Consider the following 72,089-nt stretch of genomic DNA (forward strand, 5'->3'; position numbering starts at 1 on the left):
CTCTTGGGGTAACTGGAGCCAAAGAAGTAGTCTAGCAGGACCCTCCCAGAGGTATATGACGGATGAAGATGACAGATTAAGTGAGGTGGAATAGGATGAAGGGGTGTCGCATAGCCTAAGTTTTCTATCATGGAATATAAATGGTCTTGGAGATGTAATAAAACAAGAGTGTATAAATAACCTAGTAAATAATGTGGAAATTGCTCGTTTGCAAGAAACCAGGCTATGCGATGAAATCCCAATTTTCGAAGGTTACCTCCAATTAAATCAACCGGCCAAGAAAAAAAGGGTTGGACGCCCGGCAGGGGGCATCATGATGCTTCTGTCTACAAAAGTAACAAGAAATGTGATTTTGTTAAAAGTAAAATGCAAATGGCTATTGGCCTGTAGACTTTCTCTGCTGATCACAGACAAAAAATATGAAAATGTAATAGTTATAAATTTGTATATGCTATGAGAGAATGGTACAGAGTACGGAATTGAGCTGGGGAATTTTAAGGATGGTATAGACTCTTTATGTGAAAAGTATGGTTCAGATGTATTGCTTATCATGGGGGATTTTAACCACAAGTTGCTCCCAAAGAAGGTTGACCTCTGGTATAGGGAAATACTGGACGCATACTAAATAAATCAAGCAAGTTTCCCAGTCTGCGAAACTTCAAGACAGGATATAGAATTGGCAAACTATCTAGGGGCGAAGGGTCTCTTCTGCCTGAACGGCAGACTTAAAGCAAGGAAAACATTTAAAACAGACACACAAAATTGCCCAATAAATTATGTCTTCATGTTTGCTTGGAACTTTCCTCATATAAGGGAATTTAAGATACTGCATAATGAAGGCAGTGATCATAATCCATGCAGTTGAAGACACAAAGGGGAATCAGGAAACACAGAGACAAAGTAATCCCACAACAAGTTGAGTACCCCAAGAGAGAGTCAACTAGGTTGACGGAAGAATACCTGGAAAAAATTAAGGAATTTTCCGCATAAGGTAGAATTGGAGGATATATGGAGTAAAAACGTGGAATGGTATGAGGGAAAAATAGACCAAGTGGTACAATGCCTCCAAATTGAACTAAAAAAAGATAAAATAAAACAAGAAATAAACTCGGTTAGGCATCCTAAATGGTTATCTACTAACTACTGAAACAAAAAAAGAGAGATAAGGATAGTAACAAGAAGTATTAGGAAAAAGTATAACTTGGAGAGACAAAGATACCTTGATAAATTGAAAAGAGAGTATATGAAAGATGATCATAGTTGCAAAAAGGCCGTATAAAGACAAATGCTGGGAAACCCTGCTAGTATCGATTGAATCAAAAAATATAAGACAGTTCTGGAAGCTGATAAAAGCAGCAGCCAATAAGCCCGTTGGGGCAATGAACTGTGTCGTTGACGAGGCAGCTTGGGAGAAGATCCTGAAGGCGCTGTATGGCCCCTGAAGGGAAGTAGTAGTCGCTGAGCCCCAGCCGTGGCAAGATCTAATGAAAGAACTAAAATCAAACTTCACAGAACAGAATGTAGAAAATGCAATAATGAAATTGAAATTAACACGAGCAGCAGGACCAGATAATCTCCCAGCAATAATACTAAAGACATAGATAAAGTGGTGGGCGAGATTCTTTTCTCAATTGTTCCAGGTAATATTAGCTGCAAGGAAAAACCCAAAGAATTGGAAGGGGCAGTAATAAGGCCAATCCACAAAAAAGGCAGTATGAATGCACCACAAAATGACAGGCTGATTAATCTGTTAGACATAGGAGAAAAAGTCTTCTAAAAAATAATTTTGAATAGACTAAAAGATTGGGTGGAGGAGTTCTCAATTGTGCCCGCTGAACAGGGGGGCTTCAAAGAAGGGCACTCCACGGTCTATCACTATTTTGCTTTGTGGGCAATAGCATCCAAGTCAACAGAACAAAACGGTAAGTTGTGTTGCTGTTTTGTAGATTTTTGAGCAGTGTTCGATTCAGTAGACCAGAACTGCCTTTGGGAAACTCTTGCAAATAAAAATATTCCAGCATCCCTAGAGGTTGAAAGGAGTACAAGCCCTAGAATGGATGGTAATAATGTGTCCTGCCTACTGTACGCAGATGATTTGGTAATCTTAGACCAGACTAAATCGGGCCTCCAAAGAAAGCCAACTTCTTTTAGACAATATTGTGAAAGGAAATGCTTAATTGTAAATCTGGAAAAGACAAAAACTGTATGTTTTGGAAAAAAAGATATTAAGTTTAATTGTTTTTTAGGAGATTTGAAATTGGAAATAGTGAATGAATATCGCTACCTTGGGATGTGGTTCGATAGGTCTCTAAAGTGGCACGCGCATCTAGAGACTCAGAAAGCGAAAACCTTTACATCGATCTGTGGACTGAAATTATTTAACCGTGATTACGGAGATATGTCTCACAGACCGCTGTTAAAGGCGTTCAGTGCAATGATACCCTCACAAGTACTATGTGGAGCAGAAGTCCTTTATTTGAGCGGTAAAAGTGACTGGGACTTGGAGGAAGGGAAAAACCTGAAAACTCTGCTGACTCTGCCACGTTCATCGATGATCCAAGCAATAAGAACCAAGTTAGGAACAACAACTTGGGGGGTTCAGTCACAAATAGATTTAATCAGATTTTGGAAAAGCTTGGACATAGAGAAAAGTCAGAAGGTATCCCAATGGTGCAGAAAAGAGATCCAATCTAGCAACCTAAAATGAGCAAAAGTGAATAGGAAGAACTTCTCATTGGCACGTGAGAAGGTAAAGGTTGAAATTTGCCATGAATCCTTGCATGTAGAATGCTCCAAAAGGGACCTGAAGAATCATGGACAAGAAGTCTCTAGAAGTACAGACATGGAATATCTGGCTAAGAAAAAATCTGTACAGTTTATGAGGGAGTCGTGGTCAAATGAAAATTGGTTCCTCTATCTGGATTTTTTACCTAACCACTGGTATAGATAGGAGATCCTAAGATTGCAAATTGGTATAAGTCCTAAGCTGGTAAATGAAGAACTAAAAACAAAAATGTTGGATCACAAAGGTTATTGTAAATGCACATTGGGAACAAAAGGTGATATATTGCACACCTTGTTAGACTGTGCAACAATATTATAGCAACGTAAATTATACCCCGACCAATCCTTTTAAAATACGATATAAGGCTACGGGCACAGGCGGTAAACTTATTCACAGAAATTGGTTAAATCGGTGGGTAGGTTTTTGGAGTATTCAGAAATTTGGGCGCTCAACTATTCACGGTATTGTTTTGACTTATTCGTGGTACCGAGGTAGGTGCTTCTTGGTCAGAGGAAAACCTTAACCTCTGTAGAAAGAAGTGGACAAACCACCCCCTTCTTGTGTTAATTTGGCAAAGAAACCAGAGCACACTATGTATTATTTTCTTTTTTGTTGTTCTTTTTGTCAAAGTATCATCTTCATCAAGTTTCCATTCATTCAGGATAGATCACATCGATGAGTTTTTTAAAAGGATTTTATTTGTGAACAGTGTCTACTTCTCAGAAATCACTGTATCAATCACTTATGCCTACACGTGTTTCATCACAGCATGTGGCTGTGACTCATCAGGGCTGATCAAATGATCAAAACGCGTGGTCGGGGAGCCGGTGATAATTCCAACCCGGTCCTTGTCGGGTAATTAGTATGGTCGATTCAGTTTATCGTAAGGAAACTGTTCGTTGGTTCGCAAAAATTCTTAAGTAATCTCAGGCCGTATGCAGCCACGGTCCAGCTTGTAAGGCTTCTGTCTCCGAGTGCGGGAACCTGTACAGTTTATGAGGGAGTCGTGGTCAAATGAAAATTGGTTCCTCTATCTGGATTTTTTACCTAACCACTGGTATAGATAGGAGATCCTAAGATTGCAAATTGGTATAAGTCCTAAGCTGGTAAATGAAGAACTAAAAACAAAAATGTTGGATCACAAAGGTTATTGTAAATGCACATTGGGAACAAAAGGTGATATATTGCACACCTTGTTAGACGGTGCAACAATATTATAGCAACGTAAATTATACCCCGACCAATCCTTTTAAAATACGATATAAGGCTACGGGCACAGGCGGTAAACTTATTCACAGAAATACCTACTATCGAGATTGCGATTGCATTAGGGATCTATATGAAGGTAATCCAAAGTTTCTTTAGAGCATATGAGCCGTAATTTTTAGAGTCTTTATAATGTTGTACTTTTAAAAGAAAAAGGAAAGTTCATATAAAAATTCCTCCTAAAATAGATGAATTGTATAGCTTTTTAAAGTTGGCTTTAAATTACATATAACTTTTATAAAGAGCAGTGTCGCCCAATGAAGTTTTGTTGCTATTGTCACTCCATTTTTAACTTTTTTTTCAAAAGTTAAGATTGTATAAATTGTGCTGTGGAATGTTTTAATTGCAATTGGTTTTACTATTGTTTAAAGACCAAGGTCTAAATAAACATTGCTTTGACTGACTGACTAGTAAACAGCAGTGCCCAAAAGTGAAAAGCGCCAAACTCAGACATTTAGTCACATGAGACTGGGTCAAAGTCACAAAATATGTCCGACAGCGATAGTCCATGGTTCAGATACGAGAAGAGGATTGGTCCCGGTTAGCGCTTGCTTCTGGATTTAGAAGAAATTTGGAGAGAAAGTGCCTGAGAAGGTAATCTTCAGTGGGTCAAGGCTGCAGAAGGTTTCCGAGGAGGGAGCGTCATCTTTGGATGGCCTAGGTCAAAGCCGCAGTTAAGATTTCTACGCTCGGATGTAGTAGCCAAAATGGAATTTGAACATTGCCAGAGGAATGAGGCAGGGGACTGTAGCCCAAGAAGGTTCCATGGGGCAGAAAACCCCAGCTGAAAAGGATGTGCTAATGGGGAGAAAGGTGTAACGGGCGAAGCGGCAAAGCCAATCCGACTGGCGATGCACCTTCGGGGACAGGCAAGCAGGATTGTCCATGTCTTCTCCAGTCTCTGAGCAAATTTTGTCAAACATTTTTCTAATTCCTCAGTTTCCTATGTTGCCATCTGGGCACCACAACCAAGGGTCCAGGACTGGAGGAACACCACATGGGGGTCAAGACCTCTCTAAGACTGGGTCCAGATTTGGGTTCAAGATGGTGGGAGCTGTTGATGTCTTTGTAGTTCTGAATAGGAGGCCAGCAAGCTAACCCTTAAAGTTACTCTGGTAGTCTTGGGTGCAGGTGAAGATGAAGGGCTCAACAGCAGAGCTGTCCTCTGAGGGCAGGCTCCATGCAGCAAAGCAGTCCTTCCAGGTACAGCAACAGTCTGGAAGAGTGAACAGCAGGTCACCACAGCAGGCAATCCTTTGAGAGTCCTCCCACAGGTCCAGTAGGGAACTGAAGAGTGGGTCTTTAGGTACTATTTTTATACCTTGGTACCCTTCTTCTAGAAGGGGGGAGAAGCTTGTGGAAAGGTTCATTGAAGTGTGTCGGATTTCCTGACTCCCCTTCTCTGCGTCCAAACAGGCTACAGTGATAATGCAAGGTCATTAGGCCTTTTGTGTGAAAGCAGAGCACATGCTATTCAGTTGCAAGTGGGGCTGTGCTCAGCCCTGCCCCCCAAGCATGCCAGCAGATGGCCCATTGAGTCACAGCTAATTCCTCTATTGTGAGACTGTCTGGTATGAATTCACAAAGTCTGTCAGCTTCACCCATTCATGTGACCTAAGACAGGCTTCAGGCAAAAATGGGCTAAGGACAGAAAATGTTTCTAAGTGTATTTAATACAAATGGGCAACCCAATATTCCCATTTGGGCTTCAGTAACATGTGGGTTCAGATGAAGCTCGGGAATGGCACCCATCTCTCGAGGCGTATACTAACTACAAAAGGCCTCAAGCAGGGGTGCGTTTTAGCGCCCACCGTTTTTAACTTATTTACAGCCGATCTGACACCTGCTCTAGAAGCCTGCAATGCACATGCCCCCGACTAGAGGGCCAAGCCCTACCTAGCATATCCTATGCAGATGATGTGGTCCTGCTTAGTCACACCAAAGTAGTACTACAGCATCTCATCAACACACTGCATAGATACGCTGAAGAGAAGCTACTCGAAGTAAATCTTGACAAAACTAAAGTACTGTCAATAACTGGGAATAAAAAGTCCCACTCCTTGCTCCTTGGAACAAAGGCCTTGCGAATTGCTTTGAATAAAAATATCTTGGCATTATAGTTGACGAAGGAGGTCACTTCTCAAACCACCTTGAGGCCACAAAGAGAAAAGGCATGTTGATTGCGACAACACTTAGACAACTTAAAACCAAGCTGATCGGTCCCACTTTCCTACCATTGCTTCGTGTTGCCCAAGTTAAAATATGGTCTTCCATTACCTATGGCAGAGAAGCATTAAGAGGCACAGATGCGATACTGCTGGACACAATCATTTCAAAAGCGTATAGACTCCTCTTAAATCTGCCACCTTATACCTCACAAGCACAGATCCAGTTAGAATTTGGACTAACGAAACAACTGTTAGCAATCAGAGGATCATACATTAAGTGTTGGTACAAAATAAAGAATTCACCTGAGAACACACCGAACCACCAGCTCTGGCAAGACGTGTGCAGCAGCTCCAAAATGCTGGGAAAAAGGTACTTAGAGGAGTCACTGGCCATTACAGGACTAAAAGAACTATGGGAAACCCTACTACCGCACGCACAATTTAAGCACATAGTAAATAAGAGCATAAAGAGACTCTCTTTTATAGAGGACAAAGCCACCTTTGCTCATAGGCGCACGCCTGGATGATTCTGTGCACATATAAATCACCCGGGTTACAGGCTTACTTTGGACTGGGGTATTGAAGGAAATCAAAAGAAGCCTTCTTAAAACACAGGCTTGGAATCTTACCAGACATACCCCATTTACAACCATGGCTGAGAAGGAACTGTGGGACATTATGCAGGTTATGCGGTGCAGAGAAAGAAGATATCGAACATTTGCTATGCTCCTGCTCGAAGTTAAAAGAGGAAAGAGTAGCTCTCCTAAAAACAACTTTTAACGAATACAGAATACGCACACGAAGACAAGCAGTCCTCGAATGCTTTGAATCAAGACTTCCGCTACTAAATGGGATGTTGGTAAAAATGTTTAAATTAGTGGTGCTCAAACTAACAAACCAAGATGTCGGTGGCTTAGGCAAAAAACAATGAATTATGGACACTCCTCAAACCCTCATTTTATAACTACTGTACTTTCTTTTTTAAGATTTTACTGATGAAACGCGCATTCATATGTATTTTTGTAATGGTTTTAATTAATCAGAAGCAATAAAAAAATGTACGTACTTACTTACCATTTGGGCTTGGGTACCTGTAGTCAGGTAGGTAAGGATGTCAACAAGGAATTTGTTCAAAAGCAATGTTACAAATAAACGTATTAGTCATTCAAGATGTCTAAGCATGACATCACAACTTAATTGAAGGTTATTTAATGTTAAAGAATACTTTAGAGTAAGGAAGTATGTCTCAAATGCAGGTATATATTATCAAATTTGCATTGAAGAAAACAGTATAAGATTACAGGGGTTCAGAACATAAATCTCATAATACATTGACAGTGACTATTGCAATACATTTCAGAATTTGTGTGCCAACTGTCAATGTTTAAGAGAAATACTAGGCTCTGAGCAGGTGTTTAACAATTTGTAGAAGAAAGTTGGGTTTTGCGTTGTCAGTTCTACTTTAGTGGTCTAACATCGTGTGCCACAGCTTTGTGTTTGCTTTTGTAATGCAGTCTAATCAAATACAGTCCATATGCAAGTAATGTGCTACCCAGGAATTTTCTGACTCCCCTGCCCTGGTTTGAAGCTGGCTGCAGTGACAGTGCAGGGTCGTTGGGGGATTTTATCTTATATTAGTCATGCCCCATATGTTGACAGCAAGTTCTGAAATATTAGATTGCTTTCCAATGTCCATTTTCAACTATTTTCCTAAAACAGAAGCACCTTTTGAGTCCACACATCTCAGACCCTAAGACCATACCTTTGGAGAGCAGCAGACACTACAGGCACTGTCCACACCCAGACCACTTGTGGTACAGGCCGTTAAGACATGTTAGGACCCAAGATCATTGTGCACAGTTCAAGCACCATTAAGCAGATTACTTGAGTCATGGTGTGAATTTATTTGCATCATATATTATGTCCATTGTCCCATGAGGACTAACCTGACCTCATAATACCATCTAAGTCTGAATCAATGGGTTGGCAACCTGATCCTACCACATGTATATTGACCAATAAGTGCATCATTGTCATTCATTGTATCTTGGAAGAAAATATTGATGACAAAGATCTGCCAAGAAGTAGGGGTAGGTGTGCAATTCTAAGGAAGAGCCTTCTTGCTTCTTCAGGCTGCCAATTTAGCAGCAAATACTAGGAATGTGAAGGAGGGGATGGTTTTCCCATTGCCATATGCCCCAACTGCTTCCATGTATGCAGCAATCAGAAAAACATGCAGGCCGCACTGCCAGCCACCAGTCTACATAACATTTCATCCTTTAAGTTCCCAGTAGCATGGACTAAGGTCTTACAACCAGCTTGAACCTAACCCAAATCAATTTCCACCAAGGTGCAACTCTAGTATTCAGCCTGCATCACAGAGACAGGGCTCCTAGATGTGAGATCGGGCAGACCCATCCTCCATTCACCACATTGCATCCCTTCTAAGTTCCTCCCACTACCTCCCATCTGACAAACAGACATTTGGGAGATGATCTGCTTGTGGTAGGGGTAGGCTCGGGCAAGTGCATCACTCTGGAAGGAAGCCTTCTTTGCCCCAAAAAAATACTATGTGATACAGTATCTCCAACTTGGAAAATTCTGTCCACTTCATTAACATCCATCTGAGGATCCCGAAAAACCCACAGTGCTAAACTGTCTTATGGAGAATCGGAACTAGCACCTGTATGGCACACAGCAATTTCAAAGCAAACAGCTACTATAGTAAAGGAAGGATAATACCAGGTTGCACATTGATGTCCTGCATTTAATCACTGGTGCTCTGCCTGAATGGCCATATGTCTGACCTGCATGACCAAGTCACACTACTGGTACATCTGGTCAACAACAGAAGCCAGCAGGGTGTCCCACTCTAACCAATCCCTAAACCCAGTAAAGAACAGGATCAGAGACCCCACCCATGAACATTGTTGATCACAATCCCAACCCTGGGACTGCGTTGAATAGCCAGTGACAAAAATTAGCCCTATGTCCCCAGTGGACATGAAAATTGCCCCTACCATCTTGAACATGTTACTGGTCATTTGTACCCACTACCCCTTTAAACATATGCCTCACACCCTTCTCATATGTACAATGGTGAAAAAGATCTAGAATTGTAAACTAGCAGTCGCCCACAGTATACCACCATTAGCTTTCCCTCATGAGTTTGATGTAATGTAAACTTGGGAAGTGTTTGTTGTGAATTATGCTAAATGTACTGATATACCCTCCAAAATTGCAGCAAATCATTTGACATCAACATCAAAAATACTGCATGACTCCAGGAAGCAATACTGAGTACGGATGTAGAAGGTGAAAAACAACTAGTCAAATTAAAAGAACGCCCCAGAACAAATGTATAACAAAAAAGTCGAGAATTGAACTACACGAGTTCAATAATCTAATCCCAGAGTTAAAAAGATATTTTTTGAAAAATGGGAGTTATATTTAGGCATAGTAACTCCCTCAATAAAGAGACAATGCTGTCTTAGCTATTTTGACTTGGGGCAGTAAACTCCTAGGAACCTTTTTTCACATCAAATGCTACAGTGAAAAAATACTATGTTCTCCTACACAAATATGTGGATGGTGGGCAGTGCCCAACATCTCAGGGAATAGATGAGACACAGGAACACGACCAAGGAAGGTGGAATCGGTTGGGATAACAAATGGGTGTGGTTTAGGACATGGAGGCAGTCTGGAAGAGAGAATGCAGGTCAGCTACAGTCCTGGGAAGCCTGTGCATCATGTACAGCAGCAAACCATTACTCAGTTGCCGAAAGGAGTGGTTGCTGTCCAGCCATCACCTTCATCAACAATTCCTCAACTCAAACTAATGAGGCAATTGCTGGACTGGGATGAGTGAAATAAGAGAGCTTAAGGGTGTTAGGAGCAAAAAGTATCCTGGATCATGTAGTGATGTCCAGTTTCACCACAACTCCCTGGGTACACATATCTAAGAGACTCATTTCAGTTTATATTATGCTTCAACAAAGAGGTACCTTGTCTGAGGCAGAGGAGGACTCCTTCTCTTCCCCTTCCATTGTTGAAGTAGTGGTGAGTGGCTACTTTGCGTCTGATATCCTTTAAGGATGCCTTGATTTTGATTTTCCTTACTTTAAGCTTCCAGCTTTAGAAAATGTATTTTTGTAAGTATGTGGGTATTTGTTTAACCAACCCACCAGACACCTACGTTCTGTCTCACTCTCACTCACACACACTCCCCGCATCCGCATAAGCAAAACAGGAGATTTCTCATTCACCTACAATGCGCCCAAGACTTGAAACAACCTCCCTCAACAAATCAGAGCCTCCTCTTCTCTTGACTGGAGAGCCAAGAACACAAACAAAGAGACGAGCCCAATCAGAGGCTTCTTCTCATCAGCGTGGAGGAAATCGAAGATCATTGTTGCGTCTTGTGTGCAACCTTTACAGACTGCACAATCCTGGAATCTTGAAGTAGATCCTCAAATCTCAGGACGCTCACATCCTTTGATGCATCCTCATATCCTGCAGCAAATCCTTTAATCCCACTATGAAATGTCTCTCATATTGGGAACACAGGCACAGCTTTTAAAGTGCCTGCATGGGGATAGGTTTGAGTGTGCTAATGATTGGTAGGTAACACGTAGGACTACAATACTGGCCAGCGTGCCTTCTGTCACACTGTGTGTACAACATCCAGTGTGTTAATACTATGGGTAATAAGTGCAAGGGAAGGCCAATAATGCCCAGGACCAGAGATTATTGGGCATGGAGACTAACGTCTATGGCATGTCATAGCAGTTGGAATCCACTGGAAATGGTTATTTCTTTAGCCAAACATTACATTACATTACATTACATAGGCAGGGGTTCAATTTGTGTTAAGCTTCTAGAAAATGCAGCTAATCTCTACGATGATGCTGACATGCAAAATGAACCAATGGAGTTTGCTCATGGTAGGGATGATGTGATCAAAGTATTCACTTATGTGATGAAGCATGCTGTGGCATGAAGAATGCCTTTTAATTGGGCCAGTGTGAAGTCAGCTAAGTCGTTGAGCTTGCTGTTGCCTCCATCTTGTTGTTAGAGTGACCATAGCTGTCATTATCATCTGTTAAGATCAATAATGTGAAGCTCAAAAGCCAAAAGTAGAATAGCTTCATATACTGAAGCCATGGATCAGAAAAATGTTCTGCATGTTTCACACACATATGATTGTTTGAGAGCAAACAAATCTTTTTGGCGTAATAGAGTGTCTGGTGTCTATGTTACAGCAAGTCATAAGTGATCTTTCAACAATATATAGTACACATCACAGAATATTACAGTACATGATTTGTACTTAGGTGAAATAGACGTTATGTATCAAAGGTATTGACTGCCACACTGCTGCTCAAATTCGTGCAGCTGAGCAAGGAGGGTCCTACCCGACTTCCTTAACCCCTTGGGCGCGGCTGCGATTCTGCGCCTGTGCGGCCATTTCGAAGAGTGGGCGGGTTCATGACGGCCAGCAACAGTCATCAGCACACGAGCACTGTGATGCATGACGGACGGGGGCCGTCATCAGCACGCAAGGGGTTAATAACACCTCTCAACAGTGTGGTAAACCACAAGGTGGTCGTCATGTGGTACTGGGTGAACCTGCCCAGAACTTTCATGGACCAGTGTTGGAGACCCCCCAAGTGCATACTAATACCACAGCCTTTCCTAGCTGTACTCTCCAACACAATGAGCTTCCAGGTAAACATAGTGCCAGGCTGGTAGGTGGATGTGTGTAGGAGAGGAAGCTCTTGGTCCTGTCCACAGTCCTTTTAGAGACCACCCTAGAAGGAAAAGCAGCAATAATGATATGAATGTTGTCACACTAGGGTGAATGGATCAGGAATGATCATTTGGTTGACACATGCACTGTTCACTTCCAGATACATGTGGTTAGCGTATGCGTACGCTGCTTGGGATATGAAAAAAACAAGTTAACAAACATTTTAGAGTTGTACAGAATCTTTATGCATTGAGAGGCCACTTTGGATGCCATGCACACTTGTTGACACACAATCTCTGTCACAAACATAAAGAAGCATAGTTTTAGATGTTACACCTAGTAGCCATATGTGTACATTCGTTGGGTGTAATATCCCATACACATTAAATGGAATAAGGAAGATTTTACACCCATTCATTACACTAGTTTCACTAAATGTAGCTAAAATATTGCCCTTGGCATAGAACATATTCTTCTAGGATTATTACATCACATCACCATGAAATGGTGTTGAAGGTGCTGTAAACACCGGCATCTCAGGAGGCCATTATTTGAGAGATATATCAATTCTGATGATGCAGTTTAAGTCTTTAAAGGGTGCGCTACCTACTTTCCTTAATGCAACAGGAATCTTCAGGCTTATTCAAACAGGTCTGTGTTTTCCATGTCTCTCACACATCACATACTATCTCACCCTTACTCTTTTGCCTGAGTATGTTGCCTCGTGATCTGCTGGCTCATCTATTCTACTATTACCAACTTGTATGATTAAATATGATTCAAAAAATGTGTGTCCTGCCTTCATACCCTCTCGTAAGTTCCAAAATGTGTTTAATGCAATGCAAGCTGTTTAGGACCTTGGTTCTCACTCTTTGCTATCACAGTGGTTGTCATTCACATTAGGACTGCTCATGTGTTGGGTGAGGGTTTGTGTATGCTTTTGACAGCCTGTAGTTTCCATGATACCCTTATATTTATGTATTTTTATTTAATGCGATTTTTTTTAGCGCAAACTTTACCCGAAGGTGTCAGAGCGCTTTACATAAGAACCAGTTGCAAAACATAAGGATTTAGGATTACATGCGTTACATAAAAGATACAAACAGAAAAAATTTCAAATGTACACGATGTAAAGTCACACAGGGAAGAGATACAAACAGAAAGAAAAATTGCAAATGTACAAGTAGTAAAGTCACTCAAAGAAGAGATACAAATGGATATACTCTAAGAGTCACATAGGAATGGTAGATAGTACAAAGGTCTACTGCATATGCTAGTGATTAGAGTTATCTCTATCTATATACATAAGGAAGGGATACGAATGGGTAAACTCTAAGAGTATCGTAGAAATGGTAGATAGTACTAAGGTCTACTGCATATACTAGTGATTAGAGTTATCTCTATATACATAAGGAAGGGATACGAATTGATATACTCTAAGAGTCACATAGGAATGGTAGAGAATACAAAGGTCTTCTGCATATACTAGTGATTAGAGTTATCTCTCTATATGTATATAGAACCCAGATCCTCTGCTGTTGGAAGCTTGGGCTGCACATGTAGCCCTATCATGCAAGGGAAGGCTGGAAATCCTGATACAGTTTGCCTGGAGCTACAGAGATAAGACTCTGAAAAAAATTGAGGCTCTGGAGGAAGAGCTACTTAAAGATCCTGAAAAAGACCAACAAGAGCAGTTAAGAGCGGCTATGAAGAAACGGATCTATGATGTTACAACGCGTTATTTTACAAAGCAGGCTGTAACATCGCAACTTTTACAACGCAGGTTCCATTACATCGGATGCCATTACAACGCAGGACATTACATAGCAGATGCTATTACAACGCATACCATTACATGGTATGTATAGGTAAGTATATCTTTTTAAAAAAAAGGAAATTAAGTTAATTTTAATAATTTAATTTAACAAATATAATGAAATTAATTTTAAAATTGTAAATAATTTAATTTATTTAATTTAGTTTAATTAAATTTAAAAATGGAATTCATGTAATTTAATTAATTTAATATAATTTTATTATTTAATTTAATAAATTTTATAATTGTAATTATTTTCATTTAATTAATTTAATTTAATTAATATAATTGAATTAATCTTAAAATTGTAATTAATATAATTAAATAAATGTAACTAAATGTAATTAATTTAATTAATTTAATTTAATTAACGTCGTACTTTAAAAAAATAAACCCTAAAAATACCCCTGTACCACAAAACTCAAACCCAGCCCTAAAAACTAAAAATACCCCTGTACCCCAAAACCCAAACCCAGCCCTAAAACCTAAAAATACCCCTTTACCCCAAAACCCAAACTCAGCCCTAAAACCTAAAAATACCCCTGTACCCCAAAACCCAAACCCAGCCCTAAAACCTAAAAATACCCCTGTACCCCAAAACCCAAACCCAGCCCTAAAACCTAAAAATACCCCTGTACCCCAAAACCCAAACCCAGCCCTAAAACCTAAAAACACCCCTGTACCCCAAAAACCAAACTCAGCCCTAAAACCTAAAAATACCCCTGTACCCCAAAACCCAAACCCAGCCCTAAAACCTAAAAATACCCCTGTACCCCAAAACCCAAACCCAGCCCTAAAACCTAAAAATACCCCTGTACCCCAAAACCCAAACCCAGCCCTAAAACCTAAAAATACCACTGTACCCCAAAACCCAAACCCAGCCCTAAAACCTAAAAATACCCCTGTACCCCAAAACACAAACCCATCCCTAAAACATAAAAATACCCAAACACCCCAAAACATATACCTCAGTACCCCAAAACATATACTCCTATGCTCATACTTATTTTAAAAATTACTTTAATTAATATATTTAATTTATAATATTAAAAAACATAAATAAATATATTTATTTATAATTAAAATTAATTAAATTAATTAAATAATATTAAATAAAATAATCAATATGTGGAGGAAGCAATGCGCCAACTAGGAGATAAAGAATGCTACGAACTTTCCTCCCGAAATGTGTATCTTAAAAGAATTGAACAACTGCATAGCTTGCTGAAGAATTGCCATGACAAACATATGCTTGATTTGGATGAATATCTATTCCTGAAAACCATCAATCCAATACTACCCACCTTCTACCACCTACCGAAGGTCCATAAGAACAGGGACAAACCACCCGGGCGGCCCATAGTTTCTTCAATGGGTGGCCTGACGGAAAACCTTTCAAGATTCTTAGATCAATTTTTGTTTGAATCGGTTCTCAATCTCAAATCATACATAAAGGACACCAAGGACTTCATCGAAAACTTAGAAAAATTGGACTGGCAACCTACGTACTGTTTGATCACAGTAGACATAACAAGTCTCTATACGTGTATAGAACACATGCAAGGTCTTCGAGCGGTTGAATACTTCTTGAAGAAACGACCATTAACACTGGCAAAGCATAATGTGATATTATTAGAACTTAATCTTCACAATAACTTTCTTTTTCAGGAAAATGTATTTAGACAGGTCTTCGCCCCAAGCTACACAAATTGATTCGTGGGCTGGTGGGAGGAGCAGGTAACCTGGGCCCCAGAGAATGATGGATGGTCACAGAAAATTGTATCATGGTATAGATACATTGACGACCTGTTTTTGGTCTGGAATGGCTCTACAGAGGAAGCTGAACTATACATTGGAGTTCTTAATAACAATAGTTATAATCTAAGATTCACTGGCCACGTAAGTCAGGTGACAGCTAATTACTTGGATCTCAATGTAGGAATAGTAAATGGGACAATCAAGACAGCTCTCTATAGAAAGCCAATAGCCAGCAACAGTATGCTACATGCGTCTAGTAGCCACCCCGTAGCTTAATCAATAGCATCCCTTACGGGGAATTCCTTAGACTAAGACGTAATTGTTTGATCAGCAGTGATTTTGATGAAGCAGCCAAAGACAGCATTGACAGATTCCTGGCTGGAGGATATAAGACAGAACTCCTCCAAAATGCATTAACCAGGGTAGAATCTATACCTAGGAGGGATCTGTTCAACAAGAAGCATAAAGCTAATCAGGAAAACAGGAAATTCAGGCTTGTCACCACTTTCTCCCGTGACTCCACTTGGTTGAGATCCATTATGAGGAGACACTGGCATGTCTTGAAAACCAACAGCATCAGTGGTTCTGATGTACCTCCCGTTCCTCTGATTACCTTTAGAAAAGCCCGGTCTCTGCGAGACCACCTGGTACATAGTCATCTAGAACCAGTTGTTAAGAAAACAGGGTCACTACAGGAGGCAATGGGATTCTTCCCGTGTGGAAGATGTAAGGCCTGCGCCTTCAGTAGGAGAATGTTGTCCTATGAGGTAAAGGGATGTAAGGGAGTCAAGAAAATCAACAAATTTATGTCATGCCACACTACCTTTGCTCTATATTGCCTGAAATGTCCCTGCAACCTGAAATATGTAGGGATCACCATCAATCCAGTAAAGATTAGAATCCTCGAACCTATGCGGGCCATCGTGAAGAAGAATTTTTCTTATCCGGTGGCTAGGCATTTTTGCCATTATACAAAATAGTGACAGAAATTGACTTCAATATTTCGGTCTGGACCATGTAATTGAGAGTCCGAGAGGTGGAGATAGAGTGCAGAGACTGCGCAGATTGGATTCCAGGTATATAGTAGATTTGCAAACTAATGTCCCTGGTGGCTTGTATAGTGGGGAGGAATTGGCGGTGCACCTTGGTGTGTAGAGCAGTAATTAATGGACATCGCGAATGTATACAGGGCCTGAATATTGATTATCCCCAACATGATCCATGATCTAAGAGTTTTTTATCCCTCTGAATTGACTGTTACCATTTGTTATCCAGACCTATATGTAAATTATTTTGCTGCTTTTATAAGAATGAAGGCAGGAAAACAGGAAATTTGAAATCTACTGTGGCTGCACACTTTGTTGAACAAAAACACTCTGTTGCTCAACTGACATTTGTCATCCTTGAACAGATTACCCCCACCCACAACAACAAACAGACGCTGCTCAAAAGAGAGAATTTCTGGATTCGCTATATGGCATCGATGCAGCCACACGGTCTAAATGATCGAATGGAATTTTTGTGTTATCTGTAATCTGTAATGTTCACAATATTTGTTTGTGTATTTTAATTCCTCTGAAAGTACCTGAATTTCAGCAGAAACAAACTCACCCCGGATTTTTATATATTTTCTGTATACTATCCACATTTCACTCACTCAAGATGGCCGCCGCGTTTTGGTTTAGTTTTGGGTTTTAGTCCGTTTTCACTTTTTACCTTTTGCATGCACCCACGAGCCGGTAAAAACAGCACCTTGTGAGAACACCGCTGGGGTTCCTGACTCACCGACGGCTACGCGCACTCCTAACCACAACACCTAGTAAGTACTCGTGGCACGAGACTGAATTATATTATATTGCACTAATGAGCCAAACGTTTATTTTCTAAACACGCGCCGTTCTGTTTCAGAGACAGCGTTACAGTTCTAACTAACAGTCCGTGAGTATGCTGCTCACGCTTAACGCATTTTAATGTTTGGAGCTTTTTTCTTTATACACCACTCGGTAACCGTGGTATCAGGCTATGCTAACACGCATTGTTACTGACGGATTGGATTGATTTATACTAACACACCTGGGTTCTGATTCACTGCGTATTAGACCTCCTCACAGTACAATACATGCATGGTTTTTCCAACTTTCGCACGGATATTTGGGCACTTTTAGATGAACGTGACATGACGGTTGCATAGGTAGAAATGTTGAACATTGCATGCACAGTAAATTTCCCGTTACATACAGTGACACGTTGATTTGTTCCTTTTTTCGTAGAGTTGTCCCCTGAGGAAGGGCTTTCCTATTAGCCCGAAATGCATTGGGGAAGGAATGTGATTGGATTACAGTAATGTTGGATATATGATTAGAAATTGATACTTTTTGGAAACCTTGATGGAAAATAAAATACTTTTTGGAACCCCAAAATGAGGAAGAATTAATTTGATGATTAATCAGAAAGACTGAAACGTCTGAATCACTAAGCTGTGCAACAGAGTGCCTCCTTCCAATGGGAGGAGCTTTGTATTAGTTCTAAGCTTGATTAAGACATATATTTGGGAGCATCCGGGTCTTTACCGCTCTCCAGAACATGCTGGTTGTGGATAATCCTTATTCTTCATAAAAGCAATTTATCATGGAAAGGTGTAAGCCAACACAGATTGTTTTGATGGGCGTGCCAGGAGAGGGATCAGTGTTAATTGGAGAGTCCTGCTTTCAGGCTAATTATGCAGTTTTATTCGGAGGAAGATATATCAGTCACCATGGATGAGATGGTGAGAGATGTAGACAGTCTTAAAATAATCTTCAGAACCAGCATGATATGTTCAACCATTCAATGCAGGCGATCCAGCTGGCCACACATTTTGTATCCATGAATGCTGGTGTTCACCCTTTCAGTGGCATCCTGTATCCATGAATGCTGCCGCTCAGCCTGACCGCAGTATTGTGTATCCATGAATCCTGGTGATGAGACTGCCCACTGTATCCTGTATCTGTAAATGGTACTGTTCAGCCGGTCTGCAGTATTTTGTATCCATGAATATGCATCCCCTATCTATAAACGTTGGCAATCAGCCTGGCCGCAAAATTCCTTATCCATGAATGCTACTGATCAGCTTTGCCGCAGAATTCTGTATCATGAATGCTTGTTATCAGCCTGACTGCAGTATTCTGTACCATGAATGCTGGTGATCTGCCTGGCCACAGTATTTGTACCATGAATGCTGGTGATCAGCCTGGCCGCAGTATTCTTTACCATGAATGCTGGTGATCAGCCTGGCCGCAGAATCTTGTACCATGAATGCTGGTGATCAGCCTGGCCGCAGTATTCCCTATCCATTAATGTTAGTGATCAGCCTGGCCACAGTATTCTGTACCATGAATGCTTCTGATCAGCCTTGCCACAGTATTCTGTACCATGAATGCTGGTGATCAACCTGGTCACAGTATCCTGTACCATGAATGCTGGTGATCAGCCTGGCTGCGGGATTCTGTATCCATGAATGCTGGTGATCAGCCAGGTCACAGTATTCTGTACCATGAATGCTGGTAATCAGCCTGGCGCAGTATTCTGTACCATGAATACTGGTGATCAGCTTGGCCGCAGTATTCTGTACCATGATGTTGTATTATGTACCATGAATGCTGATGATCAGCCTGCCGCAGTATTCTGTACCATGAATGCTGGTGATCAGCCTGGCCACGGTATTCTGTACCATGAATGCTGGTGATCAGCCTGGCCGCAGTATTATGTACCATGACACAGTATTCTGTACCATGAATGCTGGTGATCAGCCTGGCCGCAGTATTCTGTACCATGACGTAGTATTATGTACCATGAATGCTGGTGATCAGCCTGGCCGCAGTATTCTGTACCATGAATGCTGGTGATCAGCCTGGCCGCAGTATTCTGTACCATGACGTAGTATTATGTACCTTGAATGCTGGTGATCAGCCAGGCTGCAGTATTCTGTACCATGAATGCTGGCGCTCAGGCCGCCATGGTATTCTGAATCCATAAATGGTAGTGATCAACTTGGCCGCAGTATTCTTCATCTATGAATGATAGTGATCAGCCTGGTCGTGGTATTCTCTATCGATTAATGCTGATCAGCCTGGCCATGATATTCTGGGTCTCATTTACAAGAAAGTGCCGCAGTGCAACACCGCAAGCCCTTTGGCTGCTCCACGCTGCAGCACTTTCAAAGCACAGGGATGTGCCCTATTGACAAAAATATGACGGATCCCTTTGCTCTCCCATGGCTGCAGTATTCGCCATAAATGCTGATGATTAGCCTGGCTGCAGTATTTTTATTCACTGGCGCCAATGCATTTGAATTTTTTAGCTATTTATAAAGCGCACGTTCACTGAGCAGTTTCTTGGCGCTAAATGCAGCTTTGTAACTGTTGCAATTAGTTTGACAGAGTTGCCATAGCACAGACACAGCTGTATGAGGGGATTTACAACACGTACTTGAAACTGAAAGTCAATTGATATAAAACTCTATTCAAGGTTTTCTGGTGAAAAAGCAAGTATTGGTCACTTTATACACCTGATGCTACAACATTGAGTGTCATAGAGTGGCATGAGGTAGAGAGGAGTGCCATATAATAGAGTGCCCTAGAGTAGCGATGCATAGACTGGGTTGGTATAGAGTGGGCTGTTATATAGGGAGGAGGAGTGGAGTAGAGTGACGTGGAGCAAAGTAGCATGGAGTAGAGTGGCTGGGGGCATGGCATAGATTGGAGTGGCATAGAGTAGCATTGTGTAGAGTAGAGTAGCGCAGCGTGGAATGGTGTAGAGTAGAGTGGAGTAGAATGATATGGAGTAGAGTGGCATAGATTAGAGTAGAATGACAAGGAGTAGTATTGACTGGAGTAGTGTATAGTGGAGTGGCATAGAGTGGAGTGGATTAGAGTAGAGTGCCGTAGAGCAGTGTGGTGTAGAGTAGCGTGGCGTAGAGTAGAGTGACAACGAATGACATAGAGTGGAATGGAGATACATAGAATAGAGTGGCATGGAGTAGAGTGGAATAGAGTGGAGCAGCAAAGATTATAGTGGTATAGAGTGCCATGAAGCAGTTTGTGGTGGTGTAGAGTGGAGTGGGGTACAGTAGAGTAGCACAGAATGGAGTGGGATAGAGTGGCATGGAGTAGTGTGGCATAGTGTAGAGGGGTGTGGAGTGGTTTGGAGTGGTATGAAGTGGAGTAGTAGAATGGAGTGGTGTAGAGTGAAGTTGAGTAGAGTGGCGTAGAGTTGAGTAGCATGGATTGGAGTGGAGTGGAGAAGTGTGGCTCAATGGTTAGAGCAGGCAGACCTCGATGCAGAGCTCTGGCCAGGGACCAGGGTTCGATTCCTGCCACGGCGGGTCTCGGGCTCATTAATTCCCCTAACCGGATATTCTCACCTCAGTGCCTATTCTGATCATGGGTCCCACGCTGCAACTCTGGGCAATAGCTTGCTTAGTCTCCACAACGGCCCCCACAACGCGAGGGATGCCTGGTCTGCCCCATGGGGGTGCCCAGGAGTGGACACTTCACAGGGAAAGCCAGGAAGGGTTCCCTTGCGGTATTCGTACAAGCGCCGGGAAACCCACTGCGGGTAGCTGTGCGCTATACAAGTACAAAAACATTTACATTTACATTTACATAAAGTGGCATTGAGTAGAATGGCTTGGTGTAGAGTGGCAGAGCATGATGTAGAGTAGAGTAGCATAGAGGGGAGTGACACAGAGTGGCGTGGCGTAAAGTGGCACAGAGAAGAGTGGCATAGAGTGGAGTAGTGTAGAGTAGAGTGGAATGGCATAGAGAGGGGTAAAGTAGCATGAAATAGAGTGGCATAGAGTAATATAGAGTGGAATGGAGTGGCATGGATTAGAGTGTTATACAATAAAGTGACGTAGAGTGGGGTGACATGAAGTGGTGTAGAGTGGAGTGGCATAGAATGGAGCGGCCTAGAGCAATGTAGACTGGAGTGGGGTGGATTGGAGTAACATAGAGTGGCGTAGAGTAGTGTGGCATGATGTAGAGTGGCGTAGAGTGTTTTGGCATAGAATAGCATGGCCTAGAGTGGAATGGCATAGAATAGAATGCCGTACAGTAGACTGGCATAGAGTAGAATAGAACAATGTGGAGTGGCATCGAGGGCCATAGAGTAGAGTTGAGTGGCCTAGAGTAGAGTGGAATACTATAGGATATAGTGAAGTGGCGAAAAGTGGAGAGGCATAGGGTAGAGTAGAGTGGCATAGAGTAGAGCGACGTGGTTTAGAGTGGAGTAGAGAGGTGTAGTGTGGAACAGAGTGATGCAGAGTAGAGTTGAGTGACATATAATATAGTGGTATAGACAGGAATATTCTAGAGTAGAGGCAAGTAGAGTAGAGTGGCATTGAGTGTAGTGGTACAGAGCAGTGTTGCACAGAGAAGAGTAGCGTAAAGTAGAGTTGTGTAGTGTGATGTAGAGTAGTATGGAGTGGCAGAGAGCAGAGTGGCATAGAGTGGAGTGGTGTAGAGTGCCACGAGGCGGTGTAGGGGTTGGCATAGAGTAAAGTGGCATAGGATGTAGTGGTGTAGAGTGTTGTAGCATAGAATCGAGTGGTGTAAAGTGGAGAGACAGAGTGGAGTGGAGTGGAGTAGACTGGAGGAGAGTGGGGTTGAGTGGAGTGACATAGAGTGGCATAGAGTGGAGTGGTGTACAGTAGAGTGGTATAGAGTAGATTTATACAGAGGGGAGTGACATGGAGCAAAGTGGAGTAGCGTGGCATGGTGTGGGGTGGCATAGAATGGAGTAGCATAGAGTAGTATGGAGCGGGTACAATGGAATGGTGTGCAGTAGACTGGCATAGAGTAAAGTGCCGTAAATAAGAGTAGAGTGCCATAGAGTAGAGTGGCGTGGAGTAAAGTGGCATAGAGTAGAGCGGCGAAGAATAGATTGGTGTAGAGTAGAGTGCATAAAGCAGAGTGGCATATAGTAGAGTGGAGTGGCTTAGTGTGGATTGGGGTAGAGTGGAGTGGTGTAGAGTGCCTTTTAGTGTAGTACATAGAATAGAGTGGTACAGAGTCGTACAGTTATGGATGTAGGAAACTACAGCATCAATAGAGACAGCAGAGAGTGTGAAAACAACAGAAATAAAAAGCTGTATGCCTGTGCTAAAAGTAGGAAGGCACATTACACATCCAGGAATAATTCTGAAATGCTTATAAAATGTAAAAAGTAGTGCGTTGCAAAATGACAAGGATAGACAAAGACAAAGAAGAACACATGTACTTTCTTCAGGGAGGAGCTAACACAATATGGGAAGGAACGCCTATGGGAGCTAAGCACTCGAGAGAATGCAACTGAGAGTGACAACGAAAACAACCAATGGTACGCTGTGGTTGGTTTGTAAACCATGCCTCTCGCAGCACAGCGCATGTGTTGTATTCGAAGAGACCTACACGTTAGTATAAATGGAACTCATTTACATAGTACTACTCAGCTAAATCATCATCATGCTCTAAATTGCAAAGCTCAATATATTCAAAAATGTACATTTCCATCGATGAGGATCAATACATTTTGTTAAAAAAATAAGGTAACAAACTAATAAATTTGGAAAAAACAACTGTAAAAATACTACTAGGAAATAAGAGATGTAAGTAAAGGATGTATTTGTCTATTTTTTATCTAAGGTAAGCTCTTTCAAGTTCCACACCATGGTTACCATGTGTTACCAGAGTCAATTATCGCAAAGGTGTGAAGCTCTGGCCAATTTTGCTAAATTAACACATCTTTCAAAATATGTCGTCTCTTAGTAGCGCAACACAACTTGTGGTAAATTGAGCACCACAGCACATCCTGAGATGTGTTTCCATTAACAGCTGTTATCATGGTTTCCACTGATTAGTCAATGTGTCATTGAAACATACATTCATCCTCTGGGACAAAAACAGAAGAAGCCTTCAGCGCCGGTGGCATTATTGTACCAAATAACAAGCACTTTAATGGCATCATTATCCAATGGTTCATGGATCTTACAGAGAAAAGGTTCAGCAAATTATATACCTTGATTAGGACACCATATAAAATCCACAAATGAGATTATTTTAAAGAAAAGCTACAATAAAGCAAGGTAAAAACAATCACACTACCTTGTTCTTTATCAGAGTAAATTGACGGTTTTATAGCTACTTGCTATAACCATGAGTTTACTTTGTAAATCAGAAAACCTCTGAACATGTTTAATTTTCTTATGCTGAGGCTGCGTGGAACCCGATAGGAATGCATCTTTATACCTGCTCTTACTAAAGGAGACATATTTACTCACCATTGCCAAAATCGATGTTCGTGTACTGTTCATTTTATTGACAAATAGAAATTGTGTATTTCTTTCAAAAGTTTAAATAAAGTAAAACCAGGCAAGCATGGATAGGTTTTAAATATTTTTGTCTAATTTTTCCAATGCCTATCTTCTCAAAGGCACTATCCGAAATCTTTAATACTCTGCTTTCAGTTTGCAGATGTACTGTAGAAGCAGCCGAGAAAGGAACGCAAGGACTGTGCACTATGACCAGATGTTGTGACCCGACAGCATAGCACCAGGACGGACCCTGTGGGACCTGAGGCAAGGGGACAGGTCACTGGACACCACATCCGGTCAAGGGGGCGTGGGGATGGGCAGAGTGACCAGGACGAGGACGGAGGACGGACGCGCCGAGCATCCGCTGTATGCATAGAAATAAAGATATATGAAACACTGACCTGCGTGATGTCTATGGTGTCACCCCGGGCGTGTAGCTAAACACTACAACTGGTGACGAGGGTAATTGACGACTCGACGTGTGGATCGACGCGTGATCATTGTCTGCCGCTGGAAATAACGAGGAAGCAAGAAATAAGGAGACTTAAAGAAGAAGCGATGCGGGAGCCCACCCCAACTGCCACCAAGAAAGATCTGCCTGAATGCGGTAAGCGGTCAGCTGGAATTAGATCCACAGTCGAGATATATACCGACTTTCTCAACACACCTAGGATTGTTCCGCTACAAGCACCTGAGTTTCGGGATCTCATCTGCCGCGGAAATCTTCCAAGAGACCATCAGACAAATAATCAGACCAATCAAGAACAGTCTCAATTATAGCGACAACATTCTAGTATTTGGCAAGTCCGATGAAGAGCACGACAGAGCACTGAGAGAAGTATGCTCACAACTAGAGGAAGTCGAATTAACACTGAATGAAAAAAAATGCGAACTAGGACGAGAAGAGTTGGTGTTTTTCGGGCACATCTTCTCGAAAAAAGGGATGAGGCCGGATCGCAGCAAGGTAGACACCCTGGAAAAGGCGAAACAGCCTAATGATGTAGCAAAGGTACGATCGTTTCTCGGCCTTGGCAGCTATTGTGCACGGTACATCAAAGACTTTGCGACAGTGAGTAAACCCCTGCGAGAGCTGACGAAGCAGGGACAAACATTTGTATGAACAACAGAATGTGGCAAGGCTTTCGAAGAGATAAGGGCGTCAGTGACAGCCGTAGATCACCTGGCGTACTTTGACCCGAGTCTATGTACGGAACTCACTGTGGATGCCAGCCCGGTAGGATTGGGCGCAATACTGGCACAACACAAACCCGGAAAGGAATCACCAAAATGTGCTGTGGCTTACGGGCGCAAAAGCCTGTCAGACATTAAGAAATGTTCTTGATGTCTGGTTAAAAGATAGAGGCGCTGAGTCCAAGGAGATGCTTTCTCCCATTAACATGGAGTAAAGCCAAGTCTTGTGTGTGGCTTTTACAGTAAGTGTCAGCAATACACCTCATGCCTCCACTGCAGGGGCCTGCCTTCAACCTCTTGGGCAGGGGTTCAAATCTTCGTAGGTCCACTCAGCCTTTCATCCAGCTGAGGTTGATAAAATGAGTATCATTGAGTTGGATAACAATAAACATCTGTTATTCAGTACCAAGATGCCTATGTTGAACGTGCGCTTTACAAATACACATGTTATGTGAAGATTGTTGGGGGAAGTCTCCCAGGCACCAGTGACTGGAAGGAAAGCTCTATTAACTTCTCAAGGCCCGATCATTTTAGTTACATGAGGTGAAGGAAAGAAAATACATCAGGACAACAATACCCAGGGTTTGCTTAAGTAGTGGTATGCAAGACCCTAAAATGCACCCAAGACATTTTGGTTTACTGTATAAAACGTGCCTACATTAAAAGTGTGCCAGCCATAGCATAAAGCAAGGCATGTCCATTGTGAACATAGTCTATGCCGGACTGGTCTTTAAGGTACTTTGGGATTTTCCTGGTAAGGTGCGGGAGCTGGTTTCAGAGCAAGATAGGCAACCGTGACCAACTATGCTCTGATGCCCCCATTTTAGTCATGGCATCAAGCAGTGGAGGCTAGCTTAATTATATTCGGCATGGCTGACTTTGGTTTCCAGTCAGGGCCTTTGGAAGCTGGTGCATGACTTTCTGAATTAGCAACCCTATCTAACTCCTGGCAATAAACCTGTCTATACATTATGCCAAATGCTTCTCTACTTCTGCAAACATTTTTGAATATGCTGCAAAAATTTCCACAATGCAAATATGCGCCGTGAATTGGGCGCATTGCCTTCTTATTTCATAATGCAAGGATGTTTTAGACCCTTGCATGACAAACTGTAGTATATCTATTTTTAGCGTAAATAATACTGTTTGACACAAATACATTGTCAGAAATATAGTTTACCAAAATGTTGTGTCCCTATACTTATAACGGTAAGTAAAACAATATCAAAAATAAAACGTCTTTTAACACTAATATTTCCCTAAAATATACAAAAATATTGTTTTTGTAATATATATATTTATATTCACTGAAAAAACCCAAAGGTTACATAGAGGTTAGAATTCGGTAATAGAAACTGAAAAACCAAAGGTTTCAGGGACGTTTTAGTTAAGCTCAAATTTCGCTTATATAAAGCCAGTGAAATTCAGCAGTTGTAGTTACCTGAGATGACTATAACTTACACCCCCACAATGCACTGATTATGACGTCACATATTACATCACTAATGGCATGGCCAGTGACATCACTGATGACACCACTGATGATGCAGCGATGCGTCAAGCGCAAGGTAAGTGGTTTTATTTCTTACATTTAATTTGACCTGTTCTGCCGTATGTTGACTTCCCCCTGCCCACCCCCACCCCGCCCCACTGCTCTTACCTGTGTTGGGCAAGCATGCCTGCACCTCTCACCGCCGAGGGCTACTTAATGGAGACCGCTGTGCAGCCATGCTGCAGGCACAATGAAGGTGTGTCAAAGACAAGCTTGTCTGCACCCATCCGTGCCCGGACCACGCCTAGCACCACAAACCTAGGAACTTAAGCCCACCGCTGATACTCCTCAGATGAAATAAGAAACCCCAAGACTCGAAATAACAACTGCGGCAGTGCCTCATCTCCCTCCATGGAAGGACCCTTCACCTGCCTCCACTGCTGCTTCTCCTACGACATAAGAACCCCCACAAACTCCAATCAGTAAAACTAACTCCACCAGAGACCACAGCTTGACTGCATACTACTCAACATCAGATCTCTCAGCAAGCACACCATAGAAATCTGGGACACCATAACTACCCTTGCCACTGAAACCTGGCTCAACTTAGCAACTGCACCCGACGTAGCCTCCACTATACCCTCCAGATAAAGATGATCCACCTCCACTGCCCCAACAGACCTGGTGGAGGCATCTCCATCATCCACGAGAAGTCCCTCAACTGCATCGCCCTGGACGATGACACAACTCTGTTCATGGAACACCTAAACTTACAGATGAAACCCAATGCCAAAACAATCATCAGAGGTACACTCCCCTGCGGGTCACCAGGCTTCCACCTCAGCTTCTGCAGTCCTATACCAGACTTCATCTCCCCCCTAGCTGTAGACTCCACCCACTACATCTTCCTGACAGACCTGAAATTCCACCTCGAGGACCACAATAACAACAACTTAACCAGGCTTCTCGAAAACATGAGCATCATAGGCCTCTCCCAACTGGTCACCTGCCCCACACACAAAGCAGGACACACCTTGGACCCCACAGTCTCCACAAAGGACTATGCCAAGTCCTCCCACATCACCAAACTGACCTGGACAGACAACATCATTGTCTCTCCACCGACAGCCTACTGGAACCCTGATGAGACACCCCTCTGCCTCTACACAACAGGAGCAAAGTCACCAAACCTCTCTGGACAGCCGCCTCAACGAATCAAGAGCAGCCCGCATGGACTCCCTCAAAACCGATTTACAGAACTTCTCTAACTAGATCTCCTCTGCAGCTGACACCACCACCCCCTGGAAGAACACCACCAGCAGAGTACCCTCCATTCAAGCAAGCTGGTACACCCCAGAACTTCTGATCCTCAAGCACTACTGTAAGAAACTGGAGAGACACTGGCAACCTTGACTCCTTCAGATCCACCCTCAAAAGGCTCGGAGTAACCAAGAAAGATAACCTCAACACACGCCTCGAAACGATCGCCAAACCCACGAAGGAACCTTTCAGCATCGTATGAGAATTTTCCTACCCTTCCACCACAGAGAACAGGATCTGCCCTTCCCAAGCACTCTGCGACACCCTAGCAGATTACTTTCACCTCAAGAACTCCAACATCTACAGCAATTTTGACCCCCAACACACCACTCTCACCCACCTCTGCATCCTAACCAATGCCTCTCACCACCACCGGATCACCATCTGGAAGCAGTTCTCAACCGAAGACACCGCCTCAATCATGAACTCCATTCACTCTGGATCTGTCTCGGACCCTTGGTCCCACCAAATTCACATCCTAGGAGAAGAAGCAATCAGAGGCCCCTTCAAAGTACTCTTCAACACATCCATCACCACAGCCACTGTCTGTGCCGCTCGAAAGCACACCAATGTCAAACCTCTCCTGAAGAAACCATAAGCCAACCCCAACAAAGTCAAGAATTCATCTTGCTCCACCACTTCCTCACCCAAGTTGTGGAGAAAGCGATTACCTGCCAGCACATGGACTACCTCCAAGAAAACACACTGCCCGACCCCTCCCAATCAGGCTTCCAGCCCAACCACAAAATAAGACCATCTTAATCGCAGCAATGGATGTCATCAGATGCCTCCTCAACCTAGGTGGATCACCCCCCTCATCCTCCTCGACCTGTAGCCTTCGACACCGTCCCCCACCACACCCTCATCACCAGACTCCACCAGATTGGCATCCAGGCCAATCTCAGAGGGTTCCGCCTTCCCCCTTCTCCACCGCATCCAAGAACATCATATGCAGCATCCCCCAGGGCTCCTCCCTCAGCCTCACCCTCTTCAGCACATACATGACACCTCTGGCAAACATCGCCGCACTCACGGACTTAACATCATCTCCTACGCTGTTGATACCCAGCTCATCCTATCCTTAACATAACAAACAGACTTCACAGCAACCAATTTCCAAACCAATATGACCAACGTCACCACCTGAATGAAGACCAACTGCCTGAAGTTCAACTTGGACAAAACAGAGGTCATCACCTTTGGAAACAAACCCTCCCCCTCGAACAATACCTGGTTGCCCTTCATACTAAGCCCAATCCCCACCACTACTGACCACGCCTGCAACCTCTGAATAATCCTAGACTCCTATCTCACCATGAAGTAACAGATCAACACCATCTTCTCTGTCTGCTTCCACGCCCTCTGCATACTCCTCAAGATCTTCTGATAGATATGAGCCAGGAAGATAGTCACCCGAGCCCTTATCTCCAGTCGACTCGACTATGGGAATGCATGCTAGAACCACAAAACAGCTTCTGAGCCACCTCCAAACCATCCGGAACTCTGCAGCCAGACTTATCCTCAACCTCCCAGAAAAATCCAGCATCACTCTGCACCTCAGAGCCCTACACTGGCTCCCTGTCTACAAGAGATGTCTCTTCAAGCTCCTCAAGCATGCATACAAAGCCCTCCACAGAACTAGACCCACCTACATCAAGAGTCACCTGAATTTCCACCGATCGACCAGAGAGGTCTACTTCTTCACCCTCATCTTGGCCCACATCCCCCTCATCCATTGCAGAAGTTTTGGAGGTCGTTCATTCTCCTACCTCGCCGCAAAGTCTTGGAATGACCTCCACCTCTGCAACGCCCCATCCCTGATGGACTTCAGAAACCCGCTCAAGACCTGTCTGTTTGACAACCACCCTGCTGAACGAGGCCCACTTTACCATCCAGGGCCTGGAGAACCCCTTGGGGTGACAATCCTCGCTACACAAGACCCTTTGATTGATTGATACAAAATGGTAAATCTCCACCAAACAAGGATACTTTCTCTTAACTGAAATGTAGTAAGTGGTTGTTTGGTAAAATATGTCCTCATAGACCATTGGAAGCATGAATGTGCATTATCAGCACCCTGTTAGTTTTCACCTGCCTTCTTGTGAGGCCAGCCATCTCCTCCCTTATCGCCCTCACCCCTTGCTCCACACGCGAGTGCCTCTCTCAGGTCACTTGCAGACCTGTACTATTGTGAGGATAGAGGATATTATGGAGGGGGCATGAAGAAGATCTCCAGATTTCAACACGTTTTGGGACATAGGGTGCACTTGGTCTGCACCATTGAAGTGACCGTGTGATGAACTGCATCCCTGTATGGCATCCCTGGTCCACCTTACATGGGTATCCGCTGCCTGACCTCCACAGAGCATCCCAGATCAGAAGGGTCCCTAGAAGTAACGGTGGCATAGATAAATATCAGGGAAACTGAAACATCTGCAGCTAAAGCTTACATTTTATATTATTAGCTCTTCAATTCCTACCCTCTTCTTCTGATTGACAGTGGATAGCTAATGTGCTTTTAGTGCTGGGGTGACAGCCCCCCCTTGAGCTCCATCTGCAGTCACGCCTCTTGGCGGGAAATGGGATCCCGAGGCACAGGTGAGGTCATAAGGGGCGTGTGACCACAAGTCCAGGTAGTGTACTGTCCCACACATCAGGATAGCAGAGGAGCTTTTAGTGCTGGGATGATAGCCCGGCCCTCGTGTGCTCTGTTTTGTAGTTGCACCTCATGGAGAGTATCCTCGTGGGAAACGGGTTACTCAGACACATGTGAGGTCAAAAGGGGCTTGTGTCCCCAAGTCCAGGTAGGATATTGTCCCACAAGTGGGATAGAAGAGGTGCTTTTAGTGCTAAGGAGATGGCCTGCGCCCTTGGGCTTCATTCTACAGTTGAGCATCCTGGCCCGTATCCTGATGGGAAATGGGATCCCCAAGCACACTAAGGGCAAGTGACCCCAAGTCTATCCAAGAATGTCCAACTACACAGTGCTTCTAAGCTTATAGCCCCCAATCTTGCGTCCTTTCTTAAAAGGACACCAACTCCCACAATCAGACCAACAGTCACACAGCTTTCGGACAGCTGTTATCTCCTTCTCAATACCATGCACTCCTACAGAATGTGAGCTGGCATACCGCATGTCCTTACTGTTTCAAACCAAGTAACTTCCTGTGGCAATGTCTATTCCCACCCACACAACTAACTCCCAAACTTCAACTTGGCCTTCTATCCCTAGTTTGAAAACAGATTTCATGAAACAAACCAAACTAAAAGTGCTTTTTTTCAGAACAGAACTCTCCCTTACTTATGAAAAATAAATGTATTGACTGCAGAAACCACGACCTTCAAGTAAAATACACTCCCTTTTAAATACGAACAGCCATTTACACTTTGTGAATTGTTACACAATTTTCAACACATCTCACACCCAAGGTCTGGCACACTTTTTTACACGGTCTCCTACGGCTTTCTAACTTGCTTTCAAACAGTCGTTCTTTAACTACCACACTTCATTAATTCAATCATCTCTGGAATAACAGGAACAGTGGCCATAATTCTTGCTCTCTTTGTGCCATCATACTACTATTTCTGCTTATAAAAAATTGCTATGCACTCAGTGGTAACAACTATCTCCGACAGATTATGCCTCTACACCAAGCTACAATAATACTGTAAAAAAATGGAAAAAAATTTCGGCTCCCTGCTTCTATCTATTGTCGGAGCCAGCTACAACATAACATTTATCTACACTTATGCAATATGCGTACAACCATTGTTTGATTACAAAACTTGCCCATTCGACTGGGGAATCGATCTATGCCTTGCCAACATGCCAACAATCGCTCTCGATATCCAGCACGTAATGCAGTATCTTGAAAACCATGAACGTGATTGTTCTGGCAGTGGAGAAATGGCGAATGCAATGCAAAAAGGTATTGTGGCGGAATGGCATTTCTGTGCAACCGCGAAACATCTCCTGCAACGTGCTACCTTTCACAACATCGCAGTTTACCTCTCTATTCAAATTGCCGCTCCAACATTCGAGGAACATTACTGTCCCTTCGAGGATATGAATTGGATCGCTTCGCTTTTCTCAGAAGATGGCAACAATACCATCTTGGAACATTACGCATCTCAAGCCGCTGAAGAACTCCTGGACTGCAATCTCCAAGACTTGTAAGAAACTCATGTTATTCTTGGATGGATTTTTTCCATCTTTTTGACTTTTTCCTTTACATTTTTTATAATACACTTCAATCCTACTACTTTGATTTAATAACTTTCTAAGTATACTCAGGCATTTAAACTCTATCTTCATTATTACTCCTATGTCTCCACTCAAACCAGGGATCAGGGATGTATGGCCTATGCAAATACGCTATTTACTTGCTAAATTAGCCTAAACCGGACACCCAGAGACCCATTTAGAAACCACGTCTATTATTTGTGCACTTGCCTCTCTGCCTGCCTGTTATTCACAAAGCCCTTTCACACAAATTTAATCAGCCTCTGCTCACAACCTGATGATAAAAATGAAAAAAGACAACTTTGTTTAGGAATGGTTGGCACTGTGTGGTAATCGTACCCTACCTTTATTTTCATCATACAATCATACAATTTAGTCATTCATGTCTAATAGCTATTCTGTATGTCACATAGAACTGTAACATATAATGTGGAATTCACTGATGCAGGAGCTTCAATTTCACTACATCAGAAGCGGTTGGACTTTCTCTCAGCTGGTTTCACTAGAAAGATACCGAATGTGCTTCTCAGAAGTGCAATGTTTGTATTCATCCTCAAAGTTCCAATGTGAGTAGAATTAGTACCAATTCTGACACGCACCACATTGAATTTACTGTACAATAGATTTCTGACTGTGACTGTTCTTCTGTTGATAATTTTGTGTTACAAAAATCACTGCCAGGGTACTTAATTAGGTTTATGATTACATTTTGCAGTTTCTTTTTTTGTTCTTTCTTTTTCTTAAAGGATACATGTGGTAATCGTATCCTGAACAACAGACAAACTTAGAGGTCTAAATCAGAAGCCTGATCTGAATAACTTGCAATATACCTTCATGTCTAAAGAGTACATCAAGATAAGAAGTGACTATCAAATGTAGGCAACAGACCAGATCGCCAACAAAGGGCCACCAGTAACTATTAGTCAAAACCCATTTAGGATTCCGATCAATAACTTGTATAGATCAATGTTTTCATTTGGTAATCCTGCCAGGGTATTCTGTCTCTTGATCATTGAGACATGCGGTATACCCACATCGTTGGCATGGAGTAATGACATACAATCACTAGATTAAACAAAATGGTGATGATCTGATGGGAGAGTGCAGTGCAAATGAATGAATGTGAATGTGATGGTTAAAACAGGATAGGGAGCTTTAACAAAAAAAAATACTTTATTTAGATGGGTCTTTAAACGTCCCTTTAGCCCTCCAATACCGTTTTGTTAGTTGTGTAATCGTATCCTACCTTTATTTTCCATTTAGAATTAAGAGTCATTCAATTGTAATAGCTATTGTTTATGTCACATGCAATTGTAACATATAATATGGAATTCACTGATGCAGGAGCTTAGGTTTGAATACAGCAGAAATGGTTCAACTTTGCATCAGCTGGACGCCCTAGCTCTTGCACCGGTGCGTCCAATTATGGCACTTAAATAAAGACACTTTCTATATAATTTTCAAACTCCATCCCTTTATTACAAACATCCACTTTCTTAGACACACCTCATTTCACCATTTGTCTTCTGTGCCATTGCAACATTCTGCATTATATTCTTCACAATTATTTATTTATTCCAGCTTTCTAAAAAACACTTCATTCCAGTCTTCAGACCGGTAGGGGTGAATGCTTTGCTTCCCACTCCATGTATAGTATAAACGCATACTAACACTACATACACAGGTATGCTACAGCGGCCAGTATCCTACAGTGCCCACAGCACATCACTTTACAGCAATAGACTCACGACTTACATTCACAGTTTCATCCTTGAGTCTTCAGACCGGTACCAGTGAGAAGTTTGCTTCTTACTCCGGCCATACTCTAAACGCATACTAACACCACCTGCACAGATATGCTACAGCAGCCAGTATGCTACACCACCCGAGCCCATCAGTTTACAGCACTCAGCTCACAGTTTAGGCGCACAGTTTCATCCCGACTTTAGCAGTACCTCACCTCTGCACCATCTCACTCTAGGCAAAACAGCACTTTCACACCGGTAAGGATAAATACTTCCCTTCTGCCAGAATACTACAGAGCACTAAGCTCACAGTTTAGGCGCACGCTTTCATCCCAGAGTGTACCGACACCTCACCACCGCACCATCTCACAGTAGGCAAAACAGCCTACTTCACTTCCGCCAGTATGCTACAGCACCCAGAGCACATCATTTTACAGCACTCAGCTCACAGTTTAAGCACATGCTTTCATCCCCGACTTTACCAGTACCTCACCTCGACATCATCTAACTCTAGGCAAACAACACTTTCACACCGTTAAGGGTAAATAATTCACTTCTGCCAGTATGCTACAAGGCACTCAGCTCACAGTTTAGGCACACGCTTTCATCGCCGAGTTCACCAGCCCCTTACCTCCGCACCATCTCACACAGGACAAAACAGCACTTTCACACCAGTAGGGGTAAATACTTCGCTACAGCCAGTAAGCTACAGTGCCCAGAGCACATCAGTTTACAGCACTCAACTCGCGGTTTACAGGCACGATTTGACCCCCACCGGCATCTCATCTCAGTACCATCTCATACTGGGCAAAAAGCACTTTCACACATTAAGGGTTAAAAACTTCCCTTCGCACCCCCTCTATAGCACACCCTAAACAACCCACAGAGGTTACAGTGCTCCTACCCTCCTCTTTCCCACATTTTTGGGCCTTTTTTCCTCTTACTCGCTACAACGGAATCACAAAATGACGGCCAGCACTTCCGAGCTGCAACCGCTCGCACCGCTCGCAGCCAATCAGCAGAAAGTTCGTGCTTGTAACGCCTCAGCAAATCAGATGGCAGAATTCCCAAATATCGATATCTGTAAATTTTGATATTTCTCAAAAACAACTGAACGGATTTATACCAAATAAACAAAAGCGTGCTTTCTAGACCAATACCCTTCTCCCTGCCAAATTTGGGGTAATTCTGTTCACCCGTTCGACCTGGAGCCTTGTCTAAAGTTTCCTATAGAAATTAACATGGAAAAAACGCGTTTTGCCTCCCCTTGATGAATCACCCCCAAACTTTCAACAATTATATGACCAAAGAATTTGTTTTGAAAATTTCATGAAGATTTAACAAACGACTCCAAAGTTATAAGCAAAGCAAAAAATGCTCTTCCTATGAAAACTCGGTCCTAACTATAACTACCTGGGTAAAATGTATTGTAACACAATTCCTAAAATATATATTTGACATTATACTAAATGTATTTAGTTAAATGCCTTAAATTTGCTTGTATGAAAAATATATATTTATATATATGTATTACCTACTGGCGGTCGCCAGTAGGTATATATAGTTAGGATTTTTTCTCTATGGAACTTTTGAAAATTCTATGTCTAATAACTTTGGCGTTTGTGGATGGAATCGGCTGAAATTTTCAGGAAAAGGGCACATTTTATTTCTGATCAGCGCCTGAAAATTTGGGGGGGTTTCGTCAAGGGGGGCTGAGAAAAAAGGGGGGTCCCAAAACGCGTTTTTCCCATTCATTTTTCCATAGGGCGTTTGGCCTCACTTTTAGCTCGAACGGCTGAATGGATTTACACGAAACTTGGCAAAATTGTAGGGACTGTTAGCCCAATGTGCCTTTGCTGGGTCTCAATATATCTGCTCCAGTGGATTTTGAGAAATTAACGTTTAAAAAAACAGATATATCTGTGACAGCGTCCTAGATAGCGTACTAGTTCGCGCACTTTTCGCGTAACGGAGCTTTGCGAAGCGAAGCTGATTGGCTCTCCGGTGTCTGTCAACATTCTAAACAGTCCGTAGCGGCCGCCATCTTGTCTCTCGGTAGGATCGAGAGACAAGAGGAGGCCAAAACAAAGGGGGAAATGAAGGAAAGGGGGCAAGGTAGACCCCTTCTGACCCCCTAGGATTGGTGAGGGGGATATTAAAGTGCCCCGCGGGGCCAAAAAAAAAAAAAAAAAATTGCGATTTTTTGTCGTAGAGGCTCAAATCGGTACGTGAACCGGGCAGCTAACTGAGCAGCTAACCGGCAGCGTAACGGGAGTCTGAGGAGAAGCTGATTGGCTGTCAACATTGTGAACAGTCTGGAGTGGCCGCCATCTTGTCTCTCGGTAGGATCGAGAGACAAGAGGTGGTGAAAAACAAAGGGGGAAATGAAGGAAAGGGGGGCAAGGTAGACCCCTCCTGACCCCCTAGGATTGATGAGGGGGATATTAAAGTGTCCCGCGGGGCAAAAGAAAAAAAAAGAAAAATTTTTCGCGGTAGAGGCGCTTCCGGTACGCCAACCGGGCAGCTAACCGGCAGTGTAATGGGAGTCCGACATCTTGTGTTTTTGGAGCGTCCGGTTTGCGTACCGGGTAGCGTTCCGGTAAGCGTAACAAGGGGAAAACCAAGAGAAACAGTAAAATAAAATTTAAAGGAATAGATTTCCACCAAACTTGGCAAAATTGTAGGGACTGTTTGTTTGATGTGCCTTTGCAAGGCCTCAAGATATGTGCACGTGTGGATTTTGTCTAATTAAGGTTAAAAAAAATATATATATATCTGTAAGCGTGCTCTGGCGTGCTTACGTTACGGGTTTAGTTTGCGCTGCAGAGACGATACGTCACGTTTATGCGACGTGTCATGAGGCGTCTCACGTGGCTACGTGATACGTCACGCAATAAAGAATATATTTTACAGCTATAGATATTAGCTTTTAAAAAACCAATGAAATTCACTGAAAAAACCATAGGTTATAGACCATAGATAGTTAGGAATTTGCATTTACAAAACCTTCAAAATTCACTTAAAAAAACCATTGGTTATAGACCATATATAGTTAGGGATTAGCATTTACAAAACCTTAATTTACTCGCACAAAACCATAGAAATATGCATATATAGTTAGTTGCAATAACTATATATCGCGCACCCGCAACCCACTGCTGATGATGTCACATATTACATCATTCATGACATGGTCAGTGACATCACTGATGACATCACTGATGACATCTCAAATGACATCACTGATGACATATTACATCATTCATGACATCACTGATGACATCATCCAGTTAATGTGTGTTTCTATAAAATTTAAATATGTTTTAAATATATATATATATATATATATGTATATATATATATATATATATATATATATATATATATATATATATATATATATATATATATACATATATATATATATATATATATGTACACAGTCCATGGTCCCTCACAGAAGAACCGGGCACACACGCAGAATTGTTTCAGGCAGCAGCTTTAATCGGTAATGGCATAATGCATTTCGGATAATACCTTCGTCAGATGCCCTCCCAGTTTATAGTTGCTGCTGGAATCCGATTTCAATGTCTGCTCTGCTACGATGGGCAGAAAACTTCAGGTGTTCGTGGCGGGGATCCGGGACAAGGTAAGTACCCTTCCCCAAGTGGGAGGTCCTCTCACTCCTACCACTCACATCCTCGTCCAGGCATTTCTGTTGCCCCCCACAATCCGTCATCTTGCCGCCTCCTAGCTCCCTGGAAAACCTGACATGGAGCATTCAGTTGCCGGTGACCGGCGACGCTGCAGTATTCCAAGTCCGTTAGAAAGTCCAAGTTTATTTGCCACTCGTACTGCAGCACAACTTGTAAGATGGGGCACCCAGGTGCATAGTGGCAACGCACCGTAATACACAGTCCATGGTCCTCACAGAAGAACCGGGCACACACGCAGGATTGTTTCAGGCAGCAGCTTTAATCGGTAATGGCATGATGCATTTCGGATAATACCTTCGTCAGATGCCCTCCCAGTTTATAGTTGCTGCTGGAATCCGATTTCAATGTCTGCTCTGCTACGATGGGCAGAAAACTTCAGGTGTTATATATATATGATACACAGCAAGAGGGTTATTCTCCGGGATCCATTTCCCTTTGTCAGGTGGCATGTTCCCTCAGCAAACCCCGCCGCTGAGTTTTCAATAACTTCCAAAAATCTGCCACAATAAGCACCACACGCACTTGAGGAAGTACAGCAAGTTTGCGTTTATTTCCCAAGTAACGCTACGCGTTTCAGCACAGTAAGTGCCTTGATCACACGTTTAACCAACATCCAGTTAGGGAACACCTTAAGTACAAGCCCTTACGATTTCAAACTTGTGTAAACATAGAAAATGTACAATGCATACATAGAAAACAGTACGGCCATTTGTAAAAAGTATTTATCAGAAGTCCACCATGGTCACCTTGTCTCTTTGGCAGCACTGTATGTATAAATCCTACTTGGAAATCTTTCAGACAATTCGTTTTCATTGCTATTAATAACAAAAATAAAACATAACAATTTGACAAATTAAATTAAGCTTTTTCAAAACTTAATAGAACCTGATCAGAAAATCGTCCTCTATCTGCCAACATGGTGTCCGCCATTTTTAATGGGTAACAATCCGTAAGCATTAAATAGTAGAGATGGAAGACTCTTTATCTAAAGGCTAGATCATCGGACGGCTTAATGTATCGATTAATTCTATTGACACATATTGCCCCCCCAATCCAATTTACGACACATGATTTGACATGTAAGTCTCTCAAAAGTCTCTAATCGCTGAGTGTAATGATTACAGCATTACAAAGTTATCCCCTCGGTCTAGTGCCCGAATACAAATTATATTAAGAAAAAAGAGAGAGTCAAATGAAGGAAATTGTGGTACTACCACCACATATCCAACTCGGAGCGTGATCCCCATATAAGAACATGAGTGACCATATCTGAAGAAAACTGGTCTCTATAAGTGCTGATGGATAAATGGCTTGTCAAACAGTGCCCCATCTAACTGGATCAGAGTGCAAAAAAGATCAAAAAGATCAAAGAGATCAATAAAAAGTAAAGGTGAAAGTTTTAGCTTAAAGCAGTGAAGTGCCAGTCTTCAATCCTTAAGCGCCGTGTGGGGATCAGTGCAGTGCTCAAAATTAATAAGAAGTAGTGTCCCACATCCGTACTCCTAAAAGACAACATACAAGTAATTAAAATTGGTTTAAAAACACAATAATTACAGTTACTTTTCACAATACATTGCAGGAATGTTCAATAGTACACATAGACATATGTATCAAAAGGTTAATTCATCAGGTATAAATGCAATTGAACATTGCCTGACTTAGGAAAAAACAACACATCACTAGTCCATATGGAGGTGGGTGGCTAGTTCTTCATTCAAATTATGCCCCCCGTGGAATCTTGTCTCAAGCTCTAATATCCATTTGGACTCTTTTTTCCGCAGGGCAAGTTCTCGGTTTCCTTCCCGTTTTCCAATGTTCACCTGCTCAATTGCATAATATCTTAGTAGTTCATTGTTGGATTGATGAACCTCTCGGAAATGTCTGGCAATAGGATACTTAGGGTCTTTGTTGGTAATTGCCCGTAAGTGTTCTTGTACCCTTTTCTTTGCCATGCAGGACGTACTTCCCACATATCTTATCTGGCACGGACATTCCAAGATATGCACAAAATAGTTGGTACTACAAGTTAAGAATTGCTTGATTTGTCATCTAATCTGTGTTCCCGGGACTTCAAAATCCTTGACCATAACACTGTCTTGACAGGCCCTGCAGTGGCCACAAGGATAGAATCCCTTTAACCCTTGAATGTGTTGACCCTTTTTATCAGTATATCACCTTTGACCAATATGTCCCTTAGGTTCCGACCCCTCCTATATGCTATTTGGGGTCTCTTAGTAAGCTTGGGGCCTATGATGGTATCTGCTTTTAGGATTCTCCAATTGTCAGCCATTATTTTTTTGACCTTCTTTGACTCCTGATTAAATGTAGTGATGATTCTAGGAGTGTTTTCTGTTGCGGCAGGTTTAGGTTTAGGGGTTAATGTTTCAGATCTCAAAACTACAGAAGCTTTTTCAGCAGCTTTCTTGAGTACCCACTCTGGATAGCCCCTTTCCCTGAAGCGTTTAAGTATGTTGTTTGTTTCCTGGTTATAGTCTTCCTCTCTAGTACAATTCCTTTTAGCCCTCAAAAGTTCCCCATAGGGTATGCTCCATTTGAGGGGATCAGGGTGGGCACTGAGGGCATGGAGCAAACTATTGCCCGCAGTGTCCTTTCTATGCAACTTGGAAATCAGTTTGCCCTCCTGGACTTCAATACTCGTGTCCAAGAATTGAATCCGATTCTTGTTGATGCTATATGTAAGTTGAATATTGTAACTGTTCTGATTCCATTTAGTGATGAAGTTTTCAGTGTCTTTTTCTGTACCTTGCCAGATGACAAAAAGGTCATCTATGTATCTGACCCATGTGTGTACTTTCCTAAAGATGTCACTCAATCTTTCCTCTATCCTAATTTCGTCTTCCCATTTGCCAAGAAATAAAGCAAAGTTGGGAGAAAAGGCTGAGCCCATTGCTGCGCCGCAAATTTGTTTGAATAATACACCATCAAACATGAATATATTATTCCGCAGGCACAATTTAATCATCTCAATGAGCATCACAGTATGATCCCTGAATCCTAATTCTCTATTTTTTAAATAGTGGTAGCTTGCCTCCATGCCTTGTGTGTGGTCAATGATAGTGTACAGGGCACTAATATCCATGGTTATCAATATGGAACCTTCTGTCCATGTGATATTGTCTATTTTGGTCAAAAAATCCGTGGTATCTTTAATGTAGGAAGGGAGTTTGATAACATATTCTCGTAGGAAGTGATCAATATATACAGATAGGTTTTCATTAATGCTTCCTATAGAGGAGATGATAGGTCTGCCTGGGGGTTCTGTCAGATTCTTTTGAACCTTCGGGAGAAGGTAAAAAATTGGCAATTTGGGATAATCCTGTTTGAGGAAACAGAATTCATGCCATAAGAGGAGCCCCTCTGTTTGCCATTCCTGCACTTTATGGTGGACTTCTGATAAATACTCTTTACAAATGGCTGAACTGTTTTCTATGTATGCATTGTACATTTTCTATGTTTACACAAGTTTGAAATCGAAAGGGCTTGTGCTTAAGGTGTTCCCTAACTGGATGTAGGTTAAACGTGTGATCAAGGCACTTTCTGTGCTGAAACGAGTAGCGTTACTTGGGAAATAAACACAAACTTGCTGTACTTCCTCGAGTGCGTGTGGTGCTTATTGTGGCAGAACTCTGGAAGTTATATATATTGCAAAAAACAAAGTTTTACGTGCGCGGAAACATCTCATCACAGCTCGCACAAGGAACACAATGCACGGACCAGATTCTGCGGTGCTCAAAATTTCTTTAATCGCATGCTGGCTTCCTCATAACATTTTGGCGCACAGGTGCCTTGCACACATGACAGCGAACTATAGTGAGAGTGATTAATTTAAAGTGCAAGTGCTAAGATCTGATTGGGCTCCAACATATAGAGCTAAAGAACAGACTCAGTAAGTGTCATCGTCTAATACAAAGCGATCAAGAGTCTTTCAGGTAAGATACATATTAATAATCTGTAAAATACATTACTGATGCTAAAAGATATATTGCATATGATAAAAGTTTCAAAATTAGCAATTATCATATAAAAAGGTTACTGAATAGATGTGAAATACATTAGTTCTTAAAAACAATTAACAGTAAATAGATTCATTTTTCTATGTCTGTTCAAACATGATTATCAAAATATTCCACCAATGTGGAGCCCACATCACAAAGAAAAGTGCTATTTAGTGTTTCAACGAAAAGTGCTCTGTGCCTAAAATTCATGTATTGAACACATGTACCCATCAATCTACCCAAAGCACCCCACCGACTGAGCCCAGTCAGTGAGGTGGAATGGATGACCATCACACATTATTTAATAAATATCACAGAACTAATATACAAAAAATTCACGGGCTTTAAATTGATATAGATCACATGAAATTGAGAAATGTCGGCAGTTAAGTACAATTCAATTCAATTGACATAATCCTGAAATCAACCAAATAATTCAATTATTCACAGTCCCAAAAACACATAAGTCCAGGAGTGAAAGAGCTTCAACCAACTCAAAGTAAAGATAGCAATAAATCTCAATTTTTTGCAGCCAGAGTTCTACCGATGGACCATCATACACTTGAACAAACTTCTACAGATTCATAATTCTCCTGTTATTCAATTGTTTTTCATTCGTGTTTGTAAACAGTACTGTAGAGGAAAAGAAATAAAATCCTCTTGTTATTGTCTGTTATAGACCCAGGATTTTTCATAGACATACGTTATAAAAAGTCAAAATATCTTCATTCACTAAACATCCTTAAAAATAAATTCTTATAAACATTAAAACCTCTATTTACAATTAATAAAATCCATCGTATATATATATATATATATATATATATATATATATATATTGCGCTCGTCACAACCTTGTGAATCCCCAGGAAAGAAATTACAGCACTCGGGGGGTACCTTCAAGCACGAAGTAGTTTATTCAACTACAAGCTAGCCACAGACGCGTTTCGGCACTTGGCCTTCGTCAGTGTGTGAGTTCACACATTCAACCGGTACATTTATATATATAAACAACGTACAAAGGTTACATCTCTCAGTCGACATAGACAGAGGACTAGAACTCTCCCGTTTTTCGCAGGCGCCATCTTGTAACGGTACAATACACATTACATTACATCATACCCATAATGAATATACTCAGCATTGTGACACCTACGGATAGATAAATATGCTAAAGTGGGAGGTATATATACAATACACGTGGTATTTATACACTGTTTTATATAGCCGTGGATCGGCAATAGTCCTCTAAAATAAAGAGAGGTGACCCAATTTACAACCTTTGCACAGAAATATATACATTGTGAAAATAAACATGAACATATCATCCATCGTGTAAACACTAAGAGGTACCAAAGAAAAACGTGAAAACGTGCCTAAAATGCATTCTTTTCTAATTACTGTTCATATAACATATGACATTAGGAATCAAAGAGCCCTTTGAACCTACCAAATACATCTCAGTGAAAAGAATGTGTGTATGAACCGTAGATATAGTTCTGTGTGTTTCGTACTACAGGGTCAGTTTCTAAATACATCTTGATAGCCACCCTTATAACTCCACAGAAACATATTGTTCATACAATGATCCACTTAGTCTCAACTAATACAGAATACATATAGATACAGTAACAGCAACATTCCTATTTGCCTAGATGGAAAACCAGTTCTTCCCCACTGTTCATCCCTTTTGGCCATTTAGTGGAAAGATCTACAATGTAGCGTGATTCAAGTCTGCGTAGTCGTCGCAGACGATCCCCTCCCCTAGCGTTATTTCTGATGGTATCAAGACCAAAGTATTGGAGCTGGCTACGATCCCTGTTATGTTTTTCGGCAAAGTGCCGTGCAACTGGGTAAGATTGATCGGCCTTGTCGATAGCCCTGAGGTGTTCTAAAATTCGTAGCTTCAGCATGTTGATCGTACTCCCTATATAGCGGAGGCCACAAGAGCAAATCAAACAATATACTGCTAGGGGAGTACTGCATGTAATTAACTGTTTTATTTGCAGTTTCTTGCCAGTGTCGGGATTTTCTACCGAGAGAACCCTTTTACTTCCGGCACACGCTTTGCATTTTCCACAAGGGAAAAACCCACTCATAGATTTTAGGGTGTTACTTTTTGGGAGTGGTTTCTCTAAATGGCTGGTAACCAGGTAGTCTCTTAGGGATCTGGTTTTGTTGAAAGTTATAAGTGGGTGAGCAGGTAGGTCGTCTTTAAGAATATTGTCCATTTTGAGAATGTGCCAGTTCTTACGGAGCATAGCTCTTAAGTCATTTGCTCCAGCAGAGTAAGGGGTTAGTAGCCTAAACTTTCCTTTACCAACATCCGGTTTCTCTGTGACGGGTTTAGTTGTAAGCAAGGAATCTCTAGGGATGGCCCTTACTTTACTCAAGGTGTTTTTTAGAAGAGACTCTCCATACCCCCTGGCCTTAAATCGGTTCACACACTCATTAGCTGCCACATCAAAATCCTGTAATCTTGAACAGTTCCTACGGAGTCGGAGTAACTCTCCGTACGGAATGCTCTTGATAAGTTGGGGGGATGACTGCTACTTGCAAAAAGAGTAGAGTTGCCAGCAGTCGTTTTTCTGTGTAAAGCTGTGTGAATCTGCTGATCTTCTGAGAACACTTTCAGGTCCAGATAGCCTGCTGAGACCAGACTTACCGTCCCTGAAAAGTGTAAGTTGTAAACATTCTCGTTCAATTGGTTAATGAAGGCTTGTGCTGTTACTGTTGAGCCCCGCCAGACGATAAACAGGTTGTCAATGTACCTGAACCAACCCTCTGTCTTTCCTTCTGCGCCATATACCATACAGCTCCTGGGTACCTGCTCCTCCCACCAGCCAACGAAAAGATTTGCATAGCTGGGAGCGAAGCAGGTACCCATCGCCGTTCCAGACACCTGTCTGAACAATTGGTCCTCGAATAAGAATATATTATTGTTCAAACAAAATTCGGTAAACTCGAGGATCATGGTATTATGTGTGGTAAATCTCAATTGCCTCAAGTTCAGAAAGTGCTGGATAGCCTCTAGGCCTTGTTGATGGTCAATAACTGTGTACAGGCTTGTAATGTCTAGCACAATCAATAGGCAGTCCTTGTCCCATTTCACATTCCTTATTTGGTTCAAAAAGTCCTTGGTGTCCCGTACATATGAGGGTAAAGTAAGTACCAAGGGAAATAGGAACTTATCTATAAAACGGGACATGTTTTCGGTAAGACTACCAATCGATGACACAATCGGACGGCCCGGAGGGTGTAGACTGTCCTTATGTAATTTTGGCAGATGGTAAAATGTTGGTGTAAGGGGTTGGGTTGTCCGGAGGAAGAGAAATTCATCCTTGCTGAGCATGTTACAATTGTGCCATTTCCCTATCAGTTTATCATAACTCCGGATGCTTTCTAAGTATACATCATTGGTACATTTGACGTAGAATTTAGTGTTTGAAAGCTGTCATAATGCTTCATATCTATAGTATTCTCTGGTGAGTAGTACCACGTTCCCCCCCTTATCCGAAGGTTTGATTATAATGTTTTCATCCCTCATGTGGTCGCGTAGAGCCAGTTTTTGTTGCTCTGTGATGTTGTACTTTGTTATATGGTTTGCTTTTCTGTACTGCATGAGTTCTTGGGTCATGGCTTCAGAAAAGGCATCGATTGCATCCCAAGGCATCTGTGGGATGAATATTGATGGGGGTTTGTATCCACTCTCTTCACGATCTTGTTCAATACCCAAGGCCAGAGCTATATATATATATATCAGGCTCACATCCTCCGCATCAGCGCCGGGACACCAAGACAGCGGTGCATTTCAGGAGCAAAGGTAACCCTGTATTCAAATTATAGTTCACAGCGCGTAGTCACCGCTACTCAAATGCACTCTCGTCGATAGAAAATGATCTCTCCAGTTACTTTTTGCGCATTCCAATTGAATTTATTTTTTCATATTCAGCATCGCGATTCCAAACAAGGAAAAAACCCCAACGCGTTTCGGCGAAACACTCGCCTTGGTCACGGGTGATTCCATTAATAGTGCACAAACAATAAATAAAGTTACACGTGATAAGTGATCAAAATAGACAGAGGACTCAAGCCCACATTACCGCGGCCATCTTAGAGTGGAGTATAATGTTGTTTCTCACATATGACCCGCTCCAAAGCATTGTGAAAGTTTCAATCAATCAACATCATCATCTAAGTGAGAGCATGAGAGTTGCTTATGTGATAACAGTTGGATTTGCTGATTCGAATTCCATAACCGTTGCCATGTCACATATTGTCCAATATAGTGAGATTGATTATATTAGTACAGAAAAATTAATTAACATTTCCTAGTGGACGACAATATAATTCATCAGGCAATAAGATGCTAACTCGTTGCAATTTATGAAACATTATGGCCAAGTTAAATCAAATTAAATTCATTTTGAATTTGTCGTATCTTCCCCAGTGAGCAGCGTTTTTCGTTAATGGCAATACTACATATAATAGTTTGAAAAGAATGGGGACCCCCTACATACTAGTTAGTTTGCTAATCGTAGGGAATATATAAACACAAGTTGAGAAAGTAAGTATCTAGCAAACCAGTGATAGTGTTGTCGCCCTTATTTCAACCTCATTTCAAATATTATCTACATAGACAATAATGATTCACTTAGACAGTAGTATATCAAAAATATTTGATTATTTTATTTTTCAATCTATTTATTTACTTTTTATATTTTTTTTCTCAATTTTAGAAAAAATTCTATATTTCTTTTAAATAGTGTGTTGATTAATTCATAAAAAGACATATATACTTCATAGCAATGACAATAAGTGACATACAATACTCATATTAACAAAGAACAGGACATTTTACACATAAATACAAAAGTGCTATACGATATATTCAGTCGGTGGAGGAAATTTATGAAGAAGGCAAATGCGGTAGAATGGAACACAACGCGTTTCAGCCTGAGGCCTTCATCAGGTGACCGTCATTCGTATTTTACATAAAAACTGGTGTACAACATAAACCTATACAGAAAGAGATAAAAAACATATAGGATACACAAATAAATATTTATAAATGACTGATAATAGTATGCTGTCTAAACATATATTACGAGGTTGAATGAAGGTATGTTGTTTTAACAACCTTTTGGTAGTTTAGGGTCAGTTATTTTTTATATATATATATAATCACATGATACATTTCCATTTTATATACAAAGTGGGCTAGCACAATAGATCCTATATACTATATCATCCTTACACAGCTCATATATTACAAACACTGAAACAATGTTATGTGACATTTGTTGAAAAACACTCAGAGTTATGGTGTCCCTTTCTCAGCCGTCTATCCTATAAACTCTATCTCTTATTACATTGTCTCATATTTTCTCATTGTGAAGATAAGTGATAAAGCAGTAGTAGAGAAAAGAGACTGAAAAGATGTATGGAGAAAGGTAGGGTGGAGAGTAGTATTCTGGATGTTAGTGATGTCTGATATAGGGCTACGTGTTTTTCATGATGAAAATCGATGACAAACCCATAGTAGAACAGTGAAGGTTAAAAAGATGTTTAGAAAAAAGAAAAAAGAAAAAGGAAAAAGAAAAAAAGAAAGAAGAAAGAAGAAAGAAAGAAGAAAGAAGAAAGAAAAAAAGAAAAGAAAAAAGAAAGAAGAAAGAGAAAGGAAAAGGTGATGTTTTTTAAGTAAAACAGGTAGTAGGATTCTAATTTGGGACTACTTGTTTACTCACTTTAATTTATTTTGATGTAGAGTAGACTCTGATTTTTCCCAAAAAAGCTGATTGAGTGATTTTTTAAACTCTGTGGGACAGCGTCGAGATATATATAATACTGGGGAGACAAATATGATCACAATTACATACTAAAGGAATTTATGAACAATCATATTGTTACATGAAGGAATGGTCAATTGTCTAGAGATACCTGGTATTTTCTGTTCCTATTTCTTTTCTCTCTTTTCAGGTATCCCCTGAGGTATACAATTGGACTCAAGATCCACGTTACGGGAGGTAGAGGTTCATAGGCACTTTAGTACATATTATGCTCCAGTATAGGTCCACATGATGATCTAAAAGATGAAGCCGCTATTTAATATTGAGATTTTCAACATATGTATATCTATTCTCAAATGTAGAGGGTTTTTCAATTATCTGGTTAATACCTCTACTGTTCAGCTGTTCATGTGCTCTAATGTTCAAATGTTTAGTTTAACTACTATATGGTAGTTTGCCTGTTATTTGCAGAATATATGATTCATAGCTGTATTGCATTACTTTCAACTTTTTACTTCGCTTAATGCGTTGTAATATGATAGATATTGGGGTACTAGAGTACAGGATTCTTACCTTAATATAGATGATTTCAAAAAAGGATATTTTTGTTGCGCAATAATTATATCATCCTTATTTTTCTCTTAGGGTAAAACCTTCTGATATTCCTCTTATTTTGGTGGAAATGAAGTATTTCTTTTAATTCCTGAAACATTGTTAAAGAGCGCAGTCATACACTATGATCTAATCTGACAGGAGGTCTAGGTTTTTCTATTTTGTCCTTTTGTTCTAAATTTACCTTTTATTTAGTGCAAGGGATTCTGATCTTACTGGGTAGTCTGTTCCGAAATTTTGGATCTGAAATAACAAACAGGACACAAGAGAATAACGTTATTCCATCTCTTGTTTGTTAATGCCATTTTATATATTGGCGGATTCTATATTAAAGCCTAACCTTCAGGGAAAAAACATACCTTAAAACTGTTAGCGCTTCTCCGTAATGAGGGGGTTCTGCTGGTGTGCACTTCCGAGAGTGCCGGCGTAAGACTGAGTAGGAATACGCCCAGTATTTATAGGTCGAGCGTATGTTAAACAGTTTCAGCTGTATTCCTAATTGCCTTGTTTTGGTTCGATGACGTATCTTAAAGTCGACATGCTGCCTGTGGTCGGATAGATCAATGAAAAGGGAAGACGGACCCAGTGTAGTTCCTCCGGTGGCTCGGTAACTCTAATGGAGCGCGAGAACAGACTGATCGGGTGATATTCTCCCGAATTAGTTTAAGCGAGGGAGAAGATGGTTGTGAAGCCTTTTCACTTTACCATGGTCGAAAGATATAACATGCAGACTGTATTTTACGAGGCAAGAGACACAACTAGTTTCTATATCATAAAATTAGTTTTATCATTCCCTTGACCAAAAAACGGGTTGTTGGTCTAAAATATATTCTTATATCGTATGATGTATCGCTTATATGGAGAACCTTATTTTAGAAAAAGCGGTATATATTTTGAGGTGTGAATGTGTCCTGCTATACTATTTATAGATAGTGAAAAAAGAAAAGAAAGGAGAAAAAGGAACTTCCCCTGTTTTATTCCTTAAGGGTAGGTCTAATATAAAGCAGATTACCATCTTGGGGTAATATAATAAATCGCCTTTATCTTAATAGTTAAATGACATCAGGTGTCCTGCAAATTTAGTTATGCTATATTCGGGTTATCTTCAAGTTTAGTTATGCTATCTTCAGATTATACATGACAGTAAGCAATATAAGGTGATACAGAGGGAGTTATGATTATCAGTATAAATAGTATTGGCAATCATCTCAATGGCGGAAAATTTTCTTTTAATTCTTTATTCTGCATGTAAAACTTTAACAGGTATTCATAGAATGGCCTGCTGCCAAGGGATTTCAGAATTTAGTCCCAGTCTTACAGTATCTAATGTAAATATCCAAAAGACCTTGCGTTTTCGGCGGATTTGGTCTGTATTCGCTCCTGGTCTTGGCATGATTTTTTCCAGCACTATCCAATTTATTTGTTCCAGTTTGTGATCATTTTCAATATAATGGGCCACCATGGGAGCCTTTTTGTTTTTTGGCGCGAATAGCTGATTTATGTTCAGTCACTCTTGCGTAAACTGAACGTGAAGTTTCTCCAACATACCCCTTATTACAGGGACATATCAGCAGGTAAACGATGTTGGTCGTTTTACATTTAGTCATGTAGGGTAATCTAATCAGTATGTCATTGAATTTAAATTCTTCTGTTTCTATTGTTAGAGGGCAAATTTTGCATATTCCGCATTTATGATTTCCTATTACCGGGGCCCCGGTTATTATGTTCTTGAGATGGGTGTCTTTTTTGACTGTTGGCATTCTTGATCTGACTACTAAGTCTTTAATGTTCTTGTTTTTTTTGTATGCAAATAAAGGTTTTAGGATCACTTCAGAACCTACTTTATTAACATTTAAGATGTGCCAATTAGAGTAGATAATTTGGCGAATCTGATTGTTAAGTAGCGAATGTATGCTAACAAAAACTAGACTAGCATCTCGTTTGTTTTTAGTGTTTTTTAAGAGGTGCTGTCGATCGTAATATCGTGCTCTTTTGTATGATTCCCTTATCAATCTATGAGGATAACCACGTTCCTTGAATTTTTCCTTCATTACAGTAGCTTTTTCATCAAGATCGTCTAGTCTGGTACAGTTTCTTCTCAATCTAAGGAACTGACTGAATGGGATACTATCTTTTTGAGAAGTAGGATGAAAGCTACTGTAATGAAGTAGTGTGTTTCGGGCAGTGGGTTTTACATAGAGATCCATGATAAGTTGGCCCTCGTGGTGTTTAATCATTAAATCCAAAAATTCTATTTGTGAGTTACTTATTTTTTCTGAGAATTTCAGATTGGGATCACAGGAGTTGAGCCATAGTATAAATTCTTGTAGGACATCTTCATTATCATCCCAGATAAAGATGATGTCGTCGATATATCTCGACCAGTAAAAAATTGATTCAAAGAAAGGGGCCATTTCATTAAAGATATGTTTCTCCTCAAACTGTGCTACATAGATATTAGCGATTGTAGGGGCACAAGACGCGCCCATACTGACGCCTTTTATTTGTTGATAGAGGCTTCCTCTGAATTCAAAGACGTTGTTTTCCAGTACAATTTCAAGACAATCTAGAAAAAAAGGCAAATTACAGTCAATCTGGAAAGATTCAATGAACCATTTTATTGCTTCAATAGCACCCTTGCATGTAATGTACGAATATAGACTCTCTACGTCTAATGTTACCATCCATTGTCTTCGGGCATTAAATGCTGTGCCCTCTAGTTGGGTGATAACGTGTCTGGTATCCTGAATATATCCTAGTATTTTACGGATATGTGGACGCAAGATCGCATCCAAATATTTTGATATTGGCTCAGTTACACTTCCAATCGTAGTGACAATTGGACGAAAAAGAGGATCATACTCATTTTTATGTATTTTAGGGGTGCCATATATACTGGCCATTTTAGGATTGTCTGTATTCATGAAGTCATGTTCTTTCTGACAGATGATACCATTACTTAACGCTCTAGCTGTTAATTTCGCGATTTTGTTTTTTGTCTTAGTTGTGGGGTCCCTGAGAATTTTAGTGTGGAAGCTGGTGTCACTGAGCATGTATTCCATTTTCTCGATATATTTATTTGTTTCTAAAATTGCGATCCCCCCTCCCTTGTCGCAACTTTTAACAGTTATTTGAGCGGAGTCCTTGAGTTCAAGAAGGGCATTATGTTCTTCAATGGGGATGTTAAATGGGGTACGCGGTATATGTTTAGTGATGTTTTTTAATTTTGCATATACAATTTTTTCAAAAATTTCCACTTCTGGATTTATTTGATCAAGAGTAGGTGTGAACACTGATTTGGGCGCCAGACCTGATATGTTTAGTTCACTGGTATTAGTTTCTCTGTTAGCGAAAAAGCATCTTAGTCGTATCTTGCGAAAGAATTCCATCATGTCATTGAAAAGCTCAAACTTATTTAGCCCAGAATGGGGGACAAACGACAGTCCTTTTGATAACAAAGTATAAGTGGCTGAATTAGCTTCATGGGTGCTTAAGTTAAATATAGGGATAGTTTTTACTGTCTCCAATATTTCGCATTTCTTGTTTCCAGAAATCTGTCTGTATTCTGTTGATGGTCCTGGGGATGAGGTTGGTATTGACCCTGGGGCTGATAAGACTGATTCTGGGGATATTGTACTGGGGTCTGATATTGTTGATTTTGCTGATAATGTTGATTTTGCTGATATAGATTTTGGGGACGATATTGGGCGCGGTAATTGGGTCTCCAGTTGCCTCTCTGTTGGCGTCTCCCTAAAAAAGGTCTATAGCCTTGATTAGATCTAAACCTACCTCCTCTAGGTTGATAGGGTGACATACTTGAATTGCTACCAGAGTCTGAGGAATTAGAGAAAGTGACAAATTTATTGGAGTTGGGTGCCATGTTCATCATGAAATCCTGATCTGTTCCGTCTGACTGACCATAAAAATTCTCGGCCAAATAGGGGTAAACTCTTTCTTTACTGAAAAAACGAATATCTTTTTGAAGTTTGTCCATTTTTCGTTTTATTAAGTATTCACTGTATGAATTAAGATCCATCTCTATATCTTCAAGCTTTTTTTTGATATCTAGTATGACTGTGGAATTTTTAATTTTGTCCTCAAGCTCTGTTATTTCTTTTGCTAATTGTTCTAGAACTTCTTTAACAGTGTCCACTATCAGCATCATGTGGTCTCTAGAACATCTGTTAGAGATAAGGGACCAATGTTCTAGGAAATGTTTTAGATGGACAAAGAGTCCAGGGACGTTTTTAATCTGAAGACCCTGTGGGATTACTCCAGCTTTAAGATAGTCCAGTATAAATCTGCCATGAAGTTCAATTCTTTTGCTTTTCTTTTTTAGTGCTGATAGTTTTATGAGGTCTCCACATTGTTCATCATTAGTGGTGTTTCTATTTTCAAAACTGGTGGACGATCCTACCATAGTAGCGAAATCATCATCACTATATCCAAATGCTTTTAAGCTAGCCATTATGCGATTTAGTAGATTCGGTTGTGGTTGTAGACATAGATGGCAACTATATTTGTTAAACTACTGATGACAATCGACTATTGTAAAAGAGAATATGAAAATGTGAGATAGAAAGGGACAGATACTGAGATGATTACAAACTGCGTGACAATGTTAAATGAGCTAATGTCATATAGGCTGGCTAACCACTTATATACAAAGATACTGATACAATAGGTTAAATTAAATAAATATATATATATCAGGCTCACATCCTCCGCATCAGCACTGGGACACCAAGACAGCGGTGCATTTCAGGGGCAAAGGTAACCCTGTATTCAAATTATAGTTCACAGCGCGTAGTCACCGCTACTCAAATGCACTCTCGTCGATAGAAAATGATCTCTCCAGTTACTTTTTGCGCATTCCAATTGAATTGAATCTTATTGCCTGATGAATTATATTGTCGTCCACTAGGAAATGTTAATTAATTTTTCTGTACTAATATAATCAATCTCACTATATTGGACAATATGTGACATGGCACCGGTTACGGAATTCGAATCAGCAAATCCAACTGTTATCACATAAGCAACTCTCATGCGCTCACTTAGATGATGATGTTGATTGATTGAAACTTTTACAATGCTTTGGAGCGGGTCATATGTAAGACACAACATTATACTCCACTCTAAGATGGCCGCGGTAATGTGGGCTTGATCCTCTGTCTATTTTGATCAGTTATCATGTGTAACTTTATTTATTGTTTGTGCACTGTTAATGGAATCACCCGTGACCAAGGCGAGTGTTTCGCTGAAATGCGTTGGGGTTTTTTCTTTGTTTGGAATCACGATGCTGCATTTGAAAAAATAAATTCAATTGGAATGTGCAAAAAGTAACTGGAGTGATCATTTTCTATCGACGAGAGTGCATTTGCGTAGCGGTGACTACGCACTGTGAACTATAATATATATATATATATATATATATATATATATATATATATATATATATATATATATATATATATATATATATATATATGTGTATATATATATATATATATATGTATATATATATATATATATATATTCACTGAAAAAACCATAGGTTTCACACCAGTTATAGTTAGGAATTAGCATTTAAAAAACCTATTAAATTCACTGAAAAAACCATAGGTTTCACACCAGTTATAGTTAGCTGGAAATTTTACTGACATAAAACCATTGAAATTCCCACGTTATAGTTAGTCGGACTCACTATAACTTGCGCGTGCAATGCACTGCTGATGACATCACATATTACATCACTCATGACATGGTCAGTGACATCACTCATGACACCATCCTTGTGACATATTGACAGACCTCCTTTCACTATAATGTAACCCTTGAGACACATATTCAAAAATAGAAACTGAAATTTTTAAAAAAATGGAGATACCTATATCAGTTACAACAAGCAATTCAGTAATTCCACTATCTATATACACATCCACTCATTCACCAACAGTTCTATATAGTCACTCATACATATACTCACTCATCATATGAAGAGATACACCTATACATCCTGTTACACACCGACATTCATCCAAAAGTTACTCACACACATATTCACACGTGCAAATAAACTATTGAACAACCATTTATTTGAATATAGAGTTATACACACACTTCCACCTTACTTCTATTGAAAATTACACATATTTATTCTCTTAAACAATCACTTATAGAAACACATACTTATTTAAACAGGAACTCTTACAATCTCTTACTCTCACATATACTCACTTATATACATCAATATTCATATATACTAGATTAAAACATATGTAGTTACTGATAAAGACACTAGTGAGACAGTCATTTACTCACTAACAAACACATATAGACACTCATCCACCCATACAGTCCTGTACATATGCTGTCTTCAAAACACATACAAAGAAAGAGTCAGTCACTCATGCATCTATGTGCTAAGTAATACCCCCACCAAACCATATAGACACTCATACTGATACTAATAAAAATATCTAATAACCCATATACATACGCATGTAGCTACTTATCAACACATGTAGCCACTTATACACAAAGTGAAACACTAATATATATATTTAAATATTTAAACATAACTCACTAATATTTATTTTTCAGAAAGACACATATTCACTGGATGGTGTCATCAGTGATGTCATGAGTGATGTCACTGACCATGTCATGAGTGATGTAATATGTGATGTCATCAGCAGTGCATTGCACGCGCAAGTTATAGTGAGTCCGACTAACTATAACGTGGGAATTTCAATGGTTTTATGTCAGTAAAATTTCCAGCTAACTATAACTGGTGTGAAACCTATGGTTTTTTCAGTGAATTTAATAGGTTTTTTAAATGCTAATTCCTAACTATAACTGGTGTGAAACCTATGGTTTTTTCAGTGAATTTCATAGGTTTTTTAAATGCTAATTCCTTTGTATATCGAGTTTCTAACCTTTTTTTTTTTACAATTTGCTGTTTTTTTTTAAGTATTCATTTTTTTTATAATTTTTTTCTTTTGCGCTCTGGGTGCGCGCTCGGGGAAGCTTTCAGCTAAGCTCTCCTGTAAGCTTCTTCGTGCGCTCATCTGAAAGCGCACCCAGAGCGCAACTGTCGTTCGTGAAAAAAAAATATGAATGAAAAGTTAATAATAATGCAAAACATTTCGTACCATACAAATAAAATTTTTTTTTTTTAATATGGAAAATGATTATGCATTTCTATGAAAGATTGATGACGTCACTTCGGCGCGCAACGTACGTGCCCTCGGAAGCGCCTACGTGCGCGGCTCCTAAACGCACGCAAAAGCGCCTACGATCGCGCCACGTTTGCGCCCCGGAAGCGCCTACGATCGCGCCACGTTTGCGCCCCGGAAGCGCCTACGATCGCGCCACGTTTGCGCCCCGGAAGCGCCTACGATCGCGCTGCGTAAACGCACCCGGAAGTGCACCTGAGCGCGCAGCGTAAGCGCGTCGGGTCATGTGACCCTAAAATAACACTTTTCATTGGTTGCTAACAGTTTTTTTTTACAATGAATGAAATCCCCACCCATTTCCTTCACTTCTTCTTTCACTTTTGTGACTGAAAGACCTGCCTGTTTTGCTCTTGCATATTTCTTGGATAATCATGGCTGCCAGATCATCCAGCAGTGAAGATGACTTCATTGATGAAGAGCCACCTACCCCAAAGAAGAAGGGACATTTCATCTGGAAATTTTTTAAGTTTCCTGCAGACCAGAAAAAGGTGAATGCACCAAAAGTAGAGTGCAGGATCTGCAAAAAGGTCCTGTCACGGGGTAACCCCCTAAAAAAATACTCTTTTGGCAACTTCACCATGATTCGCCATGTGGAGACCAAGCACCCCCAGAATTTTGCCCGGGAAAGTGTCAGGGCTCTGGCACAGGAGGTTCCTAGAGATGGGGCCTCTACATCAACCGGAGGAGCAACTTCTTCTGGAAGAGAACAAGCTCAGGGGCAGGTAGCAAACATCCAACCTGCATTCAACCATGGGGTCGTCAGATGCAGATACTGCAATCAACTCCTCACCTATGGGGAGCAAAGTGTCCTGCTCATGGTTCGGGCATTAGAGAACCATCACTGCCCTTCCCACCCCTAATTTTTTTCTTTTCTTTTTGCTCCTGTTGAGCAGTTTCTATTCCCTGTTTTTGTTCCTCTTCAGTTAAAAGAAGAAAACCAAAAGTTCTTTTCAGAACTACCTCCAATTCTCATCAAAGAGCTATAATCTTAAAAAATGAAGAGTAAGTGAAATATAGTGCATTGATAATTGAAAGGAGAATGAGTAAGAAAGAACAGAAAGGTATGAGAGGTGAAAGGAAGTGAAGTAGGAGGACTGAAAGAAGGTGAGTGTTAGAAAAGAAATTTATGACACAGTGAATAAACTGGAGGCCTCATTTCTGAAAAGTGACGCATCGCTACGTGAAAATAGCGATGCGTCACTTATCTGGACGCACTCCTTATGACATTCCACATATGTCATATTTAATATATGACTAATCAATTCGCAAGGAGTTACAGATATGTCAGTATTTCTGACATATCTCTAAACACAAAAGTAACGCATTGCAGGAGTGCGTCACAAAAGTGACGCAACTCCAGTAATGTGTCCTTTCACATGGAAAAAGCACCATGTGAAAGGTTTGCTATGAAGCAGGCGCAAGATTTTGGCGCAACTGCATCCTAAAAGTGACTCACTGCGTCATTATTACCAAGCTTTTTGCAAGGAACACCCCCTCTGCATGCATTATACCTGACACTATTTTTTAAAAAGTGACGCATCTAGGTACATGGGTCACTTTTTAAAACTCTGCGCCATATTGTATCTGCATCAGGTATAATGTATGCAGAGGGGGCAATCCCTCGCAAAAAGCTTGGTAATAACAACGTACTGAAATCTATGAGATTTCCCTGCGTCACTTTTAGGATGCTATTGCGTCAAAATTTTGCGCCGGCCTCGCATCACTTTTATGTTTACACATATGTCAGAAATACTGACGTATCTGTAACTCCTTGCAACATGATTCGTCATACATTAAATATGACACATCTGGAATGTCATAAGGACTGTGTACAGAAAAGTGACGCATCACACCAGCAGTGTAATAAAATGTGCCTCGTTGCACTATATTTAAAGGATGCAACAGCATCCTAAAAGTGACGCAGTGAAATCTCAAACATTTCACTGCGTCGCTATTACAAAGCTTTTTGTGGGGGAACACCCCCTCTGCATGCATTATACCTCACGCAGATATAATGTGGCGCTTGATTTTAAAAAGTGACCCATCTACCTAGATACCTCACTTTTTAAATATAACGCAACGCAACACATTTTTTTACACTACTGGTGCAATGCGTCACTTTTCTGTGCGCACTCCTTATGACATTCCAAGTAACGCATTGCTGGAGTGCGTCATAGCGATGCGTCACTTATCTGGACGCACTCCTTATGACATTCCACATATGTCATATTTAATATATGACTAATCAATTCGCAAGGAGTTACAGATATGTCAGTATTTCTGACATATCTCTAAACACAAAAGTAACGCATTGCAGGAGTGCGTCACAAAAGTGACGCAACTCCAGTAATGTCTCCTTTCACATGGAAAAAGCACCATGTGAAAGGTTTGCTGTGAAGCAGGCGCAAGATTTTGGCGCAACTGCATCCTAAAAGTGACTCACTGCGTCATTATTACCAAGCTTTTTGCAAGGAACACCCCCTCTGCATGCATTATACCTGACACTATTTTTTAAAAAGTGACGCATCTAGGTACATGGGTCACTTTTTAAAACTCTGCGCCATATTGTATCTGCATCAGGTATAATGTATGCAGAGGGGGCAATCCCTCGCAAAAAGCTTGGTAATAACAACGTACTGAAATCTATGAGATTTCCCTGCGTCACTTTTAGGATGCTATTGCGTCAAAATTTTGCGCCGGCCTCGCATCACTTTTATGTTTACACATATGTCAGAAATACTGACGTATCTGTAACTCCTTGCAACATGATTCGTCATACATTAAATATGACACATCTGGAATGTCATAAGGACTGTGTACAGAAAAGTGACGCATCACACCAGCAGTGTAATAAAATGTGCCTCGTTGCACTATATTTAAAGGATGCAACAGCATCCTAAAAGTGACGCAGTGAAATCTCAAACATTTCACTGCGTCGCTATTACAAAGCTTTTTGTGGGGGAACACCCCCTCTGCATGCATTATACCTCACGCAGATATAATGTGGCGCTTGATTTTAAAAAGTGACCCATCTACCTAGATACCTCACTTTTTAAATATAACGCAACGCAACACATTTTTTTACACTACTGGTGCAATGCGTCACTTTTCTGTGCGCACTCCTTATGACATTCCAAGTAACGCATTGCTGGAGTGCGTCACAAAAGTGACGCAACTCCAGTAATGTGTCCTTTCAAATGGGGAAAGCAGCATATGAAAGGTCTTGCCTCAGTCTAACACCTGCTGTAAAGCAGGCACAAGATTTTGACGCAACAGCATCCTAAAACTGACGCAGTGAAATCTCAAAGATTTCACTGCGTCGCTATTACAAAGCTTTTTGCGGGAGAACACCCCCTCTGCATACATTATACCTGACGCTATTTTTAAAAAGTGACGCATCTAGGTACATGGGTCACTTTTTAAAACTCTGCGCCATATTGTATCTGCAACATGATTCGTCATACATTAAATATGACACATCTGGAACGTCATAAGGAGTGCGCACAGAAAAGTGACGCATAACACCAGCAGTGTAATAAAATGTACCTCGTTGCACTATATTTAAAAAGTGACGCATCTAGATAGATGCGTCACTTTTTAAATATTGCATAACAATGCGCATTTTTTTACACCGCTGGTGCGTCACAAAAATTGACGCACAGGAAGCGCAAAACTAACAGCGCAAGGCCTTCATAAATATAGTCCTGGATTTTCCCCGTGCTTCCGGTGCGCGTACCATGCGCTTCCCCCGCGCAAAACGAAAAAATTTTTTTATTGCCCTGCAGGACCCTATTTTAGTCCCTACATCAAACCTAGGGGGTCAGAGGGGGTCTACTCTTCCCCCTTATGGTCATTTGCCCCTTTTTTTTTCAAACCCCTTGTGTCTCGATTTTACCGAGACACAAGATGGCGGCCGCTCCGCACTGTTTAGAATGTTTACAGACAACTGAGATCCAATCAGCTTCCTGTGCGCAAGTCGCGTGTCGCGCCTGGAGCGCTCTCCCGTGCGCGCACGGGAGAGCGCCTATCCCCGCGCAAAACGAAAAAAATTTTTTAATGCCCTGCAGGACCCTATTTTAGTCCCTACATCAAACCTAGGGGGTCAGAGGGGGTCTACTCTTCCCCCTTATGGTCATTTGCCCCTTTTTTTTTCAAACCCCTTGTGTCTCGATTTTACCGAGACACAAGATGGCGGCCGCTCCGCACTGTTTAGAATGTTTACAGACAACTGAGATCCAATCAGCTTCCTGCGCGCAAGTCGCGTGTCGCGCCTGGAGCGCTCTCCCGTGCGCGCACGGGAGAGCGCCTATAGATATATATATTTTTTTGAACCTAAATTACTCAAAATCCACTGGAGCACATATCTTGAGACATAGCAAAGGCACATCGGGCTACCAGTCCCTACAATTTTGCCAAGTTTGGTGGAAATCCATTCAGCCGTTCGGGCTAAAAGTGAAATCGACCGCCCTATGGAAATTAACATGGGGAAAACGCGTTTTGGGACCCCCCTTTTATCTCGGCCCCCGCTTGACGAATCCCCCCCAAACTTTCAGGGAAGGACCGGACCGCCATGAGACCATTTTCCTGAAAATTTCAGGCAGATTCGACAACCGGCGCCAAAGTTATTCAAAATAGAATGTTGAGATTTAACATTGAAAATTATCCTAACTATAACTACCTACTGGCGACCGCCAGTAGGTAATATATATATATATATATATATATATATATATATATATATATATATATATATATATATATATATATATATCTATATATTTATTTATATATATATATATATCTCACTTCCCAAAATACCATATCCCCTCAACCGCACAATATCTGAAGGTTCAGAGATATGGCAACCAACTATATGTGAAGGAGGCAAATCGCCCATCAACAATAATTCACACAATGCCAAGTGTGCCGGTGATTTGCTGTACATACCTCACTATGCAAAGCACAAACCTTGCCATGTGGAGATATAGTATTGATAGTGGAGAAGTGTGGCTCAGGGGTTAGAGGCGGCAGACCCGGAAGCTGAGATCGGCCCTGGACCAGGGTTTAATTCCCCGCCTCGACGGGGCTTGGGCTCAATAATTCCACGGACTCGATAATTCTCGCTCCGGTGCTCACGGGTTCACACTCTGCGACTCTGGGCAATAGCTTGCTTAATCTCCACAACGGCCCCTCGCGGCGGGATGCCTGGCTTTCACCTTGTGGATACCCTGCCGGGGTTATCTCACAGGGGAATACCAGGACGGGTTCCCTAAGCAAGCGCTTAGATGCCTGCGATGTGGGTAATTTGCGCTATATAAATACATTTACTTGTAGTTTACTGCACAGTGGGCACAACCATATTACCTCAGACAGTGGGTAAGATCTCTGTCCTGTCATGTAGCTGTGTTGGCCCCTCCGAAGCGAAGCTGAGTGGGCTGTTCCAACGTACGCCACTCCAGCCTAGGAGTATGAATAAATAGGCCAGGCCCTGGGCGTGTTTCACTTGTGCGAAGACCAACGAATCTGCAAGAGCAGTGGCCCTCACCCTGGCACGTCACTGTCGCCATGACTAAGGGCCTTCTCCACACAAGCCCCCTGCAAACCCAGTGCCACAACACCGCAGACTTATGCCTACACTGCCTACACTGACTACTGCCTTCGATTTACACTGCGGACAGCAGGGTTCACAACTTGAATTCAGCCTTGATTTATTAATTGCACAGAGAGCTGTACTTTATGTCCTCAGATTTTGTCAAGAAGAAGTCACAAAAAGCATTCCTTGATGTCTATGCGAACTACTGTCTTCAATCTGCACTGTGGACAGCAGGGTTCACAACTTGAATTCAGTCTTAATTTATTCATTGCACAGAGAACTGTACTTTATGTCCTCAGATTTTGTCAAGAAGTAACAAAAAGCATTCTTCAATGTCTATGCTAACTACTGTCTTCGATCTACACTGCAGACAGCAGGGTTCACAGCTTGAATTCAGCCTTGATTTATTATTTGCACATAGAACTTTACTCTATGTCCTCGGATTTTTTCAAGAAGAAGTGACAAGAAGAATTCTTCGATTTCTATGCTAACTACTGCTTTCTATATGCACTGTGGTCTGCAGGGTTCACAACTTGAATTCAGCCTTGCATTATTAATTGCACAGAGAACTGTACTCTATGTCCTTGGATTTTGTCAAGAAGAAATGACAAAAAACATTCCTCAATGTCTATGCTCACTACTTCCTATCGATCTACACTGTCGACAGCATTGAATTCAACCTTGGTGTATTAATTGCAGAGAGAATTGTACTCTATGTCCTCAGATTTTGTCTAGAAGAAGTGACAAAAAGCATTCCTCGATGTCGATGCTAGTTACTACCTTCGATCTACACTGCGGACAGCAGTGTTCACAACTTGAATTCAGCCTTGATTTATTAATTGCACAGAGAGCTGTTCTCTATGCCCTCGGATTTTGTGAAGAAGAAGTGACAAAAAGCATTCCTTGATGTCTATGCCAACTACTACATTCGATCTGCACTGCGAACAGCAAGGTTCACAACTTGAATTCATCCTTAATTTAATAATTGCACAGAGAACTGTACTCTATGTCCTTGGATTTGTCTAGAAGAAGTGACAAAAAGCATTCCTCGATGTATATGCTAACTACTGTCTTCAATCTACACTGCGGACAGCACGGCTTACAATTCAGATGCAGCGGCGATTGCAGATGGAGCATTCCAGTTTGCAAGACACATTGCTCCCACTGCAGCCCGCCGAGATATGACTCATCGCAGGATGCGCACACGCTGTGTGCTTCAGGTGCTACTAACTCACTGCACCATAAGTCATCCCCATGTGGCCTTATCAAGTCAAGACATTGCTCCCACTTCGGGCCACGAGACGATGTATCATCACAGAGTGGGCACACGCCGAGTACTCAATGTGCCACGGACCTGTGCAACTCAACTCAACGCCACATGGCTGTGCGCCCATACTGACCGCTGCCTGCCCCCTACACTGGGGTTACACGGTTCACAATTCAAGATTAGTAGCAACGCAAAATGTGTAAGAGACTATAATGGGTTAAGAAGACCAAATACTCACAATCTGTGCAGCTCAAGTCAGCGTCACCTGCCTGTGGGCCTTTGCTGACCGCTGCCTCCTGCCTTCACTATAGAAGACCGGCTACACGTGGTGCCAACTAACCCTGTTCAACACAAGCCGATCCCACATGTGTAACTGGTTCCTGACTCCTCAATGGCAGCGACCCTAACTTCTTTGCAGCGACCACAGCACCAGACTCCCTTTGATCACAACCACATTTCCATATGCAAAGCTGGTGATACGTAGTCCCACTAACCCTCTCTAACACCAGCCGATCTCACATGTGACACTGAGTCCTGAATGGCAGCAACACCAACTTTGTGGCTTTGACCACTGCACCTCACTCCCTTCGAATATTAAGTATTATTTACAGATTGAAATCTACCGACAAGTAGTGCCACGGAACATGCACTAGGCAGGCCGGTGAGCCCACCAACATATGCGCAAGGCTGTAGGCCCTTCCTAATCACTACCTCTGACCTACACTACGGTCAGCCGTCCTCACAATTCAGATACAGTTCTAATTCCACATGACACAGTCCAGTAGGCAAAGCAAATTGCTCCCAGTGCGACCTGTCCACATCAAACATCATCACAGGCTCCTACACTCTTGATGGTTCTGGTACCATTAACCATATTTAACACAAACAAATCCCACATTTCTAACTGTGTCCTGAGTCACGAAAAGCAGTGACCCGAACTTCGTGTCAGCGACCACAGCAACTCACTCCCTTCGATTAGTGAGGAGTATTTACAGATTGAAGTCTGCCGACAAGTGGTGCCACTAAAGCTGCACGATGCAGGTCGGTGGGGCCACAAGTGTATTCACAAGGCTGCAGGACCTCCCTTATTGCTACCTCTGACCTACACTACGGTCAGCAGTCCTCACAATTCAGATACAGTCCCGATTCCACATAACGCAGTCCAGTAGGCAATACACATTGCTCCCAGTGTGACCGGTCCACATCAAATATCATCACAGGCTCCTACACTCTCAGTGCTTCTGGTACCACTAACCTTATTTAACACAAACAAATACCATTGTTAATTTCTTTATATACTTTTTTTATATGTAAATGTATACATGACTAAGATTCTTCTTTGTTCAACCGCACACGGATACTTCTGGGCCCAAGAAGGTTGTTGAGGGTATGTTGGTAATGTGGAAAAAGGGTACGTTACCTCCTAATGTGGGGAAGGGAGCGTCCAAGGAGTATCACTCACCGAAAGAATTCCAATATGTTTTCACAAATACCTTGCACAGATGCCAGCTGATGGACTGAATCACAAAATGATTTTCAATACTTATGTAGTGTGAGCTATAAACAGTTCGCAGCCAGGCTCGTACAGCGACAGCTGTGACTCATCCGCTCGACTCACAGAAGAAGTACTTCGAGCCGTGCACGTCATTGTGTCTATCGCTGCCCAGTTCCGTCATACGCCATGCCAAGCCACTCCAATTACGTTCCAACGTTGGCCCCACATAGCTACCTGTCACAGGCGTACTCACTGTTGGTGTCCAGGTCAGTGGTCTAGTTCTCAACATCTCACGGCCACTCCCTGATGGCAAGTTTGAACACACAATACACTCATCTGGCACATGCGGCACAAGCCATGTTACCAACCAAAAATAATAGATCTACAACGTAACATCCTTTATTGCCAGTGCTGACTAGCTGGTGAACGGTCCATGGGTCTCAACCAGAAACACTGCACGAAAAGTTGCATATAAGGTTAGTCGTACCCTCAACTATATGCTGTCACCGGCCTACCATCCCCTTGGTGCGGACTTCATATGCATAGGTTTACTGTCACCCCAAACTCATGTGGCCATCAGGAGCCTACCACCACGTGTCATAAACTTGAGTTCCACAGGTTTAGCGACACCAAACCATGAGGTGCTCTCCGCCATTGACGATTTACGACTCAGCGACATGTGTGAGATCTGCCAGGACGCGCAAAATTTCAAGTGGTCTCCACCATTCACGACTTAGCGACATCTGTCAGATCCGCGAAGAAGCTGATGTGGTCTCCACCATTCAAGAATCAACAACATCTGTTAGATCCGCACACAATGTGATGTGGTGTCCGCCATTCAGGACTCAGGACTCTCTCTCTTTCTCTCTCACTCTCTCACACTTCCCTCTCTTCTCTCTCTCACTCTCACTCTCTTCATCCCTTTCCTTCTATGGGGGCTCGAGGGAAGGAGGAGCAGCTGTTTGGCAACATAACACACAATGAACCCGCCCATGTGCCACATGCTGGGCCTCTCATTCACGATGACCGCAGTCGCACACATCCCACAACACCCACGACCAGCCTTTGTACACATCCTATATGAATGCAGAATAGTTTTCACTTCTATGCTCGTTCAGTGCTGTGATGTTGCCAGGTTGTGTGACTTATGCTCCTTGTTGGTGTGTTTCATTTTGGCCTTTGTTTGTCTATACTTGTGCTGTATTTCACTGTTCATGTGTGCCATTGTGCCCATCTCCCCCCGTTGGACAGGTGTGACACACTGCCCAGAGAACATGACTTCACAACAAATTTTGTTGCGTGTGCTGCATCGCATTTGGCGATGCAGCGCAAGCAATGAAATTCGTTTTATTTATTTATATGTTTACTTACCGCTAAGCGGCTGCAATACGTAGTTTACGAACCCCCGCCCTGCCCCTCCCCTTCCCCAGCACCTGGCAGCACCCCCCCACAGGCTGCTACTGATTCGACTGCAGAGGAGTTAAATTTACCATTCCCACTCCTGTCTAAGCAACAGTAGGGAAAGTACTTCACTTCAAACACATTACATATTTGAATACCCTATTTATTTAGAACAAATAATAAACTCTTAAGAAAAACCTTTCATAATGAACATAACTATACATGTTCTTGAAAAATAATCAAATAAAATATTTTAAATAATTAATAATCAAATAAATAATTATCAACAATAAATGTAATTTAAACATTTCTTAATTAACCACTCCATACTTCTACAAACCTAGAAGCCTACACCTAAAATAAATATGTATAGCACAATTTACATGATTGATACTACATGAAATAATTAATAAACATTTGATAATTATTTGGTTATTCATTATTGCTTAATTAACTTCCCACCACATTACCCTACAAAGCCAGCAACCCACACCCAAAATATAAATAAAGTAAATCAGTATTACATAATTTACCTTTTTAATCACAAATTATTAATTAATTATTAACTTATTATTTCTTAATTGCCTTTTCACCCTATCTCCTTACAAACCCAACAACCCACTGGAGCACGACAAATTACTATTAACAATTAAATGACAAATTCAAAATTTCTTTAAACTACAAACACATAACAAAATAACAAATATACAAACAATAGTAACACATAAAAATAATATATGAAAACGCATATTAAAATAATTCAAAACATATTTGTTAAACTATTTTACTGAAAACAATATTAAAAACTAAGATATTCTTAAAAACAATATGACTTACCTAAAAAAAGATATTCTTGACAATGATATTCTTTATTCACGAAATAGGTCGATCCTGATTTTTTTTTTCAGAAACTTCTGCCTTCCAATATGTACAACTTGATATTTTGTACAAACACTGAAAATAATATTTTCCTTCTCCAACAGTTTTCAAACACTAGCCAAGTGCTTTTAACCAGCAATAGAAAATCTGTTGTAGACTCTGTAAAATTGTCATTTTATTCTCTTATTTGGGCCTAAGCATATACATTTCACTACAGATAAATATTTTTGAGGATTTACAGAATGAGTATAAGACAATATTGAAAGATGATGTACTTGGGCTTTATGTAAATCAAAGTCTGTTGACATGGTTGATGGACAGACTGCTCCACTAGGACTGATGGTCTCCATTGCTCTACCTAGAATCATGTCTCTGCCAGCTGTATCTAGCTGGATCTACTGACAGAAACCTTACACCAGTGGACTTAGGCCTTCAGTGTAAGTACATCAGGCTGTTCACCCTAATTAAAATGATATTCTAATCTAATTTTTTTGCTGTTCTGGACAACCAGAAAAAGTCTGGTTTTCCAAACAGGAACATATAATCTACCCCACACCTTGCCAGAAAGCTTCCAGGTTTTCAGGGTCATTTGTTTTATGTAAAACAAAGAATTTGTTGAGGATTTGCCTGATACAGGACAGCTGCTTCATGCTTCTTTGAATGCATAGAGATCTATGCAAGGCAGGCGGAGATCTCTAAAATGGTAGATGTTGGGGTGCAACAAAAATAACCCAGAACAGCAATATATTATGAACCCTACCACAACATCACAGTATCACAAAACACAACAGCACAATCCTTGCATGCACAACAGACAGCCAAATTCCCGGAGACATTGCGGCATATGCAATTAAAAGCCTGTCACAATTGGAACATGCTTACTTTCATCCTGAGAAAGAAAGTTTGGCAGAGGTTTGGGCATATGACTATTTCCATGTATTCTTGTACAGAAAGCCTTTCACAGTAGTGACTGATCATCAAGCACTCTTGAAGATATTTGGCAATCCCAAAGACAAATGCCTCGTTAAATAAAACATTGGAGTTTGAGGTCACAAGAATGCCACTATGCAATTCTTCATCATTCAGGGAATGTTCAGAATCCTGCTGATTATTTTTCAAGAGTGTCATTAAAATGCCCTGGTACCCCACCTAGGACAGCGGAGGCTACATTAATTTTATTGTGAAATCAAACATATCGGCTGCCCTATCTGTAGAACAAGCTGTCACAGCCATGAACCAAAATAGTGACATGTTAAAAAGAAAAGAAATTATTGCTCATCAATCATGGAACCAGCACTCCAGACCTCTCACAAATGACAGTGCGTATTTAAAGTTAAAAAATGTAAGAGATGAACTTTCAGTGTTCACAACAAGGCCTCATTCTGTAAGGTACATACATTGCTATTTCCAAAAGTCTACAACAAGTGACCAACGTCGCCAATGTGAGACATAGAGTAATAGTTGCCACGAAGAGAGCTCTCCGTTAACAAGTCTGGTTCTTACTTCAATGAAAGGGTAAAAAACAATTAAAGACTTGCCATTTTATGCAACTCTTTTTCATTTCAAGTTATTCAGCGCTCTTTGAACTTGTCAGAATTGTCACATCATGCTTGGGAGAATTGCTACTGATTTCTTTGGTCCTTTTTCAGAATGGACATCATATTCTAGTCATTTTTGATGAATACTCCCATTTTCCATCGGTAAAATCCAACACATGAAAAAGTTATTCAAAAATTAGATGACATCTTTGCGATATGGGGTGCACCTACAATCCTAAAATCTGCAAAAGGCCACCTTTTAATAATCAAGAATTCGAAGACTTTTTAAATCCCCTCAATATAAACATAAAAAAAGCACTCCCCTTTGGCCCCAGGCCAATGGTCTGGTAGAACGGTTCATGAGTACTTTAAAGAAAGCTGTTCAGCGTGCTGCATTAGAGAAGCTTGACCTCAAAGTTTTTTTGAACACTACTCTTCAAGCTTACTGTTCGACCCCTCACTAAACGACAGGGAAAAGCCATGCAATTCTCATGTTTGTAAGAGCAATGATGACCAAGCTGACCCAATGGATCAACCTCAGATCCGAGAATGAGGAAGACATTCATACTACGGACTTTGGTTGCAAACAGAAGATGAAAACATATGGTGACAGATGACATCCTGTAAAACATGTCACCGTTACAATAGAAGATCTAGTACTTGTCAAACAACACAGAAAAAGAAAATGTAATGCTCCCTTTAAGGCTGTTCCTTTTACCATCACTAACACCAAAGGACACATGGTGATTGCCCAGCGTCCTGTAAAGTCCCTTACAAGAGATTCCTCTCATTTTGGACCTGTGGCCCATCACTCACCAAACATTGTTGTCAGTGTAGAGACTGGATCCAGACAGACTGCTGATGAGTCTGTGTCTGCTGATGATTCCAAATCCCCTGTGCAGGTCACTGACACTTCGACTGTCAGATCACGCTTTACAGTGACCAGATCCAGATGTGTGATTGAGGCGCTACGATGTTCCACTCAATCAATCAGTCAGCCAATCAATCAATCAATCAATCAATCAATCAAGGGTTTGTAAAGTGCACTACTCACCCGTGGAGGGCCTCAGGACATGGGGGGTTTCGGGCAGCTCCAGCTCATCCGAAGAGCCAGGTCTTGAGGCTCTTCCTAAATGCTTGCAGCCTAGGGTTCGCCTGATGTTGAGGGGGAGTTTGCCCCTGGAACTGGCCACCAAGTAGGAGAAAGATCTTCCCCTGATTCTTGTTCTGCAGATGCGTGGGATTTCGGCCAGGGCAAGGTCGGTGGAGCGGAGGTTCCACTACAGGGCTTAGAAGGAGATTTTTTCGTGAGGTATTGGAGTCCGGTGTAGTGGAGGACTTTGTATGCATGTGTGAGCAGCTTGAACATCACTCTTTTTTTGACAGGGAGCCAGCGGAGGTCTTGTAGGTGTTGTGTGATGTGGGCTTGTTGAGGAAAGTTGAGGAGGAGTCTGGCTGCGGCGTTCTGGACAGTCTGGAGTTTGTGGAGTAGGGATGTATTGATTCCGGCATAGAGGGCGTTCCCGTAGTACAGTCTGCTGGTTATGAGTGTGTGAATGACTGTCTTTCTGGATTTGGGGGGATCCGTTTGAAGGTCTTGCGGCGGATGCAGAGGGTGTTGAAGCACGGAGAAGATATGGCGTTGATCTGTCAGTTCATGGTGAGGCAGGAATGGAGTATAATGCTGAGGTGGCAGGCATGGTCCTTGGGGGTGGGAGGGTTGCCGAAGACAGGGGGTCACTACGTGTTGTCCCAAGCTGAGGGGGTGGACTCGAGGATGAGGACTTCCGTTTTCTCCAAGTTGAACCTCAGGGAGCTGCTGATCATCCAGGATGCGATGTCCTTCATTCCTTCCTGGAAACTGTATCTGGTGATGTTGAGTTCCTTGGTGAGGGAGAGGATGAGCTGGGTGTCGTCGGCATAGGATACTATGCTGAGTCCGTGTTTTCTGCCAATGGTTGTGAGTGGGGCCATGTAGATGTTGAAGAGCGTGGGGCTAAGGGAGGATCCTTGGGGTACTCCACATCTATATCTGTGGGTTCGATGAGGAAGGGTGGTAGTCTGATTCTTTCAGTTCAGCTGGTGAGGAAGGAGGTGATTTAGTTGAGGGCATTTCTCTGTATGCCGGAATTGTGAAGTCTGGTCGGCTAGTGTGTGGTGGGTGACATTGTCGAAGGCTGCTGAGAGGTCTAGTTGGATGAGGGCAGCTGTGTGGACTTAGTTGAGGATAGTGCGGATGTCGTCCTTGGCGGATAGGAGGGCCATCTCTGTGCCTGCGGTTGCTGCAGAATCCAGATTGAGAGGTGTCGAGTTAGATACCATGAAGTTTGTGAGTTGGTTGTTGTCAATCTTCTCGGTGACTTTGGCTGTGAAGGGGAGGAGAGAGATGGTCTGTAGTTCTTGAGGTACGTTGGGTCTGCAGAAGGCTTCTTGAGGATGGGTTTGACTTCTGCTCATTTTCAGTCATCGGGGAATATGCCTGTTTTGAGGTTGCAGTTGATTGTATGTTGTAGTGCAGGTGCTATGGCGGAAGCAGCCCTGTGGAAGATGTGTGGCGGGCAGGGGTCTGTGGGAGCTCTGGAGTGTATGCTCTTCATGGTCTTTGAGGTGTCTTTCCTTGTGACAGGGCTCCATGCGGTGATGGACGGCTGGGTGGCGTTGTTGGTGACCGATGTTGTGTCGGTACCTTGATACTGTTCGTTGAATTTGTCGTAGAGAGTCCTGATCTTTTGATGGAAGAAATAGATGAGTTTGTTGCAGAGGTCATGGGAGGTAGGTGTGTGAGAGGTTGTGCTGGGGGGCTTGGTGAATTCTTGTATGATGTTGAAGAGTTCCTTTGAGTTTTGGGAGTTGGAGAGGATTCTTTCCTGGATAAAGTTCCGCTTCGTGGATCTGATGAATTGGTGGTGTTCTGTCATGGCAGTCCTGTAGAAGGTGCATGCTTTGGAGATTTTGCTGTTCCTCCATGCTTTCTTCAGCTGTCGGCACTTGCACTTGGATTCTCGGAGGTCCATGATGAGCCAGATAGCTTTTGTGGTGCATTGTCTGTCAAAGGGCTAGATGTAGGTAATTGTAAATTACCAATTCAAAAATACGGAATTTTACCGATTCGGTATTTTTGAATCGGTAATTGCTATGTAGATAAAAAATCGGTAAAAATTACAGAATCATTAAGATTCGGTAATTACCGAATCGGTATTTACCGATTCAGTAATTGTCATTCATTCCTATGGGCCTGGAGGTCCATAGAAATGAATCGCAATTACCGAATTGGTAAATACCGATTCGGTAAAATAGGGAAAGAGTCAAGGGTGGCAGGGTGTCACTTTGATGCCCTGTTGCACCCCTGATTAGTGCTTGTGTGCACATGTGGCACACATACATGCCGTAAGGGCATGTATGTCTGCCTCATGGCACAGTTGAAAATGCATTGATTTGCATTTTTAAAGGTATTCCTTATTTACCACCAACCAACAGTTGGTGGTAAATAACGAATCCTTAAAGCACATGAGCATTGCTTAAAGTGCTTCCTACATGTCATTTACCGATTCGGTAAATACTGAATAGGTAAATGATGATTCGGCAAATACCGAATCGGTAAATACCGATTCGGTATTTACAGAATCTGTAAATTGCCCCCCTACATCACAAAATTCTATTACCGTTCGGTAACGGCCGATTTTGGCCAATACCGACCGGTAATACCCTTCCTACATCTGGCCCAAAGTTCTGGAGGAGGGTGAGCATGTTTCCACAGTTGGTGATACATCTCTGGAGTTCGTTGGCAGCAGAGTTGGCATCGGTTGTGGTAGGTGAAGGCGTGCGGCTGAGGGCGGAGTTGAGGTTCCCTTTGGTGATCTTGCTCCATTTTCTGCCTGGGAATGTGGTATAGGCTTGTGTGCAGAGGGTTTTGAGAAGGAGAAGTGGACGCAGTGGTGGTCCATCCAGATGGGCTGCGTGGTGTGACTAAAGCGGATATTGTTTCCTCCTGCGAACATGGGGTGGAGGATGTGCCCTGCCTTTTGGGTGGGGGTGTTGACGAGCTGCTACAGTCTGATGCTGGCGAGGTTGTCCAGGAGGGTGGTGGAGTTGGGCTCACTGGGGTTGTCGAGGTGGAAGATCAAGTCTTCAAGAAGTGCGTAGTCTGTGGAGGTGAGGGCATGGGGCGCAATGAGGTCTGTGGTTGTGTTGGTAAGCGGGGCACAGGGCCTGGGAGGTCTGTATGTGAGAGTTCTGCATGGTGTCATTCTGGGGTACCAAGGTGCCAAAATATTGTTGGTGTGTAGTGCCTGACTAAAATATTGTGTCCAAAATAGGTTTTACAACAATATTGCTCTATTGGAGTTAGTGTAAGAACATCTACATCCAATGAACCAATATTTTGTAAATAATATTTAGGGCAAAATAATTTTGTCACTGTCTGGGAGGAAGCACTACCTTGAACCCAACAAATATTGCTGCAGCCAGGACTTTGCATCAATATTGTCTCATGATTGCCCTGAAAAGATGTTGTGCACCTTGTGGAAAGTTACACCTGAAGATTCACAATGACTCCTGTTTCTATAAATATTGAAGAGTTTCCAGCCTGCTAGGAAACATGGTTCACTTCCAATTCTGCAGCACATTCTCTGTGTGCATGGAATGTGAATCCAGTCTGCAGATGTACTCTGTAATGACCAT

The sequence above is a fragment of the Lissotriton vulgaris genome, chromosome 3_1 (assembly GCF_964263255.1).
Source record: "Lissotriton vulgaris chromosome 3_1, aLisVul1.2, whole genome shotgun sequence".
Classification (NCBI taxonomy): domain Eukaryota; kingdom Metazoa; phylum Chordata; class Amphibia; order Caudata; family Salamandridae; genus Lissotriton; species Lissotriton vulgaris.